Below are 72,089 nucleotides of genomic sequence, written 5' to 3' on the forward strand. Positions count from 1 at the left end.
TGATCTGTTGCGGTTTGCAAGACATGTTTGTGAATTTCTATCAGGGCTTGCAGTGCCTGATCCCAGACCTTACTAAGTCTAGCCTTTGCTATTTTTGTCACTATGCTCTGCTTTGGCAGCTAGTGGTAGGCACATAACTTCTTCTTCTTCTTGTTTTTTCAGGGCTTGGGCTTCTGAGTGCACTACAGCCACCGCTGTTGTGATGTCTAGCACTTCATCCTTTAGTCCTTGTATGGTATCAGCCTAGACCGTTGCTGGCTTTCTTGCTTCTGCTAATTCTGCACGAAGCCCCTCTGCCTGATCTTGGATCAGGTGCCTTTCGTTGATGATGGATTTGATCTTTCCCTCACTCAGCTCCTTTTGTTGTAATAGGGCCCTCTTTGTTGCTATGGCAATCTTTTTCTGCATCTCCTCATTTTTCTATGCTATTATCTGTGATTTGTTCTCTAACTCTTTGGCTTTAATCATGGCGTTTACTAGCATTCCATGATGTTTATGATTCTAGGCTCAAATGTTGTTGATTGTGCTCCAGGACTTCATCTCATACTCCTCCATAGACAAGAGAGCCTGTGAGAGGATGTTATGGACTACAAGATGCATGTTTCTAGTCTTTGGAATTTCTTCTTCCACCCTCGACTTCAGGTTTGTGCCCATCGCACCATCCATTGGTAATCCCAGTGCATGATGCACTGCAAGCTTTGAAACTTTATGGGCTCCTTTCCCTCTATGTGAACTGTGTTTCTCTCTAGAAATTGATTTATTAGTTTCCCCCCATCCTTGGAGTCTTGTAGCTCTTCCCACTAGTGCTCTAGTAGTTTTTCAAACCCACATTTCCTTGCCCACTCGTGATGCTCTTTCTTCCTCATATCGGGGATGATCATGGCATGCAGAGGCTTTTCTCAAGCCTTTTGTCTAGCCTTTGGGACTTGTTGATCTTCGGCATGGTGATGTTTTCTGAGAAAGTGCTGCAGATGGATGTGAGACTTGTGAGGAAGAGGGAAAATTGTGAATGTGCATTTTTGGACTCGTTGTTTCTTTTTTGCGATGTTTTCTCCTTTTTGCTTCCTTTTTTGGGGTATTGTCATTTTCAACTTCCCGATTTTTGATGTGATGTGACCCTTGATTCATATCATGGCCGCCGTCTTGGGTTAATGGTATTAAAGCATTCTTATTGTCTTCCCGTCTTACCATTGCGATTGGGGTTTGTTGTGACACATGTCCTCTGTGCAGTTGCTTATGTCGTCATCGTAGCCTTTTGAGTTGTTGATGTGGATCGGGCTAGCACACACTTGGTCACTCACTTTTATACTATCTTGGCTTTGATTGGTTGCAGGAGATCTGAGGTTTTGCGGTCTGGCCACCTTTGTGGACTGACCATCCTTCCATGGATTTTTGGTCTTTTGAATTTCTCGCATCCACCTCCATTAGTGAGATCATGTCGCAACATATGCTCTGGCCGGCTCTTGGCCAGCTCTTGGTCTTCCGCTTCTGCTTCTTCCGATGTAATCACCACCGGGTGGCCTTTCTATTTTCTTATCCTAAAGCCATTTACTACCTTTGGAAAAGGTGTACCATCCAAGTTTTCTAAGCAAAGGCATTCTGGCTCTGATTGGGTATTTCACTATGAATGGTCCAATCCACCAGATTTTGAATTTTTTGGGGTTTGTGGTCTTTTGAATTTCTCGCATCCACCTCCATTAGTGAGATCATGTCGCAAGATATGCTCCAGCCAGCTCTTGGTCTTTCGCTTCTGCTTCTTCCGATGTAATCACCATCGGGTGGCATTTCTATTTTCTTATCCTAAAGCCATTTACTACCTTTGGAAAAGGTGTACCATCCAAGTTTTCTAAGCAAAGGCATTCTGGCTGATTGGGTATTTCACTATGAATGGTCCAATCCACCAGATTTTGAATTTTCTGGGGTGAGGTCCTAGCTCGGAATTGTAGACCAATACAAGATCTTCTTTCTCAAAAATCATGTGCTTGACATGCCTATTAGTCCAAGCCTTTCTTCTTTGCTGCACTATCTTTTCCTTTAGAGAGCTGATTTGCCTTTCTTCCTCTAAGACTAAAAGTTAATGTATTCTGATCTCCTAGAATTCTTCCATTGGTAGCTTCTCTTGAATCTCCACTCTCAGACTGGGTACCATGAATTCCATGGGCATAACTGCTTCCAACCTATAGACCAGCTTGAATGGTGTTTGCCTAGTTGACTTTGTAGATGAGCAGAATGCCCATAGGGTTGCATCTAGCTTATGGTCCCAATCATTTTTGTTAGCATTTACAATTTTCTTTAGAATCTTGGGCAGAACCTTGTTGGTTGATTGTGCATGGCTATTGCACTGTGGGTAGTAGGGTGAGGACTCCTTGTGATTAATTAGGTATCTCTCCATCAACCCTTTCATTACTTTGTTCATGAAATGCATGCTTTGGTTCACTGACTATTTTCACCGGCAATCCATGCCTAGCAATGATGTCCTTCAAGAGGAACTTCACCACCTCTTTTGTAGAGTTGCTCTTTACAGATCTAGCTTGTGGCCACTTGGTAAAATAGCCACAATGATGTACTCACATCTGCTGATTTTTATGGGTGGATTAATTGGTCCAATAAAATCCAATTCTCAATTCATGAATGGAGATAGTGGTAGTATAGGTGAGATGGGAAATCTATCAGAATCTCCGGGTTGACCCATTCGCTAACAAACATCATAGTTCTTTGTTTCATTGTTGGCATCCCTTATGATAGTTGGCCACCACAGGCCTGCTTGGAAAATTTTTTGGGCTGTTATTTCTCCACCCATGTGTCCTCCGATGATCCCACAATGTGCTTCTCTTAACACAGCTTACTGCTCATGATCCGGGACACATCTGTGTAAGAGTTGGTCTATGCCTCTTTTGTAGAGCTGCCCAGTAATCATGAGATGAAATTTATGCTTCTTAAGACAATTCTCTTTTTACTATTAACGGTGTATCCTTTCGAAAAAGTCCCATCTTCCACAAAGTGCATCATGTCATAATACCAATTTTATTCCACTTCAGCCTACTACTGCTATGAATAAGTTGGTGTTTGGGAGTTGATATTCTACGCCGCCCAATGTAGATTCTCCAAAATCTAGTCTAGACAAAAAATCTACCACTACGTTTTCTTTTTCGCGTGTGTTCTAGATGGTGAACTCAAATTCTTGAAGTAGGAGCATCCATCTTGCCATTTTTCCCACCAGAAAAGCTTTGTTTACTAGATAAATGAGATCTTGATGGTCCACATCGACATGGAAAACAAATTTGTTTTCCAAGAGATAGTGATGGAACTTGTTCACAACATAGATCATTTAAAGGGCTTCTTGTTCTGTTGTGCTATAGTTCCTTTTCACCCTTGTGAGGGCTTTGCTGGCATAATGGATGGATTGCATATAACCTTTTTGTTTTTCTTGCATTGGTATGTTGCCCACTGCTTTGTTTGAAGCATCTACATAAACATGGAACATTAAATTCCATTCTGGGTTGATCATCACTGTGCGAATGACACCATGCCTTTTCAGCCATGGAATGCCTTCTGACATTCCGAACTCTCTTCATACTTTGCATCCTTCTTGGTAAGTGCATATAATGGGAAATCTATATGTAGTATAGAAACTTCAAAAATATCGCATGCCACTTCACCTTGCCAAGGAATATTTCAAGTTGCTTAATGTTTTGGGGATCAGACATTTTGGATATGGCCTCTGCCTTAGTCGGATCTATAGCCAATCCTTGGGCTGACACAACGTGTCCTAATAGTGTTCTAGATTTTACTGTAAAAGCACACTTGGCCGGATTCAACTTCATCCTTGTATCTCTGTACCTCTGCAAACATAGCCTTAAATGATAGATGTGCTCTGCCTTATCTCTGGACACGCTGAAATAATCCACAAAGTCTTTCATGAAGTCTGTCAGATAGCCATAAAAAATCTCCTGCACCATTCTCAGGAAGGTGGCAGGTGCATTTTTAAAGCCAAACATCATAATGGTTTCCACAAAGACACCTCATTTGGTGATGAATGCGGTCTTCTCTCTGTCTTCTGGAGCCATCTTCACCTAATTGTATCTGCTGAAGCCATCTAAAAAGTATATTTCCTTTTCGGCTACCTCATCCAATAAAGAGTCCGTGAATGGGAGTGGAAAGGGATCTAAGTTAGTTGCAGCATTCAGCTTGCGGTAGTCCACACACAGATTCTATTTTTTATATTCTTTTTTGGGACTACCATGATCGGGGATATCTAGGAGGCATTTTACACTGGCACTATGAAACCCACTCTCAGTAATTTGTCAATTTCTTCTTTTTCTCATTTTACACAATTCGGGCTCATTCTGTACCTCTGTTGTCTGACAAGTTGATGCTGTGCTGGAAGAATTTAGGGTCAATGCCCTCCATGTCTTCGTATGACCAAGCGAAGACATCTTGGTATTCCTTTAGCAAGGATACCAACTCCTGTTTGAATTCATCTTCCAATTCGAGGCCAATCTTTACATGCTTTTGTTCTTTTTTATCCCCTAGATTTATCTCTTGTAGTTTGTTCGGGCTTACTTTTGTAGCATTGTTTTCTTGGTTCTCCTTTTGATTTTGAACCTAGTCCCGAATCTCTTGGATCTCTTCTTCTTGCTCCATATTCTGGTCCCATTTGATTTCCTCTGAGGCTTTTTACAAGGCTTTGCTCAATTTTGAGCCCTCTATCTTTTTAAAATTTGATTCTTTCTTCATTTGATTGTCTGGTGTCTCCTTCTTTTCACCCTTTTCTTCTACATAGTGCCTTATTACTTCATCCACATTCAACATGTACAAGGGCACTAGGTCCGAGTGTTCATGGAGTATTCTGTTCTCTTTGTCGTCGTCATCAAAGCCTTCTGACATGTTGTATGTTTCAACATGGACTAGTCTCTGAGTAGGCTTCACTGATCCCCTTGCATTGAAGAGATCAACATGCACTTTTCGCTTTCCTTTTTTGATGGGGTGATTCTGTTTCTGCCCCAGTCCTACTTCACCTTGCCATGTCTCAACCAAGGCCTTCCCAATAACACCTCGGTGTGGTTTTCTGTGGTAATAACCACTATGTTAACCTTGAAGTCAACTTGTTTGATTTTCATTGGGACATTCTTGATGATTCCTTTAGGTACTACTACCCTATTATCTGCCATTCTTATGTTGAACAGTATGGGCTCCCACTTGAGGCCCAATCCCAATGTAGTTTCCTTGGCGATGACATTCACTCCGGATCCTCCATCCAGCATTGCATCATTGATGAGTACATTATTCAGTTGAATTGTGACTTTGGACATTTCATCATCTCTGGATACTGGGGGTTCTTCGGCTTGCATATTGCTGCATTCCAAGGTTTCTTCCTCTATTGAGTTATTCAATTCCTTGCTCAATACTCAATGCCTACCATCAAGATTTTGGCCTTGAATCTTGGACATAAGTCTAGCACTTGTCTTAGCTGAACCTCTCTATCCAGTAGCATTGATATTACATTGGTTTGTAATCAATTAGCATTGATATTACATTGGTTTGCATTAGGAACTCAATGGAGTCTTTTTGGGCCCTTTAATTTGCCATGAGGTTATGGAAACGTTTAACTTTTTGACAAATAGGAGCCCGCCATGTAAGCAAAAACCAATGGTTTGTAAGAGAGGTGTAAGAGTGGTCAAAGGGTGCACTTTTTCCCCCAAAAAGGAGAGGGGGCAATTTTACAATTTTCGGACCTCCATAACTTCTACATACAAGCTCCGATTTGAGCGGAGATTATAGATCCGTGATCTACGCATCAAGAGCTTTCCATAGATATGTTACATGATATGGTTTTATCCGTTAGATTTTAAATTCCATTTTCCCCCCAAAATTTAAATTCGAATAAAGTAGCCGTTTTGAAGCTTCTAATTAGAAAACGTTTCCTCTTAAGAGAAAAGGTTTGACTCCCTTAAACTGCCAAATAAAAGGGCCCAAGAAGACTCCATTGAGTTCCTAATGTAATCAATTAGCATTCTTCTGGATTTCTTCTAGGAATTCCTTATTAAGGTTCTATGCATGCTTGCTTCCACTTGTTTCCGAGAAATCCACAATGATTTCATGTGAGCCATTCTCCTTTTTCTTTCCATGCCTTCTCTTGATTTCCTTAGTAGTTTGAATTCTCACCTTTTCCTGCTGATCCCAGTCCACAACCACCTTCTTGTAGGCTTGGGGTGAGTTTTGGTTATGTAGCGGGGTTATTATACTACACCAGATTCATTAGCTTTAGCCCTTGTGACTACCAAGATGATGTAATGAACCTCCTTTTGTATGTCATTTGCCTACATCATGTTGGTGCTTGGCGGATTTTCTTTGAGCGGCTCAATTTTTCTTGTCTTTCTTCATCATGCTTTTTCTTCATGGCACATTCTGCTTTTGGTGTGTCTAGGCTGTTGACAATAATAGCATGTGAATGTTGTAGAACCACCAGCTCGTCCTGAATAATTTTCGTGGCCTCTATTTCCATACCTTCTCATTCTTGGGGGTCTTCTTTCTGCTCCTTCCATGTTGTTCACGGGAGCTCTATTTTTCATGTTGTACTTACAGTTCCATGTAGTATGATTGTACATATTACAAATGGTGCAAGTTGGTGGCATAATGCATTCCTCCTTTTTGAGGTGACCTTCCTACTTGCATTGGGAACATAACACATTCTTGCAAAAATCTAAGCCCTTGCTCTTTTTCATTTCTAGCATCAGCTGCTTTACCTACAGCATCAATTTTTCGGGGCTTGCTTATGCCTTCTCAGTTTTCTTCTTTGTGTATTTCTTCTTTTCCACTACCACTGGAGTGTCATCTCAGTGGGGTGACACTCTTCCTGGGCTTATTCTTTTGTCTCCTTTATTGCCTTCTTTTTTCAGCCATTTTAGCTAGCTCCACCAATTCCTCGAACTCCTCTTCAGTTTCCACTTGTTTTGTGCTGGACGACTGCATCGGTATCCAGTTTAAGCCCTTGGACAAACCAATCAACAACAATTTGCATAGAGGGTTTGTTCCACCACTCTCTGCCTCAAGCATAGCAACTTTGTTGCAAAGGCTTCCACATCCATACCCTCTTGTCAAAGCTCTCTCATTTGATCACAAAGTTGAGTTGTAGACTTTATGTTGCGAAGTCTTCCCATAAAAGGAGTCATGACCTCCTGATAGGTCTGGAAATGGTTGTCTTGATATCTTGACACCAACATCGTGGCTTTGTCTTTGAAGGTATTCACGAAAGCATCTTTATGAATTTCACTCAGCTTTGGCTCTTCCACATCCCGAGGTCTGGTCACTTTCTAGTATTGCTCAAACCTCCTCACATGTAGATCTGCATCTTCCCCTTTTTCTGCTGAGAGAACACCGGGAAATTTTTGGCTAATGACGCCATGGCTCCCTTGAACCTTTTTCGAGGGTTTTGTTGTGATTGTTCTTCCCGGTTTTGCTGCTCCACCCTTCTTGGGCTTTTTGGACTTGGACTGTGTCTAGCTTCTCGCTCTTGGCCCTCCTTTTCTTGGTCCAAGTTGTGCATGAAGTCTGACACTTCTTCTTGCTCGTGCAGGGTTGTAGAAGTTTTAGCACTGCCTTCTTGATTATAACAGTGCGAGGCACTTCCAGCTCTGTGAGCTTCCTAGAGGACCTCTTGGAAGGCATTACTTTCCACCATCTTTAGATCCAAGAGCTTGCATGAAGAATGCCTGAAGCTGGTTGAGTTGTGTGGTGAGAATCTCTCCGTATTGTCTTCTCCGAAAAGTTCCTTCCATGCTATGGTTTCTTCTTAGACTTGTTCTAAGTGGATCTACACTTTCCTTTGGCTCATGGTGCAAAATGCTACTCAACAGAGGTTTTCCCTAGCAGTATGTTTATTGTTGCCCCAGTAGGATTGCCAGGTGTTTCTCACTAATTTCCCTCTTAGCAGAATGGCAAGACAACAATCTGTGGTGATAGACTAGTTAGCAATGCCGTGGGAGACGTACAGTCACCCACTAGAGTTTCCAGGTATGAACACTAGCTCTCGAATGGTCACGGGGACACACAGAACACCACTCTACTGAGAAACCCTTCACTCTCACACTCTCTCAGTTCTCACTGTGCATCTATCAACTAACTATCTCACTCACTCTCTCATACATACACATCATGTTCAGTAGAATAGAGACTATAGACTTAATCTACATAATGTAGAGAACAATTCAGAACAACGCTGAAATGACAAGCTTGCTCTTAGTTATATTCCAAAAGTATTTTAGACTAATACAGAGCAATTTCCCAACACAGACTAACATTTCCTGAGTACTATCAATATACCAAGCTTCATGACATAAGTGTCAAACTATCAATATACCAAGCTTCATGACATAAGTGTCAAACTATCAAATGAGAGCATACAATGACTGCACCCTTCATACATTCCTTCTATCTCAGCATCTATCTCTATTTTGCCTAACACTACATTATCCTTCGTCACTATCTGTAGTGACCAGTTTTCCTTTTACACTTAGTCTTCTTGTTGTTGACAACGGCTCTCTAGTGGTTACAGTTTGCCACCTCCACACATGTGGTTACTGAGGTGGTGCTCACGACGTGGGGAGTGGGTTGCCTATGCCTTCTGCCACCATTGAGCTACTAGGGCAACAATAATGTTAAAGATAATCAGGGTATGTGGAAAGGTATAAACTTTAAATTAAACTATTGGGTGACTATGCAAACATCGTGAAAAGGTCCTCATAGGATAAAAAAGGAAAGAAGAGGCTTAGTACAATACCATTGGAAGGGACATATCTTGGAATTCAAGATAACAAAAGATGGGTGGAAGGCAAAGGTGCAACATGTGTAAATGACAAGAGACATGCACATACATCCTTCTACTCCACAACATTGCAAGCTCATTGTAAGATATTTTTTATAAATTTTTTTATGTTCTTTATGATTCTATGGTTTATTTACATGTGTTGTATATGTGATAGATGTTTATCCATCAACAAGCATAAGTGGCAACTTGTGGAGTCATTCACTAGGACTTTCTAAGCCTTGCATGATGCTGATCTTAGGAAAGTATTATTTTTTGATCAACCATCTACATTTTTTGATCAACCATCTACATTTTTCATTAATAAACATATATTTTTATACAACACTAAGTATATTGTCCCTACAAGACCAAAAGCTTATGGAAGACTGGAGAGTTTGGCTATGCCAAACCTAAATTCATTAGATTGGGAATTTCCAGACAAAGGTACTATATTAGCATTTAAATCCAATATTGTCTCAGATATTCAGAAGTTTATGAAAGCAGAAAGGATTTCTAAGAGAATTAGGCTATCATGGTTTATACCTCTCCATGTATTTGTGGCATATTTTCAAGAAGCAAACATGAAGAGGACAAGCAATGTGGCTTTCTACAATGTAATGCTTGCATTAAATCTGTGGTGATGGCATACAACATCTCTCCGACAAACCTTGTACATCATCATAGAGTACAAACGATGGAAAAAGAGTACAGGGACTTGGATGCCATTGGATTCAGAGTAAAGGGACTTGGATGCCATTGGATTCAGAGGACATATTTGTGCAATATGATCTAATGATCAACTTGAGTGATGATGACAACAGAGTTGTCCCTATAAATGCAAAATGGACATTGAGGGATGTGCGCACATCCTTGGAATTTCTATTAGATGCCATACCATTGGGCTTTAAATTTAAGGTAGATGATGTCATGGCGGTGGGAAGAAGATTCAAGAATACTTTTAGTTGCATGAAATGTCTGTCACCTATAATCTTGAAGTTTTCTTAATACAATATAATTTTGCACCTATCTATAGATCTTGTGTTGTAGATTCATTTTGTAAAACAGACATTCAACATTATTAAGACAAGATGACTAATGTTAAACGAGAAACTGAACTCAATTTTGATTTCATATATATATTTATTACAATGGTATAGATCTATACAAATTGTTTGGTTACAAAGAATGATAAATTTCTACTCTTGCTTTGGCTGGTTAGTGTCCATAGAAGCTTTGGCATCTTAAGATTCCTTGGTCCACTAGGACTCTGACTACTTGGACTTAGTTTTCTTTGATTGTTTCTGTTTTTAAGAAGCCTTTTCCTTATTCACCATGTTTATCATTTTCTTTGACCGGAATTTCAATGGAGACCTTGTGGGAAGTCCTTTATTTTTCAATGGCTTCTTTGTAGGGTTAGGTGCGATTGATGGTGGTGGTGAATTTGGATCTGCGGGAAGATCCACACAATTGTTGAGCACTACTATAATTGCCTTTGCTCTCGCCCACCATATGTATGTGTTTGTATAACATGAAGTTGTAAATTACAAAGAATTATGATATAATGCTTAGTAAACATTAGTATGATATGAAAGTTTAAGATAAATTTATAAGTTTTTTACTACTTTCTTTGATGTCTGTTGAAAATACTTACAGCTACTCTTTTTGATGTGTCTACTAGAAATTTTTATTGCATGTATCTCCATATATTTGCGACTCTCCATCCATGTGAGATTTCATCAGTTTGTAATGGAGCTTATAGCAATGATAGTTATATATTGTTAAAACTCTCAACAAAATCTCCATTAGAAACTTTAAAGTTTCCATTGATACTCTAATAACACACAAGAAAAATGAAAAATTGATGTGGAGTTTTATTGTCGAGAGGAGTGGAGGATGAATGGTTTATAATGTGCTTATTATATGCTTACATGCCTTGCAAAATAACAAATCGCATAGATTAATACAATATGAATGAATACAATACGATATGAATAACTAAACACAATGACCATTTAAATTAAGGACTTATAATTTTCCTTCTCCATGCATTACAAACATGGAATTTAAGAAACATGTCTTTTTTCTTGAGATCAATTATAAATAAACTCCAATGGCTCCTACACAACATAAAAAGAAGCAAATGATCATTGATAGAGAGAAGCATAAAAAGAAGTAGCTAAAACTAAACAAGACATATATTAAAAAGAGAATACTTCTCATTATAAGGAACAATTACATATTGCACCTTTTCAAAGTTGCATCTCCTCAACCATTCTTCGAGCGTGTTAAAATTGGTGCTTGGTTCTCTTACATAAATATAGACTATAGGGTCTAGCAAAAAAAGAGGATAGTAGGCCGTTGGAGGTAGGGTTTTGGAGGTAGGGTGGCCAAAAGAAACCTACAAAAAAACATATCACTAGATAAATTAGTTTCTTATCCTCATAAAAGACTATAATAAAAATAAAATCTTCAAAAAGATAGCTTACTTGAGAGATATCAAGATCACTACATCATTTATTTCTTGATTTCTCTCTGCCAGCATAAATGTATTTGAAGGTGATATATCATGATACTCTGAACCATCAGGGAAATCTTTCACCTGAACAACAAGTTGTCCAGGTATCTTCTTTAATTCTTGAAGATTTTTTTTCCTTCAAGATCCATCAGCTCATCCTCCATTATTCTTTCTTCCTCAATTCTCCTTTCTTCCTCAATTCTCCTTTCTTCCTCAGAAGATATATTTTCTTTTCCCTTCTTAGCCTTTGCTTGATTTGCAGTTCTAGTATCTCTTTCATGTGTAACGTCTTCAATCTTAATTCATGCATCCTTGGGTTTCCTAGCTGGAGGCACATTCAAGATATTAAATGCCCTAGAGTCACTCAATGGTATAGGATGCAATAGCTTTTCTAATCTATATCTTATAAGTCTGCAAGTGTGCATATCCTTGTCCAAAAGAGTGACCTTATGAGCATGGGAAGAACATATGTGGCTTTTCTAATATGTATCTTATAAGCTTGTAGGTGTGCATAGCCTTGTCCATAAGAGTGACCCTATGAGAATGGGCAGAACATATGTAACTATCAATAAAAAAATCTATAACAAAATCTATAACAGAACATAGCCTCTTGCATTGTCGGCCCATCTCATCCCAAGCTTCCAATTATCATAAATCTATCTCTCAACTCTCATGAATGTAAGCTTAGGTATGAGAAGCTCAATATGCTTTTGGTCCCTCCTTATCTCTTTAAGGGCATTCACATGCTGGTTTATCCTTGTCTTCACCTTCTGATTGCTACTATTTTACTTTGCTTTACTGCTTTCTCTACCAAACTTGGACTTGGGCTAGCCATTCTTGTTGTTTTCTTTATTCTAGCCATCTATGGTGGCTTGTCAATAAAGAAATAAAGAAAACATATCATATTTTGAAAAGATCCTATCTTCCAATTACAAAGCAAGAATAAGAAAGAATATATACCAATAAATAAGGAATCCATCATTGAAAAAGTGAAGAATGAAGCAATTCTGACCTACTGGAAAGACAGAACATAGAGGACAATCCACTCTTGACTGATTGTTCTCAATCGCGTCGTCTTTCCATCTAGTTAGATTTGATCCATTTTTCACCATTTCAATGATGGGTTACATATTTATATTGATGTGGATAAAAGTCTTTATATTTATGCAAGCTCTCGGGCGATGACATGGTTGTATGGGCCATGTGTACTCTGTACAAACACGTGGAGTTATACTGATGGCCACATGTGTGCCATACTGACATGTGGTGATATTCCATTGGTGACACGTGCAAGCCACGTGTGTTGTGAGATTTGCGTCACCATGACTTTATCCATCTCAATCTTCATCTTGAATAGAGATACAATTTATTGAGCATGATGAATTTTGATAATATATTGATGTTAATAATAGCAGCTATGTTTTTATGTGGTATAAACTAGCCTAGCTTTTAGGAATTACATTATATCATTGCATTTGTCTTTGGTAGAATGTGTTGAAGATCTCTCGTAATGCATTTGTTTTTGTTTTCCCACCTGTTGAGTTATATGAAAATAGTTGATATGTGTGCCATAGTGTGATTTTTCCATGCCTTGAGTACTCCAGAATAATGGAAGTGGTATTGAACATTTATAAATTGAGTATAAGATCTTAATGTTATTTTCTCACTTCATATTGTTAATTTTCTAGTGATAGTATACTTTTGAATATGCTCTTCCCTATGGTTAAGTGTTACATCCATATTTGGATTTATCTTCTTGAAAAATTGTATCTAATATGTTAGGAGATGTGTGTCTAATATCTTATTAATGTGGATTTGTTTCTATATAGAGATCTTCTATTCAATCTTATTTATATTTCAATGTTTTTTAATTTATGAGTGTTACAATGATCTTAGTATTTTTATGTTTTTCAATTTATGAGTGTTACAATGATCTTAGTATTTTTATGTTTTTCAAATTTTGAATAGATATGTCAAAGGCAGTGATGAAGGCAAAGAGAAAATCCTGGGAGGTTTCTTATGTGTATGGTGTTTCAGATCCTAAAGGGTGGTACCTTTATAATTACAAATGATGCTCTCCAAAAACTACACCGTATTCAACTATTTGTGTATCAACATGGTGAGTATTCAATGTGGGGCAAGTCAGTCAACTAGAAGAAGGTGATGTTGTGGAAAAATTAGATATACATTGCATAAATGTGTATGCACCAGGAGGAAAAATATACCAGTTAGACCCTTCATGCTATGAAGATGCGAGGATGAACTCCTCCAAGTAAGATAGCATGACAAGTAGAGGGTGGTACATCCGATACATACAACATTGATCAACTTCTCAAAATTTTTGAGAATGTAGTCAAGGGTAAGAAATCAAACAAGATACCAGAGAAGACTAAGAAGGATGAGGAGACACGTGGGGAGTCTAGTGGTGACAAAGGTACGAAGGCAGGTGATGAGGGAGGTCAGAAGTCAGGGACATGTGGAGATTCAACACAGGAAGGAGGGGCAATAAAAGAGCAAGAAGATAAAAGGGTGTAAGAAGTAGGATCTTTGCATGCCATGGTTGTGTATCAATTATCATCACATGAAGTAGATTTTAAAGCAGTCCAGAAGAAGTTGGAGAAGAAGGATGCAAGCATGACAAGATTAATGGAGTATGGTCAATACTTTCCATTTGGCCTCGATTACAAGGTGATTAATGGAGTATGGTCAATACTTTCCATTTGGCCTCGATTACAAGGTGATTATTCCTATATTTAATTGTTTCCAGGCACTTAGTCAAATATATACAAGACTTTAACAGTAACTTTACATAAATGAACTTGTCTAAAGCTTTGCAATGATGTCAAAAACACCAAACACCTGTGCATATCTCATACCTTTCCATGGGAAAAAGGGATCAAAAACGCCTATGCTTAAGCATGAGGGGAAGAAGGAAAACCTAAAGGAATACAAATATTGGATTCTTGCTGGGAAACATTCTATATATGCTGCAAAAGGATTCTTGAAGGATTGTGGAGGGGAATAGTGGGCTAAGAGAAGGGCATTTTATACAAGAAGAAAGGCTCACATTGTGGTGGACGCTCGTGTGGAGGCAAGTTGCAAGATCATTAGGAACTCAATGGAGTCTTTTTGGGCCCTTTAATTTGCCATGAGGTTATGGAAACGTTTAACTTTTTGACAAATAGGAGCCCACCATGTAAGCAAAAACCATGGGTTTGTAAGAGAGGTGTAAGAGTGGTCAAAGGATGCACTTTTTCCCCCAAAAAGAGGGGGAGGTAATTTTACAATTTTCGGACCTCCATAACTTCTACATACAAGCTCCGATTTGAGCGGAGATTACAGATCCGTGATCTACGCATCAAGAGCTTTCCATAGATATGTTACATGATATGGTTTTATCCGCTAGATTTTAAATTCCATTTCCCCCCCAAAATTCAAATTCGAATAAAGTAGCCGTTTTGAAGCTTCAAATTAGAAAACGTTTCTTCTTAAGAGAAAAGGTTTGACTCCTTTAAACTGCCAAATAAAAGGGCCAAAGAAGACTCCATTGAGTTCCTAATGTATCATCTATGGCCAACAAAGAATCACGAACTATCATGAAGAATCAAGACTATATGGACATCTTGTAGCATCTTCAAGCACAATGGATGGTATTTGGAGGGCCACCAAAGCCACCACAAGGCCTAGTAAAATGTCACAAAGATTGAATAAATTGGAATGTAAGTAAAAACCTTGCCATATCAATATTTTGATATCTTTCCTTTTTATAAAGTGATCTCCTCTCCCATGAATGTAAGAATGGTATGAAGGGAGGATGGATCCACTGCTATTCTTCCTTTGTAATAATGGTTTGAGGGGAAGTCGCACCACTGCTATTGAAGAGGTAGAATGGTAGTAGTGCCATTATCCCCTCATACCATTCTTGCTAAGGGAAAACAATAGTGGTGCCATTCTCCCCTCATGCCATTCTTACCAAGGGAATGGAAGTGGTGCCATTCTCCCATCTAACCAATGTAAGTAAGGGGAATGGCAGTGGTACCATTCTCTACTTAAGTTATATATATATATATGTATTCATTATTGCTTAAGGAGAACTACACCACTGCTATTCCCCTTGCCTACATTATTTGGAAGGGAGAATGGCACCACTATCATTCTCCCTAGTAAGAATGGTACGAGGGGAGAATAGAACCATTGCCATTCTCCCTTCCAAGCAATGTATTGTGGAAGAGTGGCACCACTACCATTATTACTAAGGGAGAATGGAAGTGGTACCATTTTCTACTTAAGTCATTATTGCTAAAGGAGAATGGCACCATTGCCATTCCCCCTTGCCTACATTGTTTGGATGGGAGAATGGCACCACTGCCATTCTCTCGTATAGTAAGAATGCCATTCTCCCTTGGTAATAATGGCATGAGGGGAGAATGGCACCAGTGCCTACAAGTGGCAACCCACCACTTGTAGGCCAAGCGGCTTGAAAAATCCATCACCATGAATGTGATGCCTATGGGCTTCATTGTGTTTCTGTCGAGGAGCAAGATTTACTACAATGTGGAAGCTACATCCATACATCGAACATACCTCCTCAACGAGAAATTAGTCCAGTTGTTTTGAGAACAAAACATCAATCCATCCTCCAAGGCACACTTCAATTTCCAAACCAAGAATCTCTATGTAGCCCATTTCATTTACACACAATTACAACATTACATGAACGTATTTCACGAAGACCCAACACATAATTACGTTTACGTATTTCACGAAGTTGTCAAGGAAAGGATTGATTCGCGCTCCATGTTATGCGTATCAGCAGGTGATGGAACGAGCCTTCATTTTACTTGCCATTGCGTATTGGAGCGCCTGTGTTTGCAGTGCCGTCTCGGTGGCTGGCGATGAGCAAGGTGTTGAGAGCCTGCTTGAGGGGAAGAATTGCGGATCAAAGAATGATGAGAAAAAGAAAACCGAAGGATTAAACAGCAGAGTGGTCTACTTTACCTGAGCTGGAGCTGGAGTGTGTCGGAGCTTTCGATCTCCCCCGGCGAGGACGCCGCCACGCTCAAGCTGATCTCTGTAAGAACAAGTCCCCGCTAATTGCAGTTCCGTTCGCAAATCCTCGTTTTCTCTCAGGAGCTCTTCTTCCTGCCCGATCACGCACCCGCACAACCCTCATTAGAATCCGGCAGGCACACCAATCAAAGATGCAACCCACAAACTTATCAGCATCTACCTTTCTGACAAGGCTCTCCATTTGCTCCGACGTTAGTTCGTCCTGCAGCACAACATAAGATTAAGGCGAGATTTCTCAGTAGCTTGTCCACCATTTACCAAAGATTGTAGAAGTGTTCCTATCTTGCCTTTCTTAGACGGACGCTTCTTAGCCCTGACGCCATTTGGTCCTCGAGTTTCTCGAGCTCAGCGTATGAGAGAAGCTTGACCGCCTCCAATCCGCCATTCCACTGTCTGCGCATGACATCAGATACTCAGCAGTGATCTTCGCAAATCAACTTACAAGATCTGGCCCGCTTGTGTACCTGTCGTCTCGTTGCAGCCTTTCCACCTCATTCTTCAGTAGCATTATCTCCTGCAGCATGAGGCAAGGCTGATTAATTCCGTCAATTCTATAATTCATTCCCGCCCCACTAATCCATAGCAAACCATGCCAGAAAAGGAAAAGAAGAAGAGCCTTAATATGCTCTCTATCACCTCATTAGAGCGTAGGACTGGTCATAGATTGCCATGGCTCAGAGCAGACACAACAATAACTACTCAATGTGTCCACCGCGGACAAAAGTTTAGGTATTGCCAGGATCTCAAGATCTTTCACTGAAGATTAGCTACATCAAGAATGCACAATCTATCGTCAAAGTAAAGGTATCCATCCTCATGCAAGTGTATCCTTGCACCTTCTTCAATTCTTCAGAAAGGGTTTGCCAAACTCTGGCAATCTGAGCATAGGATTGGATAGCAAAACTACCTTAAGCTTATCCAATGCACTTTGACATTGCAAAGTCCACTAGAATGGAGTGTCCTTCAATAAGGTAGTTAATGGAGAGATAATCTTGGCTTGATGAAGATCTGCTACCGTCCCTTTAACCCTAGAAGTCCCCAAACTTTTTTCACTGTTTTTGGTTTGGTCCATTCCACTATCGCTTGTATTTTTTAGGATGGGTACTAATTCCATTCTTTGAAACTACAAAGCCTACATATTCAATGTGGTCAATGAAGAAATTGCATTTTCTCTTTTTGGCAAAGAGCTTATGCTTCCTTGGGATTTTCAGCACCTTTTAGAAGTGCTTTCCATGGTCAACATTCTTTGAATATAATAAAATGTCACCAAAGAATACTAGGACAAAGTCATATGGCTACTCCCTAACGATTTCTGACATCAACCTATTAAAGGTAGCAAGGGTATTTGTCAACCCAAAAGGCATCACTGTAAGCTCATAGTGAACATACCTTGACTTGAATGTTGTCATAGGTATGTCCTGCTCCTTGATAATGATTTCATAGTTTCTAGGTTCTAGATTTATTTTGGTGGATGTTTGGATTCCATGTGTCAATCCAAGAGTTCATCTCATGAATTGGAGGAGTCAGATACCTATTTCTCTAGAAAAGCATGGGGGTACCCCAATGAGATACACTTGTCCAAATGAATCCTTGTTCCATGTGTCAATCCAAGAGTTCATCTCATGAATTGGAGGAGTCAGATACCTATTTCTCTAGAAAAGCATGGGGGTACCCCAATGAGATACACTTGTCCAAATGAATCCTTGTTCCAACATCTTTGTGATCTATTCTTTCAATTCAAGGACCTTTGGGATAAAACATTTGTATGCCCATCATAGCGATCGACTGAGCTCCTAGAATAAGCTCAATCTCATGGATTACTTCTTTGGGTGGAGGAAACTTTATAAGTTCCTCAGGAAAAAGGTCAAAAGACTGACTAAATCATTATGGATTTCTTGCATTGGCCATCTTATTGATCTGATTCAGTGTCATGAGGTAGATGACATGTTTCCTCCCGAGTCACTTAAGCACCTTGGAAGCCTTAACTAATTGTAGCTCACGAGATTGTGTATAATGCCTTGAACCTTATTTCCATTTAGATCCAAAAAAGGAGACTATACCCTTATGGCAATTGATATCAACTTACTTTGCCTTCAACCAAACCATCCCAAGGATACCATCGTAAATACATAAGTTCAGTAAAACCTTAAGTACATTGGCTCTCTGGCAAAGGCTTTATAATGTCTATTGCATGGCATAAGAAATCATATTTTCTCTTTCGAGTTTAACCCTCATCAATTTTCTTTTCTTTTGATCTAAAATTATCTTCCTTAAGCAACCAAGAGAAATAAAATAATGCGTACTTCTAGAGTTGATAAAATAATGCGTACTTCTAGAGTCGATAAAAGCAGAGGGAATTTCTCACCCTGGAATGACATAGGAACTTGGATAACAAAGGATTGACAAATCTTCCCTAATGCTTGTGACAGCAATATGGATCCTTTCTCTTTCTTCATCCTCTTCACATTGGCCCCATCATTGTTATAGATCTAGGGCCACAGTCTATTTTATCTCAAGGTTAGCTAGTGGGCTTCCAACATTACATCCACAAACTTGGGCTACATCAACATTAAGTGAAGGGAGTGAAAGAAGACATAATCAAGTAACATAGAATAAACCAAGCCAAACAAGCCTACGCAATGAAGGCCATGCATTCTATGGAGTAGCTGAGGACTCAAGGCAGCATACCCCAAGTGTACATGTTGGGCTAAACAAGATAATATTAACTGGAAAGCTGAAATACACCACACTCACTAGCATAAGACTGATGAAGTGGAGTGCACTTACCTTTCTCAAGTGTCATGGGGAACTTGGATGCTTACCTGTCATCTCAGAGAAAGCAAGCTAGTACTTTTGAGAAGAGGTAACCACATTAGAGCAAGCTAGTACTTTTGAGAAGACCACCTCCCATTATCAGCATGTGAGTTTTTATGTTGAGCTTGGGACTCCCAAGGCTTGAAGAGATCCAAGGTAGCTTCAAGATAATAGCCCTCTGCTCATAAACACTCTCACCCTCTCACGAGTGTTAATGGGAAGGCACATGGGGGAGAGGGCTACCTTGAAGAGCTCTAAGCTAGCTCTCTCCTCACACAAACACCCTTTTGCACATGGGAGAGAAGAAGAAGAGACACACACTTGTTAACAATCCTAATATGGGATTGATCATGGTGATGAACACATGATTAAGCATAAGAATTAAGGTGGATTAAATAACACAAGAAACTCCATGACTAGAGAGAGAGAGAGAGAGAGAGAGAGAGAGAGATTGCACACTCAAATCTTGGGTTGTTTTATCCCAAGGGGGGATTGTTGCCGCCAGATTTACATGCTTTTTCGGACTCGGATTGGGCTGGTTGCTATGACACAAGAGTGTCCACAAGTGGTTTTTGTTTCATGCTCGGTAGCTGTGAGAAGTTCGAAGCTTTCCGCAAAGCTTTGGGCTTGCTCCCCTTTGTGGACTGATCTACTTCGGGCATGGCACTTCCCTATACATGAGTGCCAGCTCTTGTTCACACCATCACTCTCAGGGGAGATTTGTTGCCATATATATAGGCAGTGATGTGTGTGAACACACTTAGGACCGTCGGGGCACTTTTTTTCTCTTTAGAAGGTTTTTTCCCCCAGCTTGTATATACACCCATCATTCTAGGGCTAACTTATCTTTGTACATTGACACAATTTAATACATTGTGTGTTGTGTTCATTCTTGCTTCTTCTTCTCCAAGCTTTGTGTGCTTTCCTGCAACCCTAATTCCAACATATGTTTCACCTTATGCACCCACTTACATCCAATAGCTTTCTTGTCTTCAGGCAATGGCACCTGATCCCAAGTGTCATTTCCATACAATGTATCCATCTCCTCATTCATAGCTTTCTCCCAACCAATAGCCTTATCAAAACATGTGGGCTCTATAACCTACACAACTTTTTCCATGTAAGCATAGTGATGTGCCACATAACCATCATAAGTCAACCTTTGCATAGGGTTTTTGACTCTTCTAGATCTTCATAACTTTGCATTCATGGCTTCTAAAGCTATCTTTACACTAGGTGTCCTCATTGCTAGAATCCCAAGCTCCTCATCATCAAGGCTCATCTCTGAGCCACTAGACTCTCCATCAACAAAAGAATGCCCTGCAGAAATATTAGGCATACCAAGGAGCTCAACCACTTTCTCTTTTCCTTTATGTGGTGTCCAACTACATTTCCATGACTGGTATTATGACACAGCCTGCCACTCCATGGTTTATCAAAAAACCGCTGGATGAGGACTCTCCTAGTCCATTCAATGACTGTGATTACTGACTTGCATTGTGTGCAACCACATTTCCACTTACATTAGCCCCAACAAAATCCTTTTCAGCAACATACTAGCTACTCATCTCATCAAATACAACATCCCTTTTTACCCTCAATTCACGTGTAGCAGGATTATAACATCCATATCCCTTTTGCTTAAGGGAATACCCAATAAAGACACATTTTTTTTGCCTTTTGATCCAGCTTAGTACATAACTCATCTGGCATATGCACAAATGTAATATATCCAAAAACTTTTAAGTGAGACAAATCAGGTTTCTTGCCCACCACTGAGTTTCTCCTCTGGCGTTACATCGTGTATGGTTGTAGTAGGATTCCTGTTCATGATATAAATTGTTGTAGAAATAGCTTTAGCCCAATAGTTATTCGACAAATTCTTCTCTGTCATCAATGCCCGACGCCCGTGCTATCTCGGGCAATGTGCCTGCTTTTCCACTCAGTAACTCCAATTTGTTGCGGAGTATATCTACATGTAAACTATCTTTGAATGCCATTCTTTTGGAAAAAATCAGAGAACTCATTGAAGAAAAGTACTTTCCCCCTCCATCTGACCTTAGGCACTTCACATGCTTCCCTGTCTTCTTTTCAACCATCACTCTGAAATTCTAAAAATGGGTGAAAACTTCACTCTTCTCCTTCATGAAATACACCCACACTTTTCTCATGTGGTTATCAATGAATGTTACATAATACCTGGCCACCCATTGACATAGTTTTTGCAGGACCCCATACATCTGGATGCACAACATCTGGATGGACATAGTTTTTGCAGGACCCTATACATCTGGATGCACATCATCTAGTACATTCTTGCTCACATTTCTATTATGTGTAAATACATGCTTTGTCTACTTTCCAAATTGACACACTTCACATAATTTCTATATGACATCAATCTTAAACTTAGGAATCCCTATCATAATTTCTTTAGTCTGCATAAACTTCATTCTTTGCACATTTACATGCCCAATTCTCTTATGCCAAATGTCTATATTTCCAACAACTCCTGAACCATTTGCAAACATTCCAACACTCACTTCAGGCATATTTACATCCACTATAAAAATTCTGACAACTCTGTTGCCTTTTGCAACCGACCTGCACTTATCTTTAAAGTCTTCTACATAACAACCATCAAGGTTAAACCGCACCCGCACACCCTTATCAATTATCTAGCCAACAAAAACCAAATTCTTTGTAATGTTCGGAACATGAAGTACATATGTAAGGTACTTCACCTTACCATCCTGTATAAACAATGGCACATCTCCAACATGGGCAATTAGATGAGTGGTGTCATCCCCGGTTTCAACAAAACCTGGTCTTTTAAGACTATTCATTTCCTTGAACCACTCACCATGACTTGTCCTATGGTTTGAAGCACCTAAATCAATATACCATAGGTCATCCTTACATGTTGCTACATCATTTCCAGACACAGCATTAACTACGTGCTGCATAACAAACAATCTCTCATTTTCCTCATTATTGCTGTTAGAGGACGCATAGTTTTTTTGCTGCACTTTTCTATTTTGCATGTCATTCTACTTCTTATAGCAATCTACCTGCACATGTCCAGGCTTACCACATTAAAAACAATCTCATGTATCATAATGCTACCTTTGCCAATTACCATGACCTCTTTGATTCTCCCTGCCTCTAAATTGGCCTCTTTCATTTGTGTGTTATTGTTGTGAATCCTAGGATTGTTGCTGCTGCTGAACATAATTCAGATTACCTATTCAGCTACCACCTTGGCCATGACCTTGGCCTCTACCTCGTCCCCTACCTACACTTGTGATTTCTACACTTGTGTAGAGATCATGTTGCTTTGAACTGCCTTTGTTTTATGAAGACTGGTCTTCACCCAAACTCTTTTCTTCAATGATCAACATTGACACCAAATCTGTAATGTTGGGAATGTTCTCCTTAGTCTCAATAGATGTCTTGAATGCTACCTTGTATAGTGGCTCGAGACCACGTAGACATACTTCCACCTTATCATCATTATCAACAAAAACACCAATAGATGCAAGGGATTCCACAATGACCTTGATCTTCAAGGCATAATCATTCATAAAAATATTTTTCTTCTCCACAATATCAAGCTCATTCTCCATATCTTTTCTGTACAAACTCACAAAAAACGTCACTTTATTTGACCTGCACAAACTACTGTATTCTTTGCACAGCGGTACTATACTATACCCAAACTATCCACCACAAATAGTGACCTCAATTTGCATACATACACCCAATGGAAACTTTAGGACCTCTTTGTAGTACACACAGTGTATGCACAACCCAATTTTCCTTTCTGTAGTTCCAAAAGTAGAAATCTGCAGAGAATTGAAACTTACCTACAGTGCACGCAAGTGAACTGAAAAACGGAGGTCAAGACGCGTCAAAAATATGTTTTCGGCCCGAAAAATTTAGCAGAAGGATGATATATAGTTTCCTTGCAACTCCGCTCTCGCGCGAAGACAACTCCTTAATCAGAGTTCGCTAGATGCCTCTCCCGAAGAGCTCTCGACAAGGGTGTAGTAGCCAACACAAAGGGGGAAGAGTAGTTGAAGTTCTTACCCTCATACCACTTCTTGTGCTTCTTGTGCTTCTCTTTCTTACCGCTCACATCTTAGCATGAACTAGGCTCTGATACCATGAAAAGATGTAGGGGAGAAGGGAGCTTGAGCTCTTGCAAGCACACACACACACTCTCACAAACCCTAGAAGAGAACACATAAGATGAGAGGCTGTAAATTGTTCTTTTGCTTCTTCAACAAAAGAGGTCTACAAATGAGAAAAAGTGATTAACACACATACTATAGTATATATAAGCTGTCCGTAATTTGGACACGCTAAAGTGGAGTGGGTAGGTGTGGATTAGTTAGTGTAGTCCAGGTGTAGAATCTTTGGCGAGGATATGTCGGCACCAACCATCAAACCCTCGAGTGATGTAAATGTTGAACGGTCATGGAGGTGCCTCATGAGTGTCACCTCATGTTGAGCTTGACATCTTAACATTCTTGGTTTGGTGGTGGACTCTACATTGGTTAGCCACTTTGACAAGAATCATTTGATGAATGCCAATTCTAATTGCTAGAGTTGTTGTTTGCCAAGTTCTTGAACCTCAAGGTAAAGCTCATGCCTCGCATTTACACTCATAGTGCCTAAGTCCTAATGTAAATCATCCATATCTGGTCACCTGCAACACATGGATATCAGATCAATGTAGGCATAACAACAAAGTAGAAGGCTTTTAGTTTACCTATGTTTGAATGCTATTAAAAAGCTTGGTAAGATAGTTTTCTTTTTTTGATTTTCAGTGAGAAAAAAGTGCATAAAACTCTCCATGTGTGTTGCAAAAAAGTGATATAATGCATGCATGATGCAAATCCCTACTCGCATCTTGTGGACGAATACATCCTTCCGTGAGAACAACCTCTAAACACACTTAGGAAAAGACAAAAAACAATCGTAGTGCAGAAAAACCTTTTTCTAAAGACATTGAAGCTCTAAAACCAATCAATTTTCAACCTCAAAATTGAGGAAAATTTCTCCCAATTTTAACCCTTGGCAATGCCAAAAGCCGTTTTTTTCATTTCTGAAGAATTAAATATACAAAATCTTATGATTTTGTCTCATAATGTCTCATCCATCTTACAAGTGAGGCCTTTACCTTGTGGTATCTCTCCAACTATTTGTTCATCCTCTTTTTTTTTCCAGAGTCGAGACATGTCAGGATTATATGATTATGGGTCCATCATCAAGGATGAGATAGGTGGTACGGTACCGATACATATGCATCACCTCTATAGTGCACAATTTAAGCATGATATCCTTGCACGAAGTGGCACAACTAAATAGAAAAAAAAAGAATTAAGTTCTTGAGTAGCTTCATAGAGAGTTCCTAGTGCCAACCCTCTCTGAGCAATTTAACAATAGTGGATGATCAAGAGAATGAGAGATCTTAATATGAGCCATCAAAGGCATTAGGTGCGAGATGCAATAAAGGAAGGAAAGACTAAGCCCACATATCTTGACATAAAAGACAAGAGAAAAGCTAAGGCAGAGATCCATAACACCCCCGATAAGTACAAGCAACAGTGAGAAGCTATTAAAGCATGCCTCAGACATTCGAGGAATTCTCACCTTGGTGCTTGGTCACACTGGGCGCTTTCGTGCATACTTTGTAAGTTTTCATCTCTTTATTTTTGAAATTTATTCAAGACTGTATGTATGAATTGCTAAATAGTCTTCCTTGAATGTGTGTAGAGAGAAGTAGTGGGCTGTGGTTATAGTCAAGAAGAGTATGACCTCATGTGGTCTCATCTTCCACATGAGAGAGTGGGAAGGACACGACCTCGATTGGGCCCATGTCGTCAACTATGTAAGTATATAATATCGTTAAACATTAAATTTTATTGTTTTCTAAATTTTATGCATAAATATAAATTTGTTTATCTTTTCTACATCTTTTGTCTTTTTATGTTAAATTGTCCTAAGAAGACTTATAGTTCTATTTATATAGGGACTTGTGGGGAAGCCATGGGAAGTAGGAGGAGGTACTAATGATCATGATGAGTAGCTTTGACATAGGCCTTTCATTTATACATGATTATATTTTTTGTACGAGCTATGTTTGTTATTTTTTTAGAAGTGCTAGCTCCGCTCATTATTTTATTTGTAAGATAACTTTCAAAATTCCCAAAGTATCAAGATTTTCTCAAATTTGCTAATACACTATTTATACCACTTGTGAGTGTGCCTTGCATTGGGTACTCTTCTCTTGGTTCTTCTATGGGTGTTGATTGAACTATGTCCGTCATTGTGCCTCACCTCTTTGAGGCCTTGATTATACTACCAAATTGAATTGTACTCACATGTAGTCTATATCATCCACATCCTAAGTAGACATAATGACTGAGAGCGTGAGCAAGATTGAGATTGTGTGTGTATGTGTGTGTGTGTGTGTGAGAGAGAGAGAGAGAGAGAGTGTGTGTGTGTGTGTGTGTGTGTGTATCTGTGTGGTGGATGGATTATACTCTCTCTCTACCAGCCACTCAGCCTTTGAAGATGAAAAATTGTCAACAAACTCCATTGAAAAACTGAGAGAGAGAGAGAGAGAGAGAGAGAAAGAAAGAAAGAAAGATTTTATTAACGTCTTCCAAAAGACCGAACTCGGCCTATGAGACAAATCGGAGTACCTGTATGGGGTATCCTCTGTCATCCCAACAAAATGAAAAAGTACTGAATAAAAAAGCTGAATCTGGGTGTGCAGGGGATGGAGCTCTATTACTAGGAGAATGCAAAGCTATATGCATGGAGTATATAATCATGATATGCAACCTAGCTAGCTCCATCCTGTACCATACTGGGGGTATAAAATGATATACATCAGTGAAGGGGGTGTCCACAGCTCCCTGAAGAACATGCCTGGGTGTGCTTTGAAGCAAGCCAGTCGCTCCGCACCCTCTCTGTGAAACTGAGCTCTGATCTCTGTCATCTCTCTCTGGTATAGGCGTGGTGTCTGAAAGCCAGGTGTCCTCTGTCTCCTGCGGGCTCTAAGTGTCTCTACTCTCTGGAGAGTAATTCCCTGTTGTGTAGGGGCTGGGAGGGGTATGGATCTCTGAAAAAATGTAGTAATCTGTGTCCGTCGCCCCCCCTCTGGAGCTGTCTGAGCCTGTAATAATGTCTCTCTGTGGCGCTGTATGTCTACAATGTATCTCCCCAGTATGCGCTGGTCTGCTGTCTCAAAGATCTGGCGTAGGGAATGTGGCTCTCTGAATAAAATGGGATATCTCTCTCTGATGGCTGTATATGCTCTGCATCTGCATACATAATGCTCCTCACTCTCCACCACCTCTCTGCACAATCTACATACCCTCTCCTCTCGGGGGATCCGTGCTGCTCTGCCAGTCTCAATCTCCAATCGGTGTGATGAAACTCTGAGCTGACCAATAGCCACTCGGGAGCCGTGTGGTAAAAAGTCCTCCATGTATCTAGGCCTCTCTATAAATCCATCATCAGTGATACTCATGAAGTGATCTCTATAGTATAGCATCTTCGGTGGAAGAGGCTGTGTAGGCGATATCCATGTCTCTCGTGTATAGAGCTACCATAGATCCTGTCTCAATACTCTGTTCCTCTCACTATGAGAGAGACGGATATGTGGTGCATCCCTGTCATACTGGAATGGTGGTAGATGATCCATGTCTAGGCCATGCTGTGAGAACCAATGTGTGACCTGTGCATACCATGATCCTCTGTCTCCTGCCTCAGCCAACTGTCTAGATGCCTGAAAAGCTCTATATGATAATCTATCCTGTGGCATCTCTCTGAATCTGTCTAGCAGGCATATAGTCTGAAATATGGCCTCTACCATCATAGGAGGCGCAGCAAACTCTGCTCGGATAATGTCATGAGGTACTGACGGTTTGCTGCGTATCATGCGTGCCATCATGAGGGCCTGTGGTCTCTCTATCTGTGTCCACCAATGGGTAGCAAGGCCTGGCGCCCATACTGATGCTCCATACATCAATGCCGGTGTGACTAATGTGTCAAATAGCCACCCCTTCGTCCGGGGCTCTTGAAAATGCGCCTGGTGGCACTGTCTCTCTAGCATAGCCAATGCTGCATATCCCCGTGTCAATCTAGCTCTGGCTGCTGAACCCATGGTAAAGCGTGTGGCTGCTTGCAGAGAAGGTAACCCCTAGGTACACGTATGATGTCACCACCTCCACCTGGCATCCTGTGAGAGTGAATGTCAGCTGACTCCTGCCTTGTCTCGATGTATGAAAGACCATAACCTTGGTTTTCCCAAGGTTCACAGTAAGTGCAGAAATCATCGAGTGCATGTAGATGCTGTTGTAGACCACCTGGGGACTCAAACACTAATACAATATCATCAGCATAGAGCATAATATGTACTGAGGTACCTACTAAATCAACTCCATCTCCGCCTCCCCGTGTAATGAAGTCAGCCCCACCTCATCAATGTATAACCCAAATAGCGTGGGGGAAAGTGGGCATCCTTGCTTCACACCAATGGTGCTAGCAATAGTCTCGGACATACCTCCTGGACATCTAACTCGCCCAAAAACCTGCTCATATAATGCATAGATGCCCCATGTCATATCTGCTGGTATGCCAAGAGACTGCAAGCGCTGAAAGAGCCTCTCTCGTGGTACTGTCAAATGCCTTGCGGAAATCCACAAAGCAGCAATAGAGCTTTCTCTTCCTCACTCTGGCCTGATCAATCATACATCTCAAAGTGAATACATGGTCAGTGGTAGAGAAAGCTCTCCTGAAGCCTGCCTGCCCTGATGAGCGTAAACCTGCTCGCTCAGCATATAAGCTAAGCTCTTGCTCCAGCACTGCACCATAGAGTTTGGCCAGCACGTGGCCAACCATAACCGTCCTGTAGTTGCTCGGATCGAGCATATCCCCTGTTTTGTGAATCGGCACAATGGTGTGCATCGTCCACTCTGCAGGCAAACCCTCTGCTAGTGCCCTGTTAAACAGGTGTGCAAGAAAAGGAGCTAAAGAATCTACTGCATATATGAGATGCTCACCCTGCAGGCCCATATGGTCGGCGGCCCGTCCATGCTGTAGGCGGCGGATAGCTTCCTGTACCATCGAGTGGGTAAAGAAGCTAGCTGTGGTAGGTCGAGGCTGTTGTGGCTGAGGTATAGGTGGTTGTTGTGGGGCATGGTATAGACCCTCTGCATATGTGTGCCATGTCTGTGGGTCTGCAACAATAGGTGTCGAGGTCCGAGGCTCTCTGAAGTGCCGCCATGAGACAGGGCTATCTCTACTCATGAAGAAATGAAAGATCTCTAGCTCTTGTATCTCTACGAAGGCCCACCTTTTGCGGCAAGTAAGTCTCCTCATCTCTCTCCTCGACTCCTGCTCTGTGATGGATCCCAAGGCTCTCTGTATGCAGAGTCATGAGTATAGGGCTCTGCACTCGTCATCATACCATCTGTTCTGGGGCATAGTCCCAGGTCTCGCAGGCTCTCCTGAGTGTACACGATCTGTTCTGGGGCATAGTCCCAGGTCTCGCAGGCTCTCCTGAGTGTACACGATGTGGGAAGCTCTGTAATGCAGCCGTGTGTAGGAGTGATGCGAGCTGGGCTGTAATGGTATCCATAGATGCTAGGGGATCCATGAGTAGGAGCCCATCCTCTACTCTGCCAGTGTATATGTCTGCCATGTCATGTGTGAATTAGATGGTAGTGTGTGGCGTCGGTATGTGGGGGGCTGGTGATACTGGTGATCCAGCTAGTGAAAATGCCAAGTATGTATGATCTGCCCCAATAGGACGAGGTGGAATGGAGAATGAGGTGACAAGCTGTGATGCCTCCAAAGACCCCATAATGTAGTCTACCACCGTGCCTCCGGTTCATGTATGACCCCCATGTGGGAAGCATGTTAGCCCTCCTGATCCCGGCCACTGTAGCATCCCGTTATAAATAACGAGACGGTGCCTGGCTCCCAACTCTAGTAAGTGGTCCCCATAATGTCCTCTGTCTGGTCTAGTGTCCTCTGATGCCCGACTAGCCCCTATCTCCTCTGGATCCACAGGGTGGAGGATCTCCATGTCATCATAGTCATACACCTCACACTGTCTGCTCTGTGTGTGGGCATTGAAGTCGCCCATAAGAAATACTTCCCCTAGTGTAGAATAATGCATAATCTCCTCTGACAGACAAGTGTATGGCGAGGCTCCTGTCTCCTCCTCCTGTGGCATGTCCTCTATAATGACATAGGAGGATCCTGATGGAGAAAAGTAACATAGAGCTATGTATATAACCCTGTCCTGTGAGAGCTGTAAGCTAATCCACATGTATCTGGCCTCTGGATCCTGTGCTACCACTCTTAGTCTCCCCTGTAGCTCCCGTCTGAATAGGACTGCTACTCCCCCCGACCCTCTCGAGGTACCCTGGCGTGTGGTCCTCCTATATGCTGACTCCCACTGGAATCCCTCTACTCGAGGTAGCCCTCTCTTTGGGCTCTGATGTGTCTTTGTCAGAAGTATGATGTCTCTCCCCACCATAACATGCTCCAGTCGTCCAGGCTGCACCCATAGTGAAAGAGAGGACAAAGATATCTCTTTAGAAAAATAAGATACGTGATATTTATATAGATACAATTTATTAGTTGGTCAATACCAACAATTAATTTTTAGTATTAAGAAAGTATCCGTATCCATGATTTCTAGAATGAATCCATGTATGAATGGCTTATGTATTATCTTAAATATTTAGTTTGTCCAACTTTTTAGGATCTTCCTTAAGCTCCCTCAAGCTCTCTTCATTTCGGTAAGAGACATGCACTACCATTCTCTTTGCTATTGCAACCTAAGATGCTTGGGACAACTTTGCTTTAAAATATGTTTTTTTAATAATAATCTTTTGTGTACTATTAATGCACAAAACTATGTAAATAGTATTATGCATAGGTCTATGCATAAGATCGTTGGACTCCCCTCCTAGGCTGTCATCTAGTAATATAAGAGACTACACGACACATGATGAGATATGAGACTTCTTTCAAATGCTCTCCCTTAAGTAGTAGGAGAGGTAGCCATGCTAGAGCTTGGCACACCTATCCTATGGTTCTACACCTTAGATAACCAGGCTAGTGAAAGAGGGAGTTCATATCGTAGGTCTCCACAAAGTGATAGAAACTGCCATAGTAGTGGAAATACTAGTGGCAATGGTGGTGGTGGTGGTGATAGTGGTGGTATTGGTGGTTGTTGTGGGTGGTGGTGGGATGATGTTTACACTTCACCTTATCATCTACAAGAGAGTTGGCAGTGTTTTGGTTAATGCCACTACTATGGCATCCAGCCAGGGACCCACTCTAGGCATTCATACTCCTCGGTCTCCGAATGCCCACACTCCTTGCTTTAGGGCACCTGCATGCTATTCTTATTGATGCTACAATGATGGATCCACGATGGTGGACTCATCAATGAGAAGAGGATGCAAGTACTACCACATCTTGACATGTGTACATCAACTCTTGTTGGCGGTCCAGTTTTCCCATGATATCCTCAGGAAGTGGAACAACCACACGAAGAGCTATATCCTCAACCAACTCTATCGATCCTGCAAGTACTACCACATCTTGACATGTGTACATCAACTCTTGTTGGCGGTCCAGTTTTCCCATGATATCCTCATCAGGAAGTGGAACAACCACGAAGAGCTATATCCTCAACCAACTCTATCAATCCTGCAACAACCAAACCAAGATGAAAATTTTAGTACAAAGTGGATGCTAAAGAGGATGACAACCACAATGAGTCATCGAAGGTTACATGTACGAGATGCATTAAAAGAGAAAAAATAAGTTCCCCTGTATCTCGATGTAAATGATTAGAGGAAGGATAGGGATGAAATACTTGACACCCTTGATAAGTATAAGAAATAATAAGAGGAAGCTAGAGCATGTTTCAAAGATTCACGGTTCTCATCTCGATAATGGGCGTGACACCGGATACTTATGTACATACTTCATAAGTGAATCCCTCACATTTACTCCATGTGCTTATCCATGCTTCCGTACTCCATGTATTTACGTATAGCCTGTACCATATGTGTACTCAATTGCCTTCAATGAATGTGTGTAGAAAGAGACAACCGGTCATGCCTATATGCAAGACAAGTACAAATATGCATGGAGGCATAGAAAATCTACATTGCTCAAAATCTTGGCGCAATAAGAGAATCCAATTAATTGGGCCCACATTTTTAACTATGTAAGTATAATGGTTTACGAATGAAGTTTACAACTTATGGTTTGGTATCATGTAACTTATGGTTTACCTATATTTATTGGGGGAATTCAGAAAGAGGCTCACGATGCCGAGGAAGGGAAAGGAGGTGATGGTGGGAATGATGACGACTAGATAGGCTATTTTTTACGAATGGTTTTCCCAAAATTTAATCTATTTTGGACAATGTCCATATCATTTATTGGTATCGAATACTTATTTTCATAAAGCATGTGAAATATATCTTAGAGACATTTAATTTTGATGCAAAGATTGTAAATATTATTGGGCCAAAATATGTGTAGAGTTTGGGGTGTCCCCATTGGTTATATATGCCCTCTTGTAGACTTTTACTTGCATTCAACATGTATACACTCTTTAAATAGATTGCCTCACACAGTTGGCACTAGAGTTCTCTTTGTAGTTGCATCATGAGAGGGAGATGCAATGTATGAAATAATCTAGACCACCCTCCTCCTCATCCACACACCACCACGATTACCAATATGTGTATGGTATTTCAAGGTAGTTGATTAGTTGCATGAACATGGCATGGATATGGACCATCTCCCCCCATTTCAATAGAGTCTAGATTCCCCTTACCTTAACCTCTCATGACATGAGATCAATCGAGTGTAATAATATTCTAGGTATATCTTCTTAGACACATACATCATAAATGGGTGAGAAGAGAGTTTTATAGACACCACTTCTTAAGACTTTTCCCATCACAAAGGCATGACCCTATTTCTTCCTTGAAACTGGTATATGAAGAAGAGGGATCATAGGACAATCATTTGCTATTTGGATGTATATTTTCCATTTTTTTCATTTCCTTTTCAATTCTTCCATGGCTAATGTCGGTGTTCGCCGCTTGTGTGGTTTCGGACCACCCAGTCGGCTCCTTCTGCTCTGCAGAGCATGACTAATGCAACTATGCCCAATGCAATAAGCCAACGGTGACACGTTAAGCTACTCGTCTACGTAATCTAGAGGAGTTAATCATGTTTGCATACAGGTTAGTTCCTAGGCCTCTCATGATTCCAGAATCGAGTCAGGAATGCTCTTTACATGGAATGATGGAGAATAGATAGAACAATGCAAAGAGAGGAGAGACAAGTGAGAGAAATTCCAACAAAATTCTTTTGTATTAGCTTTGGCAAATACAAAGTATTACAATGGTAAAAGCTTGACTCCTTCACTCAGTAGCCAACCACCCTCTATTCCTTATCCTCTCATCCACCCATATCCGACTAGAATCCTTTTGTTGCTTACATCCATACACATACTATCCGTTCTTCAAGAAACTATTACAAGTTTGTTACAAAACAAGAAGGCTCAATTTGTTGCACAATGGTCAGCAATGATTTGGCGGCGAAACAGGCTGGCTGGCCGCTAACACCTAGCGATCCGCGGCGGTTGATGCTGCACCACTAGGAAAGCTCAGAGTTGTTCTCGAAAAACAATTCATCTAGATATTCTTGACTCGGAATCCAACGGTTAGACACTTATGGCTTATCCCATTTTCCTTCTGCTTCTACTTTTGTTGGTGTAATACCCTCTGAAACAAATTGGATAGGGCAGTCTTGGGCATATCTTGGCTCATAGACCCTTTACCTACTGCTCACCCATGCATGGTCCACTTCAGTTCTTTCATCCACTCGTCGGAACTGCACATCTATGGAGTGCGCCTCTGGATACCTTGCCCTGGCCCTTCTCATTGTGTCCACATCCATGCATGTTGCAAAGGCATGGGGATTTGTTTGCTCTAGGGTGATGATGTTATCTGTTTTCTCTAGTTCTCTTGGCCTTCTTCTCCCGCCCTGACTCCATTTCCACCCATTGGGTGCAGGTATACCTGCTGGTTTTGACTTTGGTACTCCCCTTCCTCTTTCTGCCAAGTAGCTCTGTTGGTGAGGGGCACTAGCAGTATTGCTCTTCCAGTGAGTAGTTGCCTCCTCACTCAGATCTCTGAGTCATAAGAGCTCATTGCTTCTGTGCATAGGTCTAGATCGAGGGGATGCGATTTTTCCTTGTCTGGCTACTCCTACCTGAGAGCTCATCTAACAAAAAAGCTACCTTAGGCGCTTCCAATTGGTTCATGAATTTTGCAATTTCATCCTAGTTGGAAGGCCTCATGAGCTGTGTGGATCAAATTTTGCATGCACTTCAGTGCAATCTCATTCCAAATGCCCTAGTGTTTTTGGCCCATTTACTCTTGCATCTTTTTTTCCAAGTCCTCCTTTTCCCTTTTTTCTATTTTAGCCCAACTTTGGAAGTCCTCTAACATTTTTGTTTTTGACAGCACTTCCTCTGCATGTGTCTTGCAGTGTGGAAGCCTTGAGCTTGAGATGAAGATTAGTGGGAATCCATACTGTCGAGTTAGATCATGGCCTCCATTAGTTTTGCCTTCTTTCTAAGGTCAGCACATTAGCTATTGTAAGGGTGACATTCAGCTCATATGTAGTCATTTTCCCTCGTTTCTTCCTTGTTATCCTTACAAGCATGGCTTCCTCCACTTCCTTTTTCAGGGGTTTTATTATCTTGCCACCCTATCTCTGTTGCTCTTTGAGTTCTTTTATGAGCACCTCTAGTTCTTCAATCTTGACCCTCAGTGCGGCCTCAATATTTTCTTTATCCTCTAGCTTCTTCATAGCTGCCCATGCATGCTCTTTAAGTTCATTGTTGGGGATGAGATCCATTGATGATCCTTTCCATAAGACGATTTCTTTTCCCTTCCCTTCAGATTGCGCGGCTGGCTTCTTTCCTTCTCCCTTCAAGATCGTGAATCTTCTTTTCCAAATTTTCATCTCTTCCCTCAACTTCTCATTTTCATTTTGCAGCTCTTCTTCTCTGCTGGCACCTCCTCCGTTGTGTTGTTGCGAGCTCCTTTTCCCACTTGGCTTGTTGCTATTGTTTCCAAGGCCTTTTTTGGCTGCAAGCCTACTGTCTCTCCCTCCTTGGCAATTTTCCCCTTCCTGCCCATCTTTTTGTCACCAAATTTAAAGATTCTTTTCTTCCTCAGTCCGGATGATGGGAAATCTTGAGTCTTCTTGCCCATTCCTGAAATTGCTTCGCTGCCCTGCCCCGGCGGACGTCACCTGTTTCTAGGGCTTTCCTATTGCCTCCTCTTTGGGGCCTTTCTCCTTGTCCTTTTTAGCTCCTCCTCAGACCTTCTCGTTAAACAAGGCTATCAGACAAGGGCCAATCTTTGTTTTTTTGTTGAGCCTTATTAGTTTCCCAATCTATTCCTTCAAATTGTGGTACAAGACCTCTGCCGAGGTCACTCTTGTTTTTGCTTCGGCTACCTTCACCATTTTGAAAGTTTTTCTAGACATGTAGTATGGTTTGTGTGTGAGATTGATCATCTCAGTTTCTATGTATCTTCATCTACCATGCCTGTAATATTGAATTCCTTGGCCCTGCCCTTGCGGGCCAAATTCCCTAATCAAGTCCTTGTCATTGCTGGCTTGATCTCGACTTCCCCCTTGGCCGACAATTTAAACACTTCAGCTACATATAAAGGGTCGAAGACCTTCTTCTCACCTGATGGTAGAGTGATGACGTTTCACTTTTGAAGCTGATCCAATTGCTTCTTAGATCTAAAGTTGTATTGGAGCTTCTCTTAGGGCAGCTCTACGAATTGCTTCTCGACTTCCCCCTTGGCCGACAATTTAAACACTTCAGCTACATATAAAGGGTCGAAGACCTTCTTCTCACTTGATGATAGAGTGATGACGTTTCACTTTTGAAGCTGATCCAATTGCTTCTTAGATCTAAAGTTGTATTGGAGCTTCTCTTAGGGCAGCTCTACGAATTGCTTTAGTGCCATTTTATCCAGCCAATCAGCATGCTTGTCTGCCTCCTTGTACAGACTGGACGGGAGATACTTGAATTCCACCATCCTGTAAGATGCAAGAGACTTAGGGTTGAGGGACAAAAGGTAGGGGTGGCAGTAGAGTTTAGCATGAAGAATGGTGGAAACATAGCACAATAGAGAGTTTTTGCACAATGACATGCAAACTAGGCCTTCTATAGATAAAGTGATACGATTTTCAGCCGTTGTCGTGGTGCATGCCCCCCCTTGGTACGACCATAACTACCTAATATCTCTATGATTTTCCCGAAATCTTTTTAAAATCTATCCATCAATGCCCACTGCCCTAGATGCAAAGTCATTGATTGCCGGATTGAGGAGGGGAGATAGTGATTTGATGCGTCTCCCTTTCCATTTATGTATCCTTTTTTGGGATGGCAACCTCGATTTTCTTGCCACCTCCACGTTGTTGCTAGCTGGCTTCTTGTTCTCTGTGCACCTTCTTCTTCCTTTTATCCTTCTTTTTCTTCTTGGGGTCTTTTCTTGTTTGCTTCAAGATTCCCTTAACTCTGGTTGCTCCCACCACCACTTGTTCGAAGGTGAGGGTATCCCAATCATATGCAAAGGCCACCACTGTCTGGAGCTTTTCCCTCAGTCCTCTCACGAACCATTGACTCAATGTGGCTGGCGTAGCTTTGTTGGGCTGATCTAGATGCATTAACAGTGCTCAAAATTTAGCTGGAGAATCTTTTGTTGGCCTCTTCTTTTGAGTTAGCATCTATAGCTTTTCCAGTGCTTCTGTGATGGTCTTGTATTTTGTGAATCTTTTCAGGAAGGCTTCCTTCAATTCTGCAAATATCTGAAAGTGCTCCAAACCATATTGTGCATACTAGCTAGTGGCCTTGCCACAAAGTTGTCATAAAGTACTTTGTCATTTGTGGCAACAGAGCTCAAGTGGCCAAGGATGTGGTTTCGAAGATGAAGATGTGTTCATCTAGATCCTCCTTGCTCTTGCCCTTGAACATTGGGTACTTGAGAAACACATTTACTGATTCTTCTTCTTCTTCTTGAGCTTCCTGCCTCATATTTTGAAGCTCATGGTGCTCTCCTTTGTGGTTCCTCAATGCTTCCTGAATCTACTATTCCTACTAGTGCAGAGTGCATGCACACTTTCTTTTTAGATCTACACCCTCCAACTAGCTTTCCTCTACTGACTTACTGTGCAGGGTTGACCTTAGATCTAGTCTCTATCTTTCTACTCCCCTACCTGGTGTACTAGTTACCCAACAAGATCACCAAAAGTGTCGATGTGTCCAATTAAGACCCCATACTTGCGTGGTTCTGGACCACCTAGTCGGCTCCTGAAGAGCATGACTAATGCAACTATGCCTAATGCAATAAGCCAATGTGGACATGTTGAGCTACGTGCCTGAGTAGTCTAGAGAAGTTAATCATGTCTACGTGCAGGTTCGTTTGTAGGCCTCTCATGATTCCAGAATAAAGTTCTCGTCTGGACATGGATTATCTTAAAATGGAATGATGCAGGATACACAACACAATGCAAGAGAGAGAAGAGACTTGAGTGAGAGAGTGATTCCAGCAACATTCTTCAGTATTAGCTTTGGCAGATACAAAGTAGTACAATGATTAAAGTTTGACTCCTTCAGTCTCTCTCTCTCTCTCTCTCTCTCTCTCTCTCTCTCTCTCTCTCTCTCTCTCTCTCTCTCTCTCTCTGGGTCATTATTGAGGAGAAGAGGGCTTATGCATCCCTAACCACATGGAGACATACTTCTTTAAGACTCACTTTTAGGAGAAGAATACCAAATTTCAAGCCATGATACTTTTACCCTGTATTAGGAGTAAGCCTTCAGTTCCACATGAGATTGTCATGTCTACGTTTGGGGCAACAACTTTGGTCCTAGATGTTGTATTTCAAGCAATTACATACATATATTGTGTCCACCCTTGATGGAAAAATCACCTTCTAAAGATTGACATTAGAGTCCTAGATGTTATGCTTCAAGCAATCACAGAGGTCATCTCCCAAATTTGGCATTAGAGTCCTTGAGACAAATTGCACATGATGCGCTAATAATCTTTATACTCCCCCATCATTGGCTAGTTTTCTTGAGGAAAGCCTAGATGCCACTCTATTAATGTTTTACACCAATAGATCAATTGTCTCATCCTCCTAGACCTAGCTCGACTTTATGCAGATTCGTCATGGTGGTCCCTACCAATGCTGCCCATAAAAACTCCGGTGGGGTAGGTATAAATAACTCTTTGTGATTTACTAGGGATGGGTTCATTGAGCATACTTCCATCACTTTGATTTAAGTCCAAAGAGCACAAGGTATTATGCAGTGGAGAAGATAGAGATGTAGGAGTGCCACATGTTCAAAGGCCCATCATATTATTGAGAAACAAGGAGTTTTCATTGCCTCATTTAAGAGGGTTTTGGCCCTTTCATGCTAGTAGGATGCACAATGATACTACCTAGACAACAAGCACTAGAGCGGATAACTTAGCTCTTTGGAGTGCCCTCTAACCGCAACCAACGAGTGCACCCCGTGCTAGACATGTAGTTTCCACGTGCACTTGTAATGTCAAGGGAGAGAAAGAGTATAAACTCTTTAAAGAGAGCGACACCCTTCAATCTCAAGATCTAGACCCTCCTTTTGCGTGCTCCATATCAAGATCATACACTGTGCCATATAGTGGCTTTGCCGTCGAAGATTTACAAGGAAACCACACATTGGGCTCTCCATGCTGATACCACATGATTGGTTGAGTTGATTCACTTGTAGTAGTTTTAGTATCATAAACCCTTTGGATCTTTAGTAGAAGGAAATAAAATCTCTCTCTCTCTCTCTCTCTCAAATTTGTATAAATGAGACGCATGAGTTCTTTAAACTTCATATCAACACCAAAAGTACATCCTTGAAGGTCGGTTTTGAGTTTTCATTTAATCCCTCTTATTTTCTTTAAATTTCTGTACGCATTCTAAAAAGTGTTTGATATAGTGTGATCATGAGAGTCTGGGTGCAACTACAGAGAATGCCTTTCGATTCTCTGAGCATGTTTTGTTGCGTGTACTATTGAACTGAAGGACATTCACGCATAAAGTAGGTTGACTCGACGATCTTTGCGCAAGGATTCTCTAGTATCATGGTAGGAATGGCAATAGGCATTCGTTAACAGGACGAGAAGAGCAGCAAAGAGGAAACAAGAAGAACTTTCTGTTCGATGCTGTGACAATATTGTAGAGAGCAGTGAGATAGCAAAGAGAAATACATTAATACACCAAGAGTAGAGCGAAAGGGCTATGCATATTATCCCCAAACAAAGAAATCATTCCCCAGAAAGAGAATACTGCATCAAATTTGACTTAAGCACTCACCGCGTCAGAGTGGCTTGGTGGAGGGTGAGAGCCAACGCCTTCGCGAGCGGTACTGATGTAAGCTTGGAGAATTTCGCTCATGGTCCTTGCGGCGACACAGCAGGGAGCGAATTCAGATCACAGCTAATTAATTCGTCCTGGCTTTAAGAGGCAGCGGCGTACCTAGAGCTTGCGTAATCGAAGAGTCTGCCAGAGCTGGAGAAGACGATGAGAGCAACGTCGGCATCGCAAAGCACAGAGAGCTCGCGGGCCTTCTTCACCAGACCAACCCGCCGCTTGCAGAAGGTCACCTGGCGGTTCGTGGTGTTCTCTATCCTCTTGATCTCTATCTTGCTTCGCCCCATGGGCGCAAAAGATCAGCTGTTCAAAGCTCAAGCGTAAAGCCTGTGTGACAGTGTGCGCGCGCGCGTTCTCACTGTTACTCAAAGAGAACAGTGCATGGTCAAAAGGTGCGTACGCCCCGAGATGGGCATCATGCTCGTTGTTTAACATTTTGGCTATATAATACTTGGAAATTTTTACACTAAAGAAATATTTTACACTAATGAAAAGCTTGATATATTTTACTAAACCAGTCGATTTTGAAGGGTAAGGGTGCTCGTCAAAAATCAAACCTCTACTACGTGTTCACTTGCATGCAAACACACGTTTAGTATGCAATGTCCCCAAGAGGATTTGAACTCTAGTAGAAAGTCTAAAGTCTTATCCACTAGGCTACCGCCCTAGGGACAACATCATATAATTTGAAGTGTCAAATTTTAGTATTTGCAATTCAAAGAGCCTAGGAATAGTACAAATAGTTTACAATTATGAAAGCATAAGAACTCTATTGGTAAGGCGCTCTAAGGGGAAGGCAGGCTCAGCCCCTTTGGATTCAATTTCTATCGTGTTCTAGTGGTGGTGGATGCATTATCTTTACATTTAGTGTTTATAAGTTATTTTTTAATATTTGATATTTTGGTTCGAATTTACCTTTTATAATTGTTAAAGCTACATGCACGACCATAATTATCCCACTTATTGGGTATTTGGATATCATTCATTTTACCAAAACCTACAACATCTAGAAGACTTCTAAACCAAATTTAATACAATGATGGTATGTTTTCACAATTGGGATTTGAGCTAGACATGCCTATGCTACTTTCCATTTCTATCCTTATGTCATCCTCCTTTATAAAGTTTCCCAACAAAACTCTATGGTTGCTATCCTATCCCACATTTTCTTGTACCTTTGCACACACACCCACCCTCAACCACACCCCTTGTGTCTTTATGAACATCTCTTATAGTAAATGTGTCCACCAGTACCACTTACACACACATATCCTTGAGAAAAGGGGAGGGGGGTTATTGTATGGGAGGGAGTCATCAAATGATAACCTTGCACACTATTTGCATTGAAGATGTATTTTCAAAACCACCTAGTAATGAATTTTGAATTTTAAAATGAAACCTCTCTCTAATTATTTTAGGTACCCTTTTGGATAAATATAATATAACTTTTCAATTCTTTAACCACCTTATGAATGTAATTTTTTCTGTAAGCCCATGAAATTAAGTGTATCTTGTTTTTCATGATGTCAGTATTTGAAAAGAGACTTTGGATGTAAGAAATAACTTAGTATGTTGCCAAGAGCTCTTCAGAATCTATGATCTATCGGCAAATGTTTTCCACATTAGGGCCAAAAATGTTAAAAAAGGGTCGCATTTTAATCACTCATACCGGATTTGGATTAAGCTTTGGACCAATAGAGCTGTGACATTCAACCATAAATATGTCATCGGGTTTCATATCCACTTTTCACTAACTTTACTAGTTTTGGGTATTTTAGTAGGTTATCACCACTTAAATGTAATATCGCGTAGCTACTTCAACTTCACTTTACTAGGTTTCAAATGTTGTACTTCAAAAAATAAAAATTTGAAATTTATGTTCCCCCCAAAATGTGTAAATGCATTTGAAATTCCCTGGTCTACCATGATTGCACCACTTTCTTGTCATCTTTTTGCATCATCCATCATCTAACAATCTAACTTGAGGTGCACTCCTAATGCCATTTCATCATGCATCCTTCATAGTGTTAAAGATGATCAGGGTGTGTGGAAAGGTATAAACTTCAAATTAAACGATTGGGTGACTATGCAACCATCATAGAAAAAATCCTCATAGGATTAAAAATGCAAAGAAGAGGCTTACTATAATACTATTGGAAGGGACTACATATCTCGGAATTCAAGATAGAAAAATATGGGCGGAAGGCAAAGGTGCAACATGTACACATGATAAGAGATATGCACATGCATCCTTCTACTCCAGCATCTGCATTGTAAGCTCATTGTTTGTAAGATATTTTTTATAATTTTATTTATTTTATTTATGATTCTATGGTTTATTCACATGTGTCTTATATGTGATACAAGGGTTGAGTGGTAACCTGTGGAGTCATACAAGGGTTGTGTCTTATATGTGGTAACCTGTGGAGTCATACACCGGGACTTTCGAAGCCATGCATGCTGATCTTGGAAAAGTATTATTTTCTAATCAACCATCTTCTTTTTTCATTAACAAATAAATATTTTTATATAACCCTAAGTATATTGACCCTACAAGACCAGAAGCTTATGGAAGACTCGAGAGTTTGCCTGTACCAAGCCTAAATTCATTAGATTGGGATTTCCTAGATAAAGGTAATCTATTAGCATTTATATCCAAGATTTTCTTGGATATTTATCAGAAGTCTATGAAAGTAAGAAGGATTTCTAAGAGGATTAGGCTATCATGGTTTATACCACTCCATTATTTGTGACATGTTTTTGAGAAGCAAACATGAAGAGGACAAAAGCAATGTGGCTATCTACACATATATTTGAGTCTAGCTTGGATAATGCACTCGGAGCAGAATGGAAAGTGAGTGAAATCATCCATAAGGATGATTTTGTAAAATGCAATGCTTGCATTGATTTAGGTGAGGGCATACACCTTGTACATCAGTCTAGAGTACAAACAATGGAAAAAGAGTAGAGGGGACTTAGATGCCATTAGATTTAGAGCAAAAATTTGTGCAGTATGACCTAATGATCAACTTGAGTGATGAAGACAATAGTCATCCCTATAAACGTAAAATGGACATAGAGAGATCTGTGCACGTCCTTGGAATTTCTATTAGATGCCATACCATCATATTTCAATTTTAAGGTAGATGGTATTATGGTGGGAAGAAAATCCGAATATACTTTTAGTTGTATGAAATATCTATCTTTCATAATCTTGAAGTTTTCTTAATATAATATAATTTTGTATCCATATATCTTGTCTTGTGAATTCATTTTGTAAAAGAGTTATTCAACGTTATTAAGACAAGATGACCAATGTTAAACGAGAAATTGAACTTAATATTAATTTCATATATATACTTATTACAATGGTATCTATACAAATTTGGTTGGTTACAATGTGTGAGAACAAAAATACTTTCTACTCTTGGGTGGTTGTAAGATGAGGTTTTCTAGTTTCGTTTAGTGGGCGCCCTTGGGTTTAGCCTGAAAATAGGTAATTTTTCCAGAAGAATAGCCAATCTCTCTAAGTTAGCCAAGGAGTTTCACTTTAAGGTCTTCTAATGAAACATCACATGCAAAGTTGAGAAACTAAAACTATAATCTTATCAAATATCCAATAATTGCAAAGCCCCTTTTCTTTGGAAACAAAAATTGTATACAGGCCCTGTCCATCGGAGGTTTGGAGACAGGTACACTAAATGTGAGTAAATTGCTTATAACTTTTACATTATTACTCATATGATGTTCCCACTTTGCATATCACAAACTCACATAATATAGAGATTAACTTGATTTAGTGAGTAATCTTTGAAGTGTTATACTATTTTCTATATTATTTAAAAGGTATTAGAATTGTTAAAAACATACTATTTTGTCCTCCCACCACATCTACCATTTAAAATGCTCAATTTGTATGGATCTAGTGATAATTAGATTGGGAAAGATTAGTAGAATGTGGATCTAAGGTAATATTACAAATCTAACAGTTAGATTTTTGCAGATTTACTTTATAAAATGTGTTATGATTGTTAGAGGTCCATTAAATCAATTGTAATTTAATTTTAGAAAATGAAATATTAAAATTTTCAATGTAAAAACTCTAGAGATAAATATACTTGTTACTATAATTTTTTTATTTTTTATTTTTTCTTAATGTGAGTATGAAAAGCTCCATTTTCAATTCTCCCAAGTGAAAATTCCCATATTGTGTCCACTCTCCCCTTTTCAAGTCTAAAACTAATCCTAGTTAGGTTTGGAAATCTAGGCTTGGTAATCTTCAAAGCCTAGATATCATGCCATGCGTGAGGCTTGGGTGGACACAAATCTTATATGTGCATGCCACTTTATGTCCACATCAGCTTTCGTGAGAATCCACATAAGCACCATGCCACCTCACCTTGCCACATCCACCCTCCTCCATGTCAACATGGTCAACCTAGTTGACTTCCCACCTCATCATCCTAGTCATCATTAATGCCATATCTTCTTCTCACCTTTGCATGCCACCTCACACTTGGTGACATGGCATGCCACATCATGGAATAGCCACGTCAGCCATAATAGTGCCACATATTAAGTTAAAGCCATGTGGCATGTACGCATGACACCTGGCACCTCCTTCCTTCCTTCCCAAATTTTTCCAAAAGTAGATTTTTGAAAAAGTTAATTTAGTATTTTTTTCACTATTTTCCAAAAAAGAGAATTAGAATATAGAATTTCAAAGAATAAAATATATATAACTTATTAATATAAAAGAATTTAAAATCACTAACTTTAAAAGATTATATTTTTGAAATTAGATAAATATTTTTTTAAGTCCATATTATTTCACTTTAAAATTTAATTTTTAAAATTTAATATTTCTTAAAAATATTTTTATGTGTAGGAAAAACCTTTGAATAAAATTTGAAAAAACACATAATGGAAGAAAATGTAGTTATATAGTTATAAAACAAAAGATAATTTTAAAATATATTTATATATCAAGTAATGATAAATATTTAAATTTATAAATATTTACTATTAATAATATTAATTTTTTAAGTGGATAATAGTTTTCTTTTTATCTTTATGTTTATCTTAAGTATCCAATCAGTCATAGGTAAGAAATCCAATTAGATTTGAAGTGGATAAGCTACTCTTTCTATATAAACACACATCTTTAGTACTATCCCACACACATCTCTAGTATTATTGCGTCATTGAGCCTTCATAAATTTGTCTCTCTTAGCTTCCTTGAGAATGGGTTCTCAAAGTCGTAGGAGTCGAAAACATGATAGGACTAGACTTCTCCCCATCCACCAAGTTCAAGAGGTGGAAACAAAAAGGGTAGCTCATGAGACAAAGATAGAGTAGAGAGCATGTCAACGAGCAACACCTTTCATTGGGGATGATCCAAGCCTTGCTCCTTCTCTTCCTCTTCCTCTCCCTTTGCGATCTTCTCCCCCACTATCCGTTAGTTTAGATAATCTACATGAACCATCTCTTCCGGAGCCCCCTTCTCTTCCACAAGAACCCACCTCCCCTCCTTTGGGCATCCATAGTGTGTATAGGAAAGAACTATCAAAGTTAGTGGTACATGATCGTGCCCATGTAATCTTCCAATCCTATTTCAAAGACCTCATGTCCTCATCATAGGCATGCATGCTTGATGCTTTTATCGATCAGTCTCATAATATGCCAGACAAGGGTGAATCTTTGTTTTTGTGTTGGGTCTTGTGAGCTTCCCAATCCGTTCCTTCAAATTGTGGTGCATGACCTCCGCCAAGGTCACTCTTGTTTTGGCTTCGGCTACCATCACTATTCCGAAAGTTTTTTTGGACATACAATATGGTTCGTGTGTGAGATTGATCATCTCAGTTTCTGTGTGTCTTCATCTACCGTGCCTGTAATCTTGAATTCCTTGGCCAGGCCCTCCAGTGAGCCAAATTGCCTAATTAGGTCCTCGTCGTTCGTCGGCTTGATCTCAACTTCCCCCTCGTCCAGCAATTTAAACAGTTCAACTACATATAAAGGGTCGAAGACCTTCTTCTCACCTGATGGCAGAGTGATGACGTTTGACTTTTGAAGCTGCTCCAACTGCTTCGCAGCTTTGAAGTTTTGTTGGAGCTCCTCTTAGGGTAACTCTACGAATTGCTTCAGTGCCATTTTATCCGGCTAATCGGCATGCTTGTCTACGTCCTTGTACAAGGTGGATGAGAGATACTCGAATTCCACCATCCTCTAAGATGTGAGAGACCTAAGGTTGAGGGACAGAAGGTAGGGGTGGTTGCAGAGTTTAGCATGAAGAATGGTGGAAGCATAGCGCAAAGAGGAAATAAAGAAGAACTTTCTCTTCAATGCTGTGACAATATTGTAGAGAGCAGTGAGATAACAAAGAGGAATACATTGATACACCAAGGGCTATGCAAATTATCCCCAAACAAAGAAATCATTCCTGAGGAAGAGTATTCTGCATCAAATTTGAGTTAAGCACTCACCGCGTCAGAGTGGCTTGGTGGAGGGTGAGGGCGAGCGGTACTGATGTAAGCTTGGAGGATTTCGTTCATGGTCCTTGCGGCGACACAGCAGGGAGCGAATTCAGATCACAGCTAATTAATTAGTCCTGGCTTTAAGAGGATTGGGGGGCAGCGGCGTACCTAGAGCCTGCGTAATCGAAGAGTCTGCCCGAGCTGGAGAAGACCATGAAAGCAACGTCGGCATCGCCAAGCACAGAGAGCTCGCGGGCCTTCTTCACCAGACCAACACGCCGCTTGCAGAAGGCCACCTGGCGGGTCGTGGTGTTCTCTATCCTCTTGATCTCTATCTTGCTTCGCCCCATGGGAAAATAGCTTGCAAAAGATCAGCTGCTCAAAGCTCAAGCGTAAAGCCTGTGTGAAGTGTGTGTGCGCGCGCGTTCTCGCTGTTACTCAAAGAGAACAGTGCATGATCTAAAGGTGCGTACGCCCAGAGGCCACTTACAAGTTGCAGAGAACACGTGACGCTAGGGACAAGTGAACCAAAGCCTTACCCCCTGATGGTTAATGATTGAGAAGACGATTAAATCGTCGTCGGAGTTCCCGCCCACGCCACCGACAGAGTCGGCGCAGACTACCGTTTCAATGGAGATGGGAGTCACGAGTCGCAACGGCGCCGAGGTCAGCAGGCGCGTGGTCTGCGTACAGTTTTTTATTTTTTTCCCTTCACCCGGCTACACACATCATACTACTTAGTACTCACGAGTCACCATACCCACCAACCCCCAGACTCCAGTACCACCCACGATCGGAAAAGAGAACTTGCCGGGCCAAAATCTGACGGGTTCAGTGTTCAGGAAAAACATTTTCCCGAACAATTCTCAAAACCTTCAAGCTCAAGAAACTGAAGGTTTTTTTTTTTGAGATTTTATAGGTTTTAAGTAATATTATAACTAGAATATTTAAAATTTGCAGGTTCTAATGACCTTCTATTTTAAATTTTGAAGGTCATTTTAAAAATTTATCATTCACCCGACACTAAACCTCGGTTTTTCCTAAACACTCGACGAGGTCCCTAAAATTTCAAGTGACGTACATTTTTTCAAACTGCTTTTCATATTACATGAATCTCCAGAATCATGCTTTTCAGATGGCAAGTATTTTATCAAAATGAAAAGCTTTTTCTAAACTAAAAAATTATATGTAATAAATAATGAAATTTGTATATACATATAAAGCATCCAATTTACAAACAAAAGGCTACAATGTAATACTTATGCTGTGAAAGTATTAATGCAAGAGATGTGCGATAGTCTAGCTTGCCAAAATGGGCTTAAACACCCTAGTAGGACCCTCTTGCTAATTGTGTTCAAAGCCAAAATAGCTTGGTTGCTCTTGCCCAAGTATTCAGTGTGGGGTTGTCCTGCCATCTTAACTAAGTGTCTAGCTTGCCAAAATGGGCTTAAACACTATCTTTGGATATGCATTGTAGTTCTCCAGACATCTTAACTAGGTGTCTTGCTGCCTAGCCATCTAAAATGTGTGTCCATCTTGCCAAAAAGGGCTTAGACACCCTAGTACAACCTACTCACTAGTTGTGTTCAAGGCAAAATACGTTGCCAAACCATCTTATGTATCCAGAGCCCACTTGCAAGTTGCAGAGAACATGTGACAGTAGGGACAAGTGAATCAAAGCCGATGGTTAATGATTGATAAAACGATTAAATCGTCGTCAGATTTTCTGCCCATGCCACAGATAGAGTCGATGCAGACTACTGTTTCAATGGAGATGGGACTTGCGAGTCCCTACTCCCAAAACGACACCAAGGTCAGGCACGTCGTATGCATATAGTTTTTTATTTTTTTTCCTTCACTTGGCTACACACATCATACTCAGTGTGAGAAAAAAACTGTCCTTTAGTGTAATTTTCACTGCTCGAATTGAGAAAAACCGGTTATAATTTTGCCTAGACTTAAATTTAAAGATTTAGAATTTTAAAGTTTTAGTTATAAAACCGATTAATCCATGCATTTTTTCAATAAAAATTGGCTGGGCTTGAAGGTCATCCTTTTTTTCATTGGTTTGAAAAAAAGTTTATTTCTGACACTGATCATACTACTTAGTACTCACCACACCCACCCCCTCATACCACCCAGGATCAGAAAAGAGAAGGGTGGAAGCAAAAACCAAGACTATTGAATGGTGATGGCGTAAGGTGTGCGAATGGCAGCCTACGTCATAGTTGCGTCCCGATGGGCATCATGCTCGTTTTCTAACATTTTGGCTATATAATACTTGGAAATTTTTAAAGGGCCTGTGATATTTTACACAAAAGAAAAACTTGCTATATTTTACTAAACGAGTCAATTTTGAAGGGTAAGGGTGCGCGTCAAAAATCAAACCTGGCCTACGTGTCCACCTACATGCAAACACACGTTTAGTATGTGATGTCCCCAAGAGGATTTGAACCCAAAAACTCTAGTAGAAAGTCCAAAGTCTTATCCACTAGGCTACCGCCCTAGGGACAACATCATATAATTTGAAGTGTCAAATTTTAGTATTTGCAATTCAAAGAGCTTGGCAATAGTACAAATAGTTTACAATTACGAAAACATAAGAGCTCTATTGGTAAGGTGCTCTAAGGGGAAGGCTCACCCCCCTTGGATTCAATTTAGATCGTGTTCTAATGGTGGATGCATTATCTTTACATTTAGTAGATTCATTGTTCATAAGTTATTTTTTTGATATTTTGGTTCAAATATAACTTTTATAATTGTTAAAGCTACACGCACGACCATAATTATCCCACTTATTGGGTATTTGGATATCATTCATTTTACCAAAACCTACAACATCTAGAAGACTGCTAAACCAAAATTTATATAATGATGGTATGTTTTCACCATTGGGATTTGAGCTAGATGTGACTATGCTACTTTCACTTTCTATCCTTATTTTATCTTCCTTTATAAAGTTCCCCAACAAAGCTCTATGGTTGCTATCCTATCCCACATTTTCTTGTACCTTTACACACACACCCCCTCTAAACCACACATTTTCTTGTACCTTTACATCTCTTATAGTAAATGTGTATAGTACCACTTACACACACATATCCTTGAGAAAAGGAGAGGGGGGTTCTTGTACCTTTACATCTCTTATAGTAAATGTGTATAGTACCACTTACACACACATATCCTTGAGAAAAGGAGAGGGGGGTTATTGTATGGGGGGAGTCATCAAATGAAAAAATTGCACACTATTTGCATTGAAGATGTATTTTCAAAACCACTTAGTAATGAATTTTGAATTTTAAAATGAAACCTCTCTCTAATTATTTTAGGTACCCTTTTGGACAAATATCATATAATTTTTCAATTCTTTAACCGCCTTATGAATGTCATTTTTTTATAAGCTCATGGAAATTAAGTGTATCTTGTTTTTCATGTCAGTAATTGAAAAGAGACTTTGGATGTAAGAAATAACTTGGTATGTGGCCAAGAGCTCTTCAGATTCTATGATCTATCGGCTAATGTTTTCCACATTATGGCCAAAAATTTTAAAAAAGGGTCGCATTTTAATCACTCGTACCGGATTTGGACTAAGCTTTGGAAAAATAAAAATGTGACATTATTCAACCATAAATATGTCATCAGGTGTCATATCCACTTTTCACTAACTTCACTAGTTTTGGGTATTTTAGTAGTTATCACTACTTTAATGTAATATCGCGCAACTATTTCAACTTCACTTTAGTGGGTTCCAAATGGTGTACTCCAAAAAATAAAAATTTGAAATTTAGGTTCCCTCCAAAATGAGTAAATGCATTTGAAATTCCCTAGTCTACCATGATTGCACCACGTTCTCATCATCTTTTTGCATCATCCTTTGCTCTATTCATCAACCTAACAATCTAACTTGAGGTGCGTTCTTAATGCCATTTCATCATGCATCCTTCGTAGTGTTAAAGATGATCAGGGTGTGTGGAAAGGTATAAACTTTAAATTAAACGATTGGGTAACTATGCAACCATCATGGAAAAAATCCTCATAGGATAAAAACACAAAGAAGAGGCTTACTACAATACTATTGGAAGGGACTACATGTCGGAGTTCAAGATAGAAAAAAGTGCAACATGCGTACATGACAAGAGATATGCACATGCATCCTTCTACTCCAGCATCTGCATTCTAAGCTCATTTAAGATATTTTTTGTAATTTTATTTATGATTCTATGGTTTATTCACATGTGTCAGATGTTTATCCACTCAACAAGTGTTGAGTGGTGACCTGTGGACTCATACACCGGGACTTTCAAAGCCATGCATGCTGATCTTGGAAAAAGTATTATTTTTTTGATCAACCATCTTCTTTTTTCATTAACAAACAAATTATTTTATATAACGTTAAGTATATTGTCCCTACAAGATCAGAAGCTTATGGAAGACTCGAGAGTTTGCCTGTACCAAGCCTAAATTCATTAGATTGGGATTTCCTAGATAAAGGTAATCTATTAGCATTTATATCCAATATTTTCTTAGATATTCAAAAGTCTATGAAATCAAGAAGGATTTCTAAGAGGATTAGGCTATCATGGTTTATACCTCTCCATGTATTTGTGACATGTTTTTGAGAAGCAAATTTGAAGAGGACAAAAACAATGTGGCTATATACACATATATTTGAGTCTGGCATGGATAATGCACTCGAAGAGTAGAATGGAAAGTGAGTGAAGTCATCCATAAGGGTGATTTCACAAAATGCAATGCTTGCATTGATTTAGTGGTGATGGCATACAACATCTCTCGACAAACCTTGTACATCAGTTTAGAGTACAGACAATGGAAATAGAGTAGAGGGACTTGGATGCCATTGGATTTAGAGCAAAAAATTATGCAATATGACCTAATGATCAACTTGAGTGATGACGACAATAGTAATCCCTATAAATGCAAAATGGACATTGAGAGATGTGTGCATGTCCTTGGAATTTCTATTAGATGCCATACCATCAGATTTCAAATTTAAGGTAGATGGTATTATGGTAGGAAGAAAATCCGAAAATACTTTTAGTTGTATGAAATGTCTATCTCCCATAATCTTGAAGTTTTCTTAATATAACATAATTTTGTACGCATCTATCTTGTCTTGTGAATTCATTTTGTAAAAGAGTTATTCAACGTTATTAAGACAAGATGACCAATATTAAACGAGAAATTGAACTTAATATTAATTTCATATATATATTTATTACAATGGTATCTATACAAATTGGTTGGTTACAATGTGTGAGAACAAAAATGCTTTCTACTTCTAGGTGATTGCAAGTGGGGCGCCCTTGGGTTTAGCTTGAAAATAGGTAATTTTTCCTGAAGAATAGCCAATCTCTCTAAGTTAGCTAACGAGTTTCACTTTAAGGTCTTCTAATGAAAGATCACATGCAAAGTTGGGCAACTAAAACTATAATCTTATCAAATATCCAATAATTTCAAAGCCCCTTTTCTTTGGGAACAAAAATTATATACAGGCCCTGTCATTGGAGGTTTCGACAGGTACACTAAATGTGAGTAAATTGCCTATAACTTTTACATTATTACTCATATGATGTTCCCACTTTGCATATCACAAACTCACATAATATAGAGATTAACTTCATTTAGTGAGTAATTTTTGAAGTGTTATAGTATTTTCTATATTATTTAAAAGATATTAGAATTGTTAAAAAATAAACTATTTTGTCCTCCCACCACATCTGCCATTTTCAATCCTCCCAAGTGAAAATTCCCATATTGTGTCCACTCTCCCCTTTTCAAGTCTAAAACTAATCCTAGTTAGGTTTGGAAATCTAGGCTTGGTAATCTTCAAAGCCTAGATATCATGCCATGTGTGAGGCTTGGGTGGGCACAAATCTTATATGTGCATGCCATTTTATGTCCACATCAGCTTTGGAGAGGATCCACATAAGCACCATGCCACCTCACCTTGCCACATCCACCGTCCTCCATGTCAACATGGTCAACCTAGTTGACTTCCCACCTCATCATCCTAGTTATCATTAATGCCACATCTTCTTCTCACCTTTGCATGCCACCTTGCACTTGGTGACATGGCATTGCACATCATGGATTAGGCACATCAGCCCATAATAGTGCCACATGTCAACTAAAAGCCACGTGGCATGTACGCATGACACGTGGTAGTTTCTTCCCTCCTTTCCAATTTTTTCAAAAGTAGATTTTTGAAAAAGTTAATTTAGTATATTTTTAATATTTTCCAAAAAAGAGAATCAGACTATAGAATTTCAAAGAATAAAATATAGATAGCTTATTAATGTAAAAGAATTGAAAATCACTAACTTTAAAGGATTATATTTTTAAAATTAAATAAATAATATTTTTTAAAAGTCTAAATTATTTTATTTTAAAATTTTGATTTTTAAAATTTAATATTTCTTTTAAATATTTTTATGTGTAGGAAAAACCTTTGAATAAAATTTGAAAAAACACATTATGAAAGAAAATGTAGTTATATAATTATAAAACAGAAGATAATTTTAAAATATATTTATATATCTAGTAATGATAAATATTTAGATTTATAAATATTTAATATTAATAATATTAATTTTTTAAGTGGATAATAGTTTTCTTTTTATCTTTATGTTTATCTTACGTATCCAATCAATCATAGGTAGGAAATCCAATGAGATTTGAAGTGGATAAGCTACTTTTTCTATATAAACACACATCTTTAGTACTATCCCACATACATCTCTAGTATTATTGCATCATTGAGCCTTCATAAATTTGTCTCTCTTAGCTTCCTTGAGAATGGTTCTCAAAGTCATAGGAGTCAGAAACATGATAGGACTAGACTTCTCCCCATCCACCGAGTTCAAGAGGAGGAAAGAAAAAGGGCAACTCGTGAGACAAAGATAGAGTAGAGAGCACGTCAAAAACGAGCAACACAGTTCATTGTTGGCAATGATCCAAGCCTTGCCCCTTCTCTTCCTCTTCCTCTCCCTCTGAACTCTTCTCCCCCACTATCCCTTAGTTTAGATAATCCACATGAACCAGCCCTTCCCGAGCCCCCTTCTCTTCCACAAGAACCCACCCCCCCTCCTTTGGGCATCCATAGTGTGTACAGGAAAAAATTATCAAAGTTAGCGGTGCATCATCATGCCCATGCAATCTTCCAATCCTATTTCAAAGACCTCATGCCCTCATCATATACATATGTGCTTGATGCTTTGATCGATCAGCCCAACATAGTCGAGTACAGGGTAATTTCTTACATTTGAGGTTGAAGAGAGAGGATACAAAGTGTTCATCATTCCTATACAGTTAATAAGAAGAGGAACTCTGCGACGCTTTGGCTGCTCAACGAGCTATTGTGGCATCCATAAGTAGCTCCCAAAGGGTAAAGTGAGTGCCACATCTCGCATCCTTTGCATAACACCACATGCACTTAGAGTTGGGTCTATTAGATGACAAAGTTTAGATACCAATGAGGCTAGTGCTTTGTGGGCGAGTAGTGGTCATGTAGCTAGGTATGATCGCCTACTAGATGAAACAACTAGAGCCTTGATAGAAAGGTTTTGGGAGAAAATTTATCGTGCATCATCAGTTTTTAAGAAAGCTTTGCATAAGAAAGTCACAAGAGGACTGCTCATTGAGCATGGTGCTTGGACTCTTGAAATGACCCACACAGAGTTGTATTCTCAATTTGTGGCATCATATCTAGACCCTAAAATTGGCCAAAGGTCATTTGAGGGGTTTAAGCCTTGCTTTGTGAGGCACTCTCGAAAACGTGACACATGCTACCATGTTGAGTTCAAAATTTTTTATGATGTGTTTCGTTCTCTTAGTGGGCATAGAGAGTTACCTCACAGTCCTCATGATTTCATCCACTCTCTTTTGTGTGCACACATGGAGGATTCCCATTTCCATATGATGCCTTGTGTGGAGAGCAATTGCACAGCATGTGGTTCAGTTGCACATCTACAGCAGATGGTAGATCGTAATGCAAGTCATCAAGAGATAGTGACATGGCGATGTTATGAGTATGTGACACACCAGCTCCAGAGTGGTGGGTAGTCCAAGAAGTTGCAGCTTGTGGGTAAACATACACCACATCGTCACTTCACAGCCACATTTAGGGAGTAGATTTACCCCTATATACATCACAATCAATGTGTCAAGTGGCAAGATCATCAATTCTGAACATGAAGAGTTTCCTATTGGTGTGGTGGTCTCTGGGGTTGATTTTGTAGAAAAGTACACCTTCACACCTTTCTAGGAGATACAATCTGAGTATTACTTCTCGGAGAAGGTAATGATTATATTTCATAATATTTGTTTCATGTTTGAGCTATATTATTTAATAGTTTTTTTGTGTCCTAATCATCTCTCTCCCTTACCTCATCGGGTTGCTATTATGGTCCACATTAGCTATTGACATGAAGAGGCGCATGTAGATGGGATAGCGAGTATCCCCGAGGCTCATGTCATTGTTTGAGAGTATCATTTCTATATCAGTGATGATCATTCACATGATGCACATTTTGTGCAACACTGTTTTCATCTCCATGAATTTGTTTTACGATATTGTGTGGTCACATGGTGCCAGCGATGGGTTTGGTCTGATGGATGTGGTGCACAGTTCAAGTCAGCAAAACAACAATTTTATTGGCTCTACACGTAGTACTTATACTCCTCAAGGATTTGTAAATAAACTAAATTCACTAGAACATCTCAAAGAAAACAATAACTAAGACTTGTTTTTATGGGTTTATAGGTGGTATGTGCAGTCTAGTATCCCATTGATTTGATCATTCTTTGAGACTGGTCGTGGGAAGGGTGAGCATGATGGTACACTCACGTGTGTGAAACATGCTTTGAGACATCATCAATTGTGGCAGGATGTTGAGTGGTTCAGAGATGCATGCCTCGAGTGGTGCTCCCAACATTTGTGTGGGAGTGCAGCATCATCCTATCCCAAAGTTCATGATGCTCGGATTGTTATGAGATTTTTTCAGTATGTGGATGGTGGCATGATTGACAATAGAGGCCCCCGTGATTGTGACACAGTACTAGGCGCCTTGTTGGGCTTACATTCCAACAAAAGCATATGCATGGCGGCCCCCACGATTTACACATGACGGTTTACATGCTTTTGTGGAGCATGTATGGATGGCGATGGGTCAAATTAAGCCTTGAGAGGATGGGAAGATGCATGGATATAGACAATACTCTCCCCTGAGCAGCCTTCATATCTAGTGTTATTCGATGAGCACATTGGTGCTATGTTCATGGCCAACTATGATGACTTGCTAGATTTTCTAGAGGAGGGTGATGTATTTGCCATTATTTTCGGTAAAGGAAATAACTAGGGAGTATACTACTATCTCATGAGTTGTACTAGGTGAAAGTGCATCCTTGACTAGGATACAGTGGGATGATCATCATTTTTCTTTTGATTCCCATAGCATGATTGTGGCAGGTTGATTCTACCAACACATTGGACATTGTCAGGGGAGACTTGAGTTCCAACAATGGTAGAGTGGGAGTTAGAGGCATTTCAAGGCCCTCACTTATTATTTGCTACCAGGCTCACTCTAGATCAAGTACACAACCAAAAACATAAATCTCACCCGCATTTTTGGCTTCGAGTGGATAACCATGAGAGAATTCTAGAGCATTTGAGAGCTAGAGAGGGTGCTAATGACTATATCTCTATCTTTATAGTGACTAAACTCATACTAGCTGGGGTAGCTCACTTATATTGTACTTAGATTTATTGGTAGTGACTAACCTCAAACTAGTTGGGGTAGCTCATTTACATTATGCTTTGATCTATTGAGTTAGTGACTAAACCCATAGTAGCTAGGTTAGCTCGCATTCTGATATACTTAGTTGATGTTTATATTTCATGAGTTATGTCTTTATTGAGGATCATTGAATTTTAGTTGATGTTCTTATTTTATGGATTTTTTTAACATTTTGGTTATCACATTGTTTGTTAAACATCCTGCTCTTCCCCATGCCATCATACCCAAACACCGTCCGATGGTGACCAAACTTTGCAAGCATGTGGGGGGGACCCACATGTATGGTCACCATTGGACAATGTTTGGGTATCAACAATGAGCGCCCATTGTGTGGAATTTTCAAGTCTCTTATTAGTGCTCAAGAGGCCACAAAAAATCTTGCTCTTTTCCATGCCATCGTACCCAAGCATCGTTCCCTGATGGTGACCAAACTTTGCAAGCATGTACAGGGGACCTTCCCACATGTTTATACTCTTAGTACTCGAGAGGCCACAAAAAATCCTCCATGCCATCGTACCCAAACATCGTCCCGATGGTGACTAAACTTCACAAGCATGTTAGGGGCTCCCCCCACATGCTCGCAAACTTTGGTCACCATTGAACGATGTTTGGTATACAATTAGCATACTATTTCGCACTGTTGCTCCATTTCTTTTCCTCCATGAATTCAAAGATTTTGTCAAGTGAAATAAACACATCTACCTTTCGATTTTGGATTGCATCTCCATTTGCATTGTCCTTAATTGCATTATGGAGATCTTTCCCCATCGATTAAACATGTTTTGTATGCTCCTATATTGACTTTCTTTGAGGCAGTATTACAAAATATTCTAGCTTTAATACCACCTATTGATGGTTTTATTGGGGACTTGTTGCTACCCCTCCGTAATCGCTTTTTGTCCTCCTCAATTTTGACATGGCCACCTTGTAAGCCAATGTCTGATAGCATGTCTTCTATTGCTTTGATTGCTTTTAAAGATTTTTTTTGAGGCTTTAATGTCCATGCAAAACATTTGTACAAATACACCAACTTCTCTATTATTATGCGCAGTGCATGCAATGTGCATATGTGTGCGTTGGATACAGGAATATCAAGCATTGGTTTCAAATTTCCATCTTTTGAATGCATGTCTAGAGCTTCGTTCCATTGCACATGATCTATAGACTTGGCACTTGACATGCGATACAGACATGGATTCTTTGCATTTGCACCTTTGCTAACATTATACATGCATTTTAGAGTCTTCAAATCACTTGCCATGTGCCACTCCACTGTCACCAAAAACCATCCACATGAAGTATTCTTCCATTTCTTTGCTCACACTAATCAGTGCTGGAATTGTAGTTTGATATCAAACACCCAAAGTAAAATTTCAAAGTCTTCTCTATCCACCTGTGTCATTGTCAAGCAGCTCATGTTTAATATAAATTTCATGTTAAATTTAATTCAATGTAACACCATATTGGGGAATATGGGAATTTCCCACAAGTTTGGGACACGTGGTCAAAAGTTTGGATTAACCATAACTTGAACACCACTAATCCAAAATGAGCGCTTTATAGCTCTTTAGATTCCATTTTTCAAGCGCTTTCCAACGATAGGTCATATGATAGGGTTTTGAGAAACTTACAAACATGTTATCCATGTCCCCTTTTTAAAGTATTCAAAAATGGGAATTGGGAAATTCCCAAATTCACTAATATGGTGTTATGTAATACACAATCATATTTAATGGTTAAGGAGATACCTCAAAAGACCCAAGTGAAAATATGTTATTCTCCAACACTAAAATATTTTGTATCATCTTTTGTAATTGATGGGTCTAAGGCCCTATGCATTAGAGTGATAGTAACCCTCTCCATTTTTCTATTGTTTAAAATCTCACTCATCCAAGTTTAAAACAAATTTAAGAACTCCATCACATTGTTCTTGACCAATCTTAAAGAACTGAAGTGTGTACCTTTGTAAAGCTTCAAGATCAAAGAAGATGTTGTTGTGCTGGTTAAAGACTACATCTTGATCTTTAGCAACATATGTTGCTTTAATATATATTGGTAAACCAAGATTCTTAGACACCTCTAAGTTCACATGTTGGTGTGTAGACTTTACTTGCATTGGTTTTGGTAGTAACGAGCCTTAATTCTTTTTACTTTTACATTTATCTGCTAATGCTTTAGAAAGTTTGTTATATCCTTTGTAAGAGATGCCAGTCTCATCCAAAATCACTTGCACTTGAGTTGCATAGAGCTGGTTCTTATTCATAAAGAAAGACGCATGCTTCTCATTGATTTTTTGAAACTTCTTTTGATTTAGCATCTCTTCCACTATTCTTTTTGGTACTAAATCACAATAATGCGCTCCAGATTTGTAATGTATATTGGAATTTGGATGAAGTAAATATCTAAAAATAGAACAACGCATCCAATCAAATATTCAAGAGAACTGAATCATTGAAGCTACGTTTTTACATTATGAATGCGGCCACATTAGAAAACTAATTTAAAGTAGCAGTACTCTATGCATATTTTACTATATGGAAAATATTTATTATAATATTTAAAAATGAATGAAAATGAGCCAAAATGCAATTTTGAATATTTTTAAGACCTTTCTGATTATCTCTCTCTAAGCTGAGCTTGCACTTCTTAGAGGGCCCAAAATTGAGTCCAAGTTTGTCCTAATGATATCAAAGAAGTGTCTCTACGTGCTTAATTAAAGGCTCCAATCTCATGTCTTGTTAATCACAATTTTAGGCACTAATCTCCTTCATCAGAGATCGTTTGCCCGTGCCTCCCGTAGAGCTCCCGACAAGGGTGTAGTCGCCAACACAAATAGGGAAGAGTAGATGAAGCTCTTACCCTCGTACCGCTTATGGTGCTTCTCTTGCTTGCAGCTCAGCCCTTAGCATGAACAGGCTCTGATACCATGAAAATATGTAGGGGAGAAGAGAGCTTGAGCTCTTGCAAGCACACACACACACTCACAAAACCCTAAAAAAAACACACAAGGTGAGAGGCTGAGAATCTTCTTCTTCTTCACACAACACTCAATACACCATATACAAAGATAAGAGTACACACAATATGAAAAGGTACTCAACCAAATACATATAAGGGTTCTCTATAGTGTGAACCCAACTAAATGAGCTGGCGCTATAACTATGCCAGTCTCTAGAATGGCTGTCACACAGCGTGTCATCCCACTAGCCGCATATCACCCATGATCTCACCAACCATGCCAGTGGTGTAAGTGTGGGGCCTATCCCCCAGGTGGGTCATCAATGTCCACCGCCTCACTAGATGAGCTCGATATCTCAACAGAGGTGTCACGAGAAAAGCAATGTGTGAGTGTGCAACATGAATAGAGCAAGGGGAGGAGCATGCACATTAGATAAGGAATGGACTAAGGGTACATTGGCAAAGATTTATTTGTGTGGTCATTTGTAAAAGGTGAATTCAAAGGTAAAAAATGTAGCACATGTAAAGTTCAAGGGAGCACATGTAGTGTGAGCATTTATGGACACATGGTTGGCACTAGGGTGCACACAAAGCATAGATTGGGAGCTCCATGAGAGCTATAAAAGGATGTACTTGGATCAACTCTAAGGCAATGAGATTATGGTATTGTGAGTCGTAAACCTTGATTATTGTTTATCATTAAGCTTAATCCTCTTCACTATTGTTGTCTCTCTACAATAAAGGCTATCATCATCTTCAATCCTTCCTAGCCATGTGATTTCACAATAGCTGTATGCTGACCTTTGCTCTTGTTTGGCTTACTGAACTCACTCCCTATCTCTTCCTTGTGATATTTGGCACCACATTTCTCAACAATAGGCTTTTTTGGGTGTAGGGTATTGGGATATGAGATTTTTTGTCCATTCTTTTTTGGGTGATCATCCCTCAGGTTTTTGAGATACTCAACAATAGGGTCTACTTGGTGTGGGGCTATCATGGCTTTTGGTTCTATCCTTCAAGGAAGTTCTTCAAGGAGTGCTTGATTATTGGGACCTCTATTAAGCTCTTGGGTTTCCTTAGTTGGTTGAAGGTTTGGCATAGAGAGACCTTCTGTAGCATGTACTACTTGATGTTCCTCCTCCAATTGATCTTCACACTCCATAATCGGGTGGTTGCAATATCACGGTGCCCAGTTTTGTCCACTTAGGCACCCTGTAACAATAGAAAAATAAGAATTTGTTTATCATTAGTGGCAAATCTCTCCTAGCTAATGAAGGAATTGCCTTTCAAGTTCTCTTTTGAAACAACACATGCAAAGTTGGGAATATATTTACATAATCTAATTAAGCATTAGATAGTCAAAACTCCTCATTTCCTAATGTACAAAGGCAATGTATACACCATGTCCCAAATTTGGACTGATTCCATAAAATGCTAATACATTTTACATATAAACTCATATGAGATTCTCACTTTGGACCTTAGATCTTCACATAATATAGAGCTTAACTTGATTTTTGAGAAACGTTTAAGCTATTTGTCTATTTTCTTTAAAATTTCAAGGTCTTTAAAGTGTTATAATATATGCCACTTTTTGTACCCACAATAACTACCACTTAAAATGCTCAATCTTGTAGTTCAAAAGAGTGTTAGATAATGAGACATTAATAGTCAAAATTGCAAATCCAATGGTTGGAATTTTAATGATCTCTTTTCCAAAATTCTTCCAAGCTATCAAAAGGCCTGTAAATATTAATAATTTAATTAGTAAAATTATATTAGATCTCTCTAAGTATGGAAAGATCATTTATTAATCATGTTATCATATTTTTTGATAAATTTAATTTAATTAGACTAATTTATATTAATTTAAGTGATCTTTTTTTACTTTGAGTGCATGTGTATTGTCTATTAGTTGCTTCATCTCATTTAGCATACCTTCCCTCCCCAGATTTGCTCTCCAAGCATTGTCCTAGTCCAGCATAAACTGGACACCCTGATCTACAACAACCCAACTGACTCCTTAGCAGCCTTTAACATTTCCTTCTCTTTGATGGTGGACACCCTAATCTTGCAAAACAACCAAACCAACTCCTGAGTGGCCTTTAACATTTCCTTCTCTTTAATGGGGTTTGGATATTTGGCTAACTTTTCGGGTAGCCGATGGGGATCTATTTTCCCTCTCACTTAGGGGTTGATGGTAGCATATTCTCCTCATCAAATAAATAAGATGACACATTGGTGGTTGTCCCCTCATCGGACCCTCTCTTTATGACCACACACGGCTATCCCCTTTGCCGATATTTGTGGCCTTTTTCTTTTGCAAGCACCTAGTTGCACATGCTTGTTCAGGGCCTTATTTAGGGGATAAAATCCATTCATGTCCAAGGATCTCCTAGTTTTGCGATGTAGACACTTCGGTGGCATGATCTGCAACTCTCCTGCTACTTTGCATTCTGGTGACCGCATTTAGAGGCACCATGTGAATGAAGCCATCTCATACACTCAGCACTCGGGGGGGGGGGGGGGGGGGGGGGGGGGGGGGGGGACTCATAAATATGTAAGCATAACATGTGGGTTCAACAAAAGGGATTTTTAAAAATTCCTTTTTTACACATTTTTTACATACAAAAGGGTACCATTTAAAGGGGGTTCTCATAGGTTAAATAGAAAAAGGGTATGTTTTATTCAAGAAAAGTTCACAGATAAGGGATTTCTAAAATAAGTCTTGAACCCATGTGATACAAAGATTTTACTTATAGTGAACCCCTCGAGACTGAGCAAGTTAAGGCTGGTGCTAGGTTTATATTCATTTCCCTTCCCTGACATACTTATTTTCAATGGACAATCCATGTATATATGGTCTATCCCACATCACGGGGGCATGAAGGAGTTAAGGCAGAAGTACTTATAGGAGTATTGCTACTTTAACTCATAGGAATGGCTAGTACTCATAGGAGTACTAGCCATTCCTTTGTTTACTAGAAACTTAGCTATTCGATAAGGTCCTGCACAATGAAAGCATTGCATTGGTGGTAATTTGTCCATGTCACTCAAGTCATCCCCGTGGGGTTGGGGTTGTTAGGTACATAGGGTACATGTGTTCACCCTCCATCTTATAGTAGTGACTTAGGATCTGCAAGGGTGGACTGCCTGACTCAATGCACTTAAATGTGGTATTGTTAATGGCTTCTCCCTCCCAACATTTTTCAAAGATCTCTAAAAAGGTCACTGGTGAACATGGGTGATTGGAGGTAATGACAGTTGTGGTGGTAGGACTAGGGGTGGTAAGGGTACTATAGGCACCCTAAGGATTCCTCTTGAGGCACTTCATGGCCTAGTTGAGGTGCATTGTGTTGCACTAGGGCTGGTAAAGCTAGCGATTGTCTAGGGTTTGGAGGAAAGGTCTGTGGTGGTAAAAATTGGAGGTCTTAGGGGGGGGTTACCCCACCTTTGGCAATAAGCATAGTAGAGAGCGGGTCGGGGTCTCAAATGTGGACACTTCATACTAGCATCGCTAGCTTGACAAATCGGGAACCATAACAATTTTCTCTTTCACTACAATATAATTAAGGTCTAATAAAAAAATAACAGCATTTTTATAACTAGAAGCACAGCTAGGTGTCGGGCCATTTTCGTTGTTAGAAACACTGCTATTTCTGCAACGGGTTTGCTACTGAGTAATGAACTCTCTACACACAAAAAGAGCTGGGGAAGACTGGGGAGTCTCCAAAGGACTCCCCAGTTTGCCCAACTCTTTAAAAAAAAAACAGAGTCAGAGTTTTAGATTTGTAACACAAACACAAATACAAGAAACACATACATTGTGGAGAATGCAATTGAGCCGAAAACGTTATTATATTTTAGAAATTGTTAGGCCTTTGGCCATATATACATAAAGTTTTTACAAAAGAGGTATGAAGAGGTGGTGTCTAAATGGAATCCTCATCGGATTCCAAGTGATCTTCATCATCCGATTCCTTGTCCTCTTCACTTGCTTCACGATGTTGATAATCTGGATCCTCCTCTTCTTCTTTCCCTTCATCCTACATACATGCCATCAAAGGTAAGGATTAAAGCATGGAAATACAAATAAACATAGAAAATATAATGGTTTAGGCAACACATTACCTCATCAGCTTGAGTCCCCAAAACGGACTCATCCAAGCATACACCTCACGTACGCATCCATGCCCACAATTACAGATGGGGGGCTCTATACCCAGAGTCATATTCCTCCTTTGTTGGGTCACGCCCAACAACCTCCCTCTACAAAAAAACAATTAAGAAAATAAACAATTACTTCAAGAAAACAATATAGTACAAATCGAAATAAAAGGAGAGAAGAAATGATCCTTACAAAACGAGCAAGAAAGGAGGATTTCCCGCTGGATCCGAAGTGTGAAGTCCCTCGCTTCTATATTTGGGAAGCACTCACCCCGCTTGTTGAAAAGCACCTGGGTGCTTTCTCACGAAACTACTTGTGTGCCTCCACCACTCCTCGGCCGTACACACGCTAGGCTTCTCCTTGGAAATTATTTTTCGTTGCTCTCTTGATATTTTCTCTCCTATTAGAGAGAAAAAGCTTGATGCGCAACTTCATCCACTCCTCGGAGAAGCACAGACCCACATGTGGCGCACGAGGAACTCCGACTTAAGCACATCGATAACATATTGCTTAGAAAGTTCATCTTGTGCTTTCCACTTTTTGAAGAAGATTACGAACTCCAGGTTTGCAAGTACATGCATATGATTCATGACTTTCTTTCCTCATGCATCCATCACGAGGGCACCATCCGTATGGTGTATGGTAAGAGACGTGGGATCGAACGGTGGAATGGGTCTCCTGAGGGTTGGCTCATAATGTGTAGATGATGAGCTCCCTGGTTGGGGAGACACATCAAGAGACCTGGTGCTACTTTTGCCAAACCAATAGCAGCCGGCTCCCCCCCCACTAGCATGTCTACTACCCCCTATACTCCTCCTCCCTACTACGTCATCATCCTGGTGGTGGTGAAGAGGGATGTGAGGGAGTGGGGGTGGATCTAGTAGAGGAAGGTGGTGTAGGCTCATCACACCCATACCATGATGGGCCTACACCACTCGGCCCCGTGCATATCAAAGGCACAGTCAACCCCGACTAAGCAAGTGGGGTAGATTGCCCCCCACGACCTCGACTAGCTAAATGGGGTAGTCTGGCCCCATGGCGTCGACTGGCCCACCTGCAAGCCCGCATGCATATAAGATTAAAATATAATACAAATAAAATGCATAAAAGATTAACTTTATGTATGTGAAAAGTTTTGATGGAACCATATTGGCGCATGCCAAACTACTCATCTCATAAAGATATCTCTTCTTACTTGCATCTCATAAAGTGGTAGAATTATAGCATCTATAACTTTTTAAATCCAAAGCATAACCAATGAAGATTCATTTCTATACATTTGGATCCAACTTTGTTCTTGCTTCATTAGAAACATGCACATACAATATACATACATCCAAACACTTTTAAGTGAGACACACCTGGTTTTATGCCTATAAACTTTTGTTTTAGGCATCATACCATGGTAGTGGTGGTTCTCTTCAATAGTTGTGTCACTTCTTCAACGTAAAAATATTATGGTGTATTCTTTTCACACATCAAGGCATGATAAATTTCTACAATGTGACTATTTTTTCTTTCCACAACACCACTTGCTGCCCATATCACTAATTTATAATGGACAGGATATTGGCTACATCGGGATCTTATGACGGGTCGATCAACATTGCTACTAAATACATGCATAGGCAACAAAACATGATTGCTCTAACCCAAGCCATACTTAAAGCTTAGACAAAGAATACATGTGATATTAGAACATTGTTAAGACCACCTACATTTACTACTTAGACAAGCAGGGTGGAGAATTTTCCTTTCGAATGATAGCATCTGAGGACTTTCCACATGCTCCCCACTATTAAAGCGAAAGGCAACTCCTCTTTTGCAAGAGAAGGATAGTGAGAAGATTGAGGGCTCCCCCTCCACTATAACCACCTACTCTCGCAGATAACCACTCCTAACCGAACATAAGCAGCATTCTAGATGGCATATAACAATGCCCCATATGTCTATACATAAGTCTATTTCTTAAACCTTGCATCCAAGGGTGCAATAAAAATGAGGTTGAATGAATAATGCCACTTACCTCGCATATGGCAAGTCAACCAAGAGAAAACAACAACAAAAGCTTAGACAAAAAATACAACCTGTGATATTAGGCTATTGTATAACCTCCTACTGTTGAAATATGCAAGTGAATGGTGAGTGGGAACAAGCCCTTAGTAGCTAGAGATTGTAAAAGGGAGTCCGTAATTGAGCGGGTAGAAGTGAAAAGGTGAGATGAATCTACTGGATGAGAGAATTAAGGGTAGCATGAGTGAATATAGGGGTGTGGAAAGATTCTAGGAAAAGATGCCCCCCAGAGATGTAGGGGAGGTGGCACAAATCAAGGAGAAATTAGTGTGGAGTGGGTGCTTGGAACCTTGTGGATGTAAAAGCTATAAATTGAGGCATTGGCCTAATGAGAACTAGCCAGTTTTTTAGTATCCAAGACTACATTATGCTATTAGATTAATTGTGTACTAATCTTGCTTTAATCACTTTCTAATTTCTTGCTAATCATATTGATTCTTGCATTTGATCCACCATAGTCCATCACATTACCATAAAATCAACTTGGTATGAGAGCCTAGCTTAGCATTTAACTCTTGTTTTAAGCCTTAGCACCTTCTTAATTACTAATTAGGTGCTAATAGCCTTATAAGCCATTTTTCACTTTCTGCAGTACCCACTCTTGGTGGAGTTTAGATCTCTCCCTCCACATAGCTCCATTGCCTACAAAATTCACACATCCTCTTGCCAACATCTTGGTACCTAGGCATGGCACCTTAGTACCTCAAACCGAAGCATCGATTTGCTAGCACTTTTTTTTCTGAGAAAAATTACAAAATCGCCATCACGCCTTTAAATTGGAACCATTAGAGCTAGCCCAAGGGATTTTTGGGTGTGTTGAACATGCTGGTGGCCTCATAATTTTGAAATTTGTCAAGTAGAAGCTACATCAAGCTCTAGATCAAATTTGCAAGTGACTTTGGTGAAACAGAGATTAAGCATTCATTATTTGGTTAAATCTCATGTTTTCAGACTTCATCCTCTACTAGACTAAGTGCTATTCATGCCCTTAAAAGGATTTAAGATCATCTTAACTCTAAGGCACCAGATTTGGCCTCCCCGTACAATCTATGTTTTGCACACAAAATAGGAGATTAAGCTCACTACTTAGTGATTAATTATTACTAGTCACTGAAGTTTGGTACAATTAATGGTTCAAACCTACCATTGGGTATCTAATATAGACCTTTATCACTTCATATTACAATTTGAAGTTGGTTTGATGTCCCAGCCATTCAGTACAAAACCAACTATCCTTGGCTTTATGGAAATTTTCGATGTATTCATGCTTGTAAACTTGATGTAATCATCATTAAACACCAAATTGTAGTTGTAAAATGGTAGACACTGCACTTGAATCTTGAATTGGATCAAGAGGTAAGACCCCCTTTACATCATCTCATGAGCATTACACAAGAAGTAGCTAAATTCAACAAGGAGCAATTCCATACACATGGCAAACAAAAACCATGTATTTGCTCATGAGGAAGAATTTATGGGGGCTACTTGAGGGAAGAGATGAACGTACAGAGGAGCATGGGAAGGATGAGTGGAAGAATAGAAATGAGAAAGCATTAGGACTCATTTCACTTAGCTTAAATGATGAAATCATTCACAACATTGGGGGGATACAACAAGCTAAAGATGCTTGGGATGAACTTAACAAATTATTGGGCACTCAAGCAAAGAATTCGAAGATAAATCTGCTCATGCAATTCTATAAACTTGACATAAAGGAAAGTGAACCTCTAACCACACTTGAACAAATACAAAAGCATCAAACAACAACTTACAGCAATTGGGAAGAAAGTAGAAGATGACGAGGCACTAGCAGTACTTCTAAAGAGTGTGGACAAGGGAGAGTATGAGAACATTGTGGCAACCTTAAAGAATATACCAGATTTGAAGTTGCATGAGATAGAAGGAGCTCTCCTAGAGCAAGAGAACAAGGTCAAAGAAAAGAAAGGATTGGACCCAACAATTGGATAGGAGAAAGCACTCTACACTCAAGGAGGCCTCGCATGAGGATGAGGACGAGTAAGAGGTAGGGGAGGAGGAAGGACTTTCACTTGCCGCAACTATGGGAAGCCAGGACACATGGCTAGAGACTACTATAGCAAACCAAATGAAGAAGGATTGTCATCGACAAATTTCATGGAGACTCCTAAGATAGAGGAGACAGAACATATTCTCTGACAAAGAAAGAGAGAAACCCCACAACCCAATGTGACTTGTCCCAATATAATAAAACCACCTCTGAGCCACCGATGATGTAGGTCGTGTTGTAGATATATGTGTAAGCAATTTAGTCAAAGTTACGGCACTTGTAGTAGCCGTGGACAAATAGAGAAAGAGTGTCAAGGACTATGAGTTAGGGACTTGAGGCACTAGTCGCGGGGGCTACCAACTAAGAGGGAAACTTGGTATAGGGTCCAGGTGTGCTAGAATTATTCACTTGAGGGGAGGTGTTGAAATATGCAAATGAATGGGTGTGTGCGGGAACAAAACCTTAGTTAGAGATTGTAAAAGGGAGTCAGTAATTGAGTGGGTAGAAATGAAAAGGTGAGAAGAATCTATTGGATGAGAGAATCAAGGGTAGCATGAGTGAATATAGGGGTGTGGAAAGATTCTAGGAAAAGGTATCCCAAGATGTCATCATAAGGCCTACGGCCTCTCACTCTCAGTGGGAATTGTTCCTCTCTTTGGTAAGATGGTCCACATGCATCCCAAATTGGTGTGGGTCCCCTATTACCTGCCTCACCAACCCCCTCCAAAGATCTTGTTACCCGCATTTCAGGAGGTACATTTATGGGAGGCCGAGTTGGCTCCCCTACCCTCCGGTTGTCATAGTGAGAAAAACGTTGTTGTGGTGTGACCTGTGGTCGCACTTTTGGTGTAGGATAATATCTTGGTGCTAGAGTTGGGCTACTTGCAGTGGTCCATTTTGATGTTGAGGGTCCCTCTCTAATGAACTCTCATAGGGGAGGAGCAACAGTTTCTCCAAGAAAGGCTGTCTCTCCTGATTTAGCTGTATTTGTTGAGAACACTTCCATGAATAATGATTGTCCTTTCCACGTGAGCTCCCGAATCTCCTTCCAATCTAAGGTTCGGTATTCATTGGCCCATTTATCAACGATTCGGTTCATGTGTCCTGCAAGCTTCTCGACTACCACCACAAGTGCTAGAGGAAGATCTAGCTCTGGTAATCTAGCTGTGGCATAATATCCCTCTAAAGAGTCCTTATAGACCTCTTGAAGTGGGTCATCCTGTAAGACCTTTGTCATTGGAATTTGTCGTACAAACTCCCATTGGTTTTCAGCCCCCTGATCCATTTTGCTCTTGCCTTTCCTATCCCTTTCCAAATTTAGATCTACAAGAATTAAATCATCTATGGATGGCTTTGAGGACTGGGCATTGGAGGGTCCTAGCATGTCCGGCTCAATGAGCCAATCATCTCTAGACTCCCTTGCTCTGGAAAGCTTTGATAATTCTAAGAACTCGCTTTTAGAGAGCTCCCCTAATTTGTCTACATTCTCTGGATGATAGGTGACTTCGTAGAGCGAACACCATCTCCACCCATGTACATGTTACCCTGGTCATTGACTAGAGGTGCTCTATCAAGTTCTGAGAAAAAGTCTGCGATCTTAACAAGATACCGTTGTTGTGGATCCCTAAAGATCTCAGCTCCTTGAGCATTCATGTAGACATATTGAAGTCTCACATTGAGTGTTAACCCCATGGTGTCGCCTTCAAATGGATTAAAAGATCTTGTGGGTGTCCTATTTGGGGCTAAGGGATGACTATTTGACGGCCCTAGATTGTCCATGGACAATGAGCTAGTTGTTCTGGAAAGGGTATCAGATTGGGATTCGAAAAAGGTTTCAGCAATATCTGCCAAATTTCCTACCGATTGGGTACCACTTTCCTGCGTAGGTACTCTAGAAGGTGCCCTAGGCCCTATGGCAGTGTCTATATGACGTCCCGACCGCAAGTGCATAAGGTTAAATTTTTTTGTTTTTTTTTGTTTTTTCTTTTTTGGTTTTTTTAGTTTTTGTTATATATATATATATATATATATATATATATATATATATATATATATATATATATATGTATGTATGTATGTATGTATGTATGTATGTATGTATGTATGTATGTATGTATGTATGTATGTATGTATGTATATATGTATGTATGTATGTATGTATGTATATATATATATATATATATATATATATATATATATATATATATATATATTAAACCCTACCTAATTGCTAAATGCAACTATCAGGAATAGGTGTGTAAATACCTATCCTATTTTTTTATTTTTATTATTTTTTTTCTATTTTTTATTTTTTTTATTTTTTACTTTTTTCCTAATTACACAAAAATACTAATTATGCAAAAAATTACAAAAATTTAAAAAAATGCAAGTTACACTAATTATGCAAACAATTACAGAAATTTAAAAAAAATACAAATTATGCAAAAAACATGAACTCAAAATAAAACACAAATTTTTTTTATTTATTTATTTTATTTCTTTCTTTTCTTTTCTTTTTTTTTTAAAATTATTTTTATTGTTTTATATTTTTTTTCTTTTTCTTTTTATTATTTTTTTCTATTTTTTTAAAAAAAATACAAAAAACATAAAAATTAACAAAATAATTAAAAAAATACTCACCTTATAATCCTTATCAGCTCCGGATCGTGCGCCGCTGCTGCAGCCGCCTTCACGTGCTTCGTCGCTCTCGCCTTCTTCACCGCCTTGACCTTCTGATGCCGCCTCACAACTGCAGTGCCTTAGCACCCACCCTTCGCTGCCTTCGCAACCGCTTACAGTCAGCTGTAGCCAGCTGTCTCTCCCTTCACAGCCAACTGCCTCCTCGCCCTACGCCACCAGCTGCAGCCTTCGCCGCCTTCATCGCTTCCTCCTTGCCACCACCTAAGCTGCACAACGTCACCTTCGGTCACCTCAGCCTCCTTCTCTTCGGTGCCTTCGCAGTGCTGCTCACGGCGGTGACGACAGGTCCCAGTGCTGCTCACTGCGACACGTCACTTCGCCGGCCTCTGGCTTCTTCACTGGCGCGGCCTTCTTTTCCTCCTCGCCTACGTCTACCTCCGCTCTCTCTCCAACAGTCTTTCACTTCCTTGCGCCCGTTTCGCCGCCTTAGCTGCACCTTCTTTTCTCCTCGTTGCTATAGCCAGCTTGCCGGTCGACACAGCCTTCGCTTCTTCTCCTACACAGCTGCTGCGTTTAGCGTCTCCTACGCCGACCACTCTCCACGCCACCGACCAGTCGCCTCCTCTTTCGGCCAGTCTTCACGCTTCCACGCCGGCCAGTCTTCATGCTTCCACACGGCCAGTCTACCACAACTTCAGCCAGCCTTTGTCCTTCGCACTGTGCTCTCGCTTCAGCCTTCTTGCTACAGCCACACAATACTTCCACGCGGCCACCCCTCTTTCTGTCCTTCAACGGCCCTGCAGCCGCCCAGTTTCTTGTTGCCGGCCTTCAGCACCTCTTTTATTATTTTTACTAATTACATGTTAGTGAAAAGCATGAAAGCATGAAATGACAAAAAACAATGAAGGTAAGCATAATGAACGGTACTTGAAAAAGCATAAAAGCAATAAAACATAAAAAACAATGCGGGAGAAACCTCAACCGCTCAATGGTTTTTTCTTATCCTAACCTTATCCACTCACACCGGGATCGCACACCCGAACTTAACCTAATCACTCAATGGTTTTGCAACCAAAAGAGGAAATAGTGGTGGTTTTCACACACTCTCAACCGGATTTGAGTCTTCTCCCCGGCAGCGGCGCCAATGGAGAGACGGAAAACTCTCTCACTTGTAGCAAGAGTAGCATGATCCACGTATAGCTCAATCCAATGGGATTTGCATCCCTTTCGGAGCTAGGGATTCAACCCGTACCGGTGCACAAAAGCTTATCCACAAATGGAGAGAATGCTAAGAATACTACTACCATTGACATAGACTTAACACACACACAAGCTCAATCTTGCCATAACTCACTCACTCATCATCCCACTCATTCAAGCATCCAATACAAGAAGAAAGCTAAGCTAATGCATACACAAGCTCAAAGCATCCTTCATTCTCAAGCTCTTACTTCCCTAGCATGCACACAAACCTTGAAGCTATCAACCAAGAAACATGCACACTAGAGAATAGACATGAGAAGAGAGACAAACATTCACTCATTCCATTGAATTAACAAAAAAAGAACTTACAATAATGTAGATGGGGAGAGAGAAGAGCTTGCACCTCTATGGAAGAAGAGGGAGAGCTAGTCTCAAGAGAGCTCAAGCATGAGTTTAGCCCAATGTGTCCATAAGCTCTCAAATGAGCCACTTTTTATACAAAAACTCTAAAACTCCCAAAAGTTCCCATGTGGGATTATTGTCAAGCCCACTCCCACACTCATCTACAACTTGGAACTCTTTACAAGAGCCCTAAATAAGCCCGTCACGCAACAGACGTCACCCGTGGGTAGCAAAGCTTGCCCAGGTCTTGACCAGCCTCGGTACGATTAAAATTGGTGTGCTTCCGATACGATGGGCGAGGACCGACGAAGCGGTTCCTGAGTGAAGTGCTAGGACACCTAAGGAGGATCGTAGAGGGTTCTGACCAGGCGATGCACGGGCTCGTAGTTGCTAGGACACCCAGGCATACATGAAAGGGCTAAAGCCTGTCAAGAATAGGCAAATAAGACTCCCAATCAGATTGTTTTTTGCTGACATATGCCCGAAGCATATCTTCCAGCACTTGATTAACCCGTTCAGTCTGACCATCTGTCTGCGGATGATCAGCTGTACTAAGGTTCAACATAGTACCCAACTTACTGAATACTGCTCGCCAAAAATGGCTGTTAAACTTGCGATCGCGATCACTGACAATATTGGATGGTAAGCCATAAAGTCGGTAAACATTCTCCACGAAAAGGCGTCCCAATTCTAGAGTTGTAACTGTTTTCTTAGTAGGCACAAACCGACAAAGCTTGGTTAATCGATCCACGATTACCCAAATGGCATCATGTCCACGATTCGTTGTGGGCAAGCCCGTTATAAAATCCATAGAGATACTTTCCCACTTTCTGTCAGGAATCTCTAATGGATGCAGTAACCCGCCAGCTTTAAGACGTTCTGCTTTGTTCACTTGACACTTCTGGCACTGCAGAACATAGTCAGTAACATCCTTGTGAAGTCCAGGCCAATAGAAATGCTTTCTTACGAGAGCATACGTTTTGCGAATGCCCGCATGACCTGCACTTGGACTATCATGACACTCAAAAAGAATTTGGCGCCTAGTGTCTAAGTCCAATGGAACACAAACTCTCCCCTTGTGGAGTAAGTATCCATCATCGATGGAAAAGTTTTTCCATCGCTGTAGTTCATCTTGTGATAAAGAAGAACCATGTGTGGAAGAACTGGAAACACTACCGTTTGAGTGAGAGGGACCCCTCATTTGAACATGATTCCACACCTTTGAGTATGTTGAATCCTGCTTGCATTTGCCTCGTAAAGATTCTAACAATTCGCTTTTCAACTCTGTGAATAGCAGCGAATTAATCTCCGGCATACGACTCAAAGCATCAGCTACAATATTGTAACGTCCTTTGCGATAGCGTAGCTTGCAATCATACTCCTGAAAGATCTCAGCCCATCTGGCCTTTCGACCCTGCAAATCTGTTTGGTTCATAAACCACTTTATGCTTTCGTGATCAAAAACAAGCTCGAATTGCGCACCATATAAGTAATGTCGCTATTTTCGTAAGGCATATATGATGGCAAAGAGCTCACGCTCGTAAGCTGAGTAGTTTTGTTGAG

At 40.1% G+C, this 72,089-nt stretch overlaps 1 protein-coding gene across 1 annotated transcript; it reads right to left on the minus strand.

The window, feature by feature from the left end:
• Positions 1–16,007: 16,007 nt before the first annotated feature.
• Positions 16,008–45,627, minus strand: LOC147602602 (MADS-box transcription factor 23-like). The gene is made up of 7 exons (XM_086797838.1): positions 45,410–45,627; positions 45,251–45,323; positions 16,856–16,905; positions 16,679–16,784; positions 16,552–16,593; positions 16,320–16,463; positions 16,008–16,236 (listed from the first exon to the last, which is right to left on the minus strand). Exons 1-7 carry the CDS (start codon positions 45,589–45,591, stop codon positions 16,159–16,161), a joined length of 675 nt encoding a protein of 224 aa, XP_086653964.1. The 5' UTR covers positions 45,592–45,627; the 3' UTR covers positions 16,008–16,158.
• Positions 45,628–72,089: the final 26,462 nt, after the last annotated feature.

Source organism: Cibotium barometz, unplaced genomic scaffold, assembly GCF_041138505.1.
Source record: "Cibotium barometz isolate CiBa-2024 unplaced genomic scaffold, ASM4113850v1 ctg412, whole genome shotgun sequence".
NCBI classification, from domain to species: domain Eukaryota; kingdom Viridiplantae; phylum Streptophyta; class Polypodiopsida; order Cyatheales; family Cibotiaceae; genus Cibotium; species Cibotium barometz.

What these genes read in the sequence shown, in the direction of transcription:
- LOC147602602 (XM_086797838.1), bottom strand. Translation starts at nt 45,591, where the DNA reads ATGGGGCGAAGCAAGATAGAGATCAAGAGGATAGAGAACACCACGACC. An exon ending in AGGCTGCAACGAGACGACAG is followed by an intron (nt 16,785 to 16,855) that starts GTACACAAGCGG and finishes TGTCATGCGCAG; the next exon opens with ACAGTGGAATGGCGGATTGG. An exon ending in TGGAGAGCCTTGTCAGAAAG is followed by an intron (nt 16,464 to 16,551) that starts GTAGATGCTGAT and finishes GTGATCGGGCAG; the next exon opens with GAAGAAGAGCTCCTGAGAGA.